This window comes from Equus quagga, chromosome 6 (assembly GCF_021613505.1).
Source record: "Equus quagga isolate Etosha38 chromosome 6, UCLA_HA_Equagga_1.0, whole genome shotgun sequence".
Lineage (NCBI taxonomy): Eukaryota > Metazoa > Chordata > Mammalia > Perissodactyla > Equidae > Equus > Equus quagga.
The window spans coordinates 61,223,142-61,295,230 of record NC_060272.1 but is presented as its reverse complement, the minus strand read 5'-3'; the positions used below and the strand labels follow the sequence as shown (position 1 = coordinate 61,295,230).

The following is a 72,089-nucleotide window of genomic DNA, read 5'->3' as shown; positions in this document are numbered from 1 at the left end:
TTTTTGAGACTCTAAAATCAATTACCAAAAAGATTCGTTTTCATCTATTCCTTAAGCTAATTCTATGTCTCTAAATGAAAAAACCTCAAGGGCAGCTGTTTCTGTTCTTGATGTTGAGGGATGGCCCTGTTTAAATGAAAACTTAGTGTTTCAGATGCTTCTCTTACATTATCTCATACAATTACATTAATGACCCAGTAAATAATAATGTGTTGAGGAGTGACCATATGATCATAGAACATGAGCCACTGAACTCAATAAGTAGTTTTAAGGGCAGTAATTAAATATTGAAAACTTTTAATAATGAGTCAGTTTGAAGAGTAGTAGCCAAATGCCACAGGTCACTTCTTTTTCTGACGTTTCCCTTTATATTTTTGTCTCTGGAAAACTAGAATGGAAACATTTGCAAATCCCCAAAGAATCCTATATAATCCAGGCTTGGGTTTCTTAATTGGTCCCTTGAAAGCTAGCTCAGCTTTTTTTCAACTTAACTCTTAGGAAAAGGAATCTTTTTCAACTGGTATTACTCTCCTACTGTAGACTGGAGGACAGTCCACTTTTCAAAAAGAAATAGGTATCGTTTAACTTCTAACAGATTTATAAGTACAGATAATGTCACATTTTCTTTTTTTTTGAAGATTGGCACCTGAGCTAACATCTGTTGCCAGTATTTTTTTTTTTTTTCCTTCCTTTTCTTCTCCCCAAAGCCCCCCAGTACATAGTTGTATATTCTAGTTGTAGGTTCTTCTGGTTGTGCTATGTGGGATACCGCCTCAGCATGGCCTGATGAGCAGAGCGCACAAACTTAAACACTCAGCCACAGGGCCAGCCCCATAACATCACGTTCTTAACCTTATTTCATCTCCTTTATAAATTTCTAAGCAAACAGCCTTTCTTGGCTACTCTCCAGCCTCTTTTAAACATAGGTCATTTGCTATATTTCATTGTTGGAATGCTTTCTGTTGTCCGTTCTAGGTAGTGTGCCTAGAGTTCCCTTTAATCTTAGATACTAAAATGATGTTTCCAATTAAATAATATCCAGGAAACTAGGTACATAACTAACAGTAGTCAGTGATTCTGTAGGATTTCATGTATATCCTCTCTTCTCATTTTTTTATCTTTAGTGCGATTGTTTCTTTAAGATAGGGATTTTTTTTAAAGCTATTTACTTGCGGAATGTGGATGTTCCAGAAGTTGTGGAATATTGGTACCATATATCTGATACTGTCAAAATTAGATAATGGCAGTGTTTGGGGTTCATTTTTACAAATTGAGTAAAGAGAAGAAATATTTGTCAAGTTTGTTTTTCAATTTAAAGCCCTTAAACTTTAGCTGCTTAACATAAAACTTTCAGAAATTATCATATTTCTTTTCTCTCTTCCTACTTTTTCTTTTTTGAGCTATGTTTTGATTTTTCACATTGCATTTTTGGATGCTTACACTTAAAGTACGTATTTCTGTTGTGAATTTAAAATAACTAAATGTATCGTTTGGTACTAAATAACATCTTCAGGTGCATCATCAGCAGTTAAGATCGTAGCTTCTGTCTTTTTAATTTGCAGCAACAAAAATCTTAAGACATTGACTTTATAAATAGAAAACAGAAGATAAAGCAGAAAATTCAGCATTCGGTGCTGTCGGTGTTGGTAGTCCTGTAAATGAAAGTGATGAAGACACATTACTTAGTAATTCAGGAGACTTATTAAATTTGGTTGCTATCATGAGCTAGGCTTGTAAAAAGAAATGACAAAAACTATTTCTCATGTTGAACTGATTAGCAAGATAAATTTTAGAAATGTTATCAGGTTAGGAGTAGAATAGCAATGGCATGTAATCATACCATTCTAGAAAATATTGTCAGTTCTTGAATTATAAATAGTGTAAATGTAGGACTGACTGAAACTACTGAAAATAAAATCAGAATGTTGTAATCAGTAGGGTAGTAAGTAACTGATCTGGCAAATGATATAAAATCTGCTGTGGTTTCAATAAAAATGTAATGCTTTGGTACAAGTCACTAGATATAGCTGAAAATTCTCCTGTTTTTAATTTATTTATGATGGAAATTTACTGTTGTGTAAATTGCTGTCTACCTCTGCCACTCATGAAGAAATTTTAATTATCTTGAATAATTTCATAATGTGAATGTTTCTGGGAGAAAGATCTGTGCCAAAATAGAAAAAAACAAATTGCTCTTTTGGTGGATTGGTAATAAAAGGTGTTATAATCCAAAGCAGAAAAATTTACAGGGGTACAGCATTTGGTAGTAAAGAAGGCTTTGCAAACTTACTGATATGATCAATTCATACTAATTTAGTAAATATATCAAATCTAGGCGCTTAAAGCCATCTATTCTGTAATTTATGAACATAGAGCAAGGTCACAATATGCTACAGCCATTTTTCACGCATTGTTAAAATAACTGCTATTTTTGAAAATTAGACGATGTTTTAATCAAATGCCAGGTGTTCCTGTCCTCTAAGTCTTCTATATTTGATATATATGTGTTTAACAGAATGATTGAGTTAAATCCGAGCTTTAATGTTTAAGGCTGTGTTTCTGCTCCCAACAAAATTGTAGCCATAAAATTTGAATTTTAGTGCCAAAATTATAGAAAGGGGGTGGATTCATTGTTTTCCAACCCTGAACAACTTCTCAGTTCAAGATGAATCATTCAAAGAATAATAATAGAGAAATTCTTATTTACAAAGTTACTTTGGATGTTTTCTTAGGAAAATGAAAACGAGGCCGAATTTAACAGTGCAGGCAGGCCTTGATTTAAATAAGAAATAAACATATAAATATAATGAACTCTGGTATAATAAGTATTTCAAGTTCTAGGCATAAATACATTAGGTAACTTCCCTAGACTATTCTATGCAGTTTTGCCCTTTGCCACTACCTATTTGTCTGAAATTTGAATTCTCAACATTATCTCCATGTCAAAACATGAATATATTGAATGCGGAATTGAAATATACACCCCTTTGTGAGCAATCACTCCTGACTTCTTGCCTAGGCTGTCACTTTCACTCTTTCTGTTATAGCCTATAAATAAATTTATTCAAATTTTTTTCAATATTGTTTAATCCGGCTCTTCAAGTTGTTTCTTTTTTTTTTTTTTTTTAAAGATTTTTTTATTTTTTCCTTTTTCTCCCCAAAGCCCCCCGGTACATAGTTGTGTATTCTTCGTTGTGGGTTCCTCTAGTTGTGGCATGTGGGACGCTGCCTCAGCGTGGTCTGATGAGCAGTGCCATGTCCGCGCCCAGGATTCGAACCGACGAAACACTGGGCCGCCTGCAGCGGAGCGCACGAACTTAACCACTCGGCCACAGGGCCAGCCCTCAAGTTGTTTCTTTATGCCCCTAGTATTTGGTGCCCTATAGTCAGAACTTAAAATTGGCAATTTGTCTTCCAAATCCTTAACAAGACAGCTTAGTAAAATACATTGAGTTTTTCTAAAAATTGATTTTTCAATTGATCTGTATTCATTTTATTTTAGCCCTCAGAATATTAGAACCGTAATAAACTTCTTCCTTAATGTTTTAAATTACATTTATGTCAATAATAATTGATAGAAAGTAAAATTCTCAAAAGAGAGCAGATTTCAGTTTGGTATATAACTTCATCCTTTGGCTCTAGATGTATCTTCTAAAAATACTTTTTATATCTTTTCTCTAGGCTAAACATACCCAAGTCCTTCCACTGGTTCTCATAGTATGAATTCTAGACCATCAGTATCCTTGATATTCCACTTTGGATCTGCTACATTTTGTCAGTATTCTTTTTAAAATATTGTGTATAGAACCGAACCCAATATACTCAGTGTGGTCTGAGGTACAAAATACAGTGCATCTCTTATGAATAAGATACTTCTGTTAATGCAACCTGATTCCACTAACTTTGTCATCAGCACTGTTGTTTCACCTTTAATTGCAGTCCACTGAAACCCTAAGTTTATCAGAAGTGTGTTTCAAATCCTAGTATAAATTTAGATTTGGCAGGCATTTTTTGAATACCTATTCACTACTAGATATGCTTATAAAAGTTTAAGATTGTACATACAATCTTAACAACAGGGCTATGATAAAGACATTAATAGGCCCATTTCACAAAGAGGAAACTGAGGCTCCGTGTACTAAAATAACTTACTCAGGGGCCAGCCCAGTGGTATAGTGGTTAAGTTCACACACTCTGCTTCAGCAACCCAGGGTTGGCGGGTTCGGATCCCAAGTGCAGATGTACACACCACCCATCAAGCCATGTTGTGGCAGTGTCTCACATACAAAATTGAGGAAGATTGGCACAGATGTTAGCTCAGGGACAATCTTCCTCTCCAAAAATAAATAAATAGATAAATAAATAAAATAACTTACCCAAGATAAGGATTCATAAGGGACAGAGCCAGGATTCCATCTTGGGTCTTCTGACTTTAAATTCACTGTTCTTTATCCTTCCTGCCTCAGTAAATTATTTCTGTTCTGTATTATATTGATAAAGTTAGAAATGCAGAAATTGACCAGTGAATTCTATTGCACTTAGGATGATTTTAGAGCTTAGGAGACACGCCTAGGATTTTTCAATGTTTTTGTTAAATGTGATGATGCCTTATGTAAACTAAATGAACTGAAATTAGAGCAGTGTAAGAGTAAATATGCCTAAACACAAATGTTAAATCATTTACAAGGAGGTGAGGGGGGAAATTATTAATTTATATAAAATGTGTATAATTTTTACTGTATATTAAAAATTTTATTAAATCTGTTACCTAATATGGAAAGAAAACTAATTTAAGGTATTTAAAGATTCCCATTCACTCAGATTCATGTTAAGGTTGACTCCTTAAGCAAGACATTTACTTATTTTGTCTTACCTTTCAAAATGAGTATTTTTTTCTTAGAAGATCATAAGAATGAAAAATTTGATATATATCAAAAGCCAATAGAGATCATTAAGAGCCCACAGGCCAGAATATAAACCACCAGATTTGGAACTAAGACTGTTGTGTAAAGATAAAGGACAAGAACTGAATGGTTCTGTTTCCTGATTTTTTTTTTTTTTAATAACCCTTTTTTTTGGGTTCTGCATCTAGCCGTTAGGACTCTTTCCATACCTAGTTAGGGAATTAGAAACAGAGATTTAAGGGATAGAGGCACTATGATGTTTTCAGTGGACTAAGAAGTAAGAGTGGAGAAATGGAAGGGGCCATACCAGGGAGCATTGCCACATTTGGATGGAGGATAGGTATGAAATAATGAAACCAGTTATCTGCTCAGCACAGTATTCAATACTGAGAATAACTGTCTGTATTCAAAAGTTCTTATGGGGGCAAGCGCAGTGGTGTAGCGGTTAAGTTTGTAGGTTCTGCTTCTCAGTGGCCTGGGGTTCGCCAGTTCGGATCCCAGGTGCAGACATGGCACTGCTTGGCAAAACCCATGCTGTGATTGGTGTCCCAAGTATAAAGTAGAGGAAGATGAGCACAGATGTTAGCTCAGGGACAGTCTTCCTCAGCAAAAAGAGGAGGATTGGCAGTAGTTAGCTCAGGGCTAATCTTCCCCCAAAAAATTAATTAATTAATTTTAAAAAGTAAGGATAAAAGGAAAAGGGATTAGCCTCTAGCAGTAGATTCAGTGAAGATTCAGAGGTCAGAGATTCAGAGATCAATATACACCTTCGGGGAAGAAAGAACTGGAAAGCAATTTATTATAAATGTCTCAGTTCTTCCAGGAACCTTGAAGAATCGCTCAGTAGGAGAGGATAATCACTATACTCAAATGATGAGCAATTTTATTTGTTCCACTTGCTGCTTACCTGGTAGCCACAGTAGCATCATTGCTTGATCAATCTTCTGTCCACTCATGAATACTTCATATGCTTCTCTAGCTTATAGGGACCCTTTTTTTATAAATATATAACTACCATACTTCTAACACTAATAAAATTAATAATAATAATATCTGGTTCCTGTTAAAATTCCTGATCATTTCCAAAAGGTCCTCATACTGCATTTGGTTGTCATGTCTCTTGAAAGAGACCTTTTAACTAGAATGGTAGGGTGTTTTCATTGGAGGGAAGTAGGAAATACTGGATAGATCCTGGTTATACAGACCTTGATACTAGAACAGAGAAGACTTTACTTGGGAAACCACAGTTATATTCTTGAATGTATGAATTTTAGGAAATTTTATTAATTGACTAAAGATGGGAAGTCCAGCTGAAATGCCATAGTAGGTATAAGGTACTTAGACCCAGTTTTAAGGTATGAAATAAAGAATGGCAAAGAATTTGATGAACTGAGATCTCAGAGAATCAGTTGGTTTTTATTGACTAACTGAATGCAAGGAATGATTGACACAGGATCAAAATTGAGTATAAAGTGAGAATAGCAAGGGAAAGTATCCATAATTTGAGTGCAAAAGAAGAATGTATCTAAGAAGAAAAAACTGTTGAGATAAACAGCATATTTATTTATGTTCTTATCAAACCTTTTCTGTTCCATTTCTTGCTGACATTATGGTATATTTGTAATTTATATCTAGAGAGTAAAGTCGTCAAAAATTAACTCAAAAAATATAAATGTTTGGCTTATAAGTAGTTTAACTTTGTATGTAAGGAAGCTATTGTTAGGGAATCTAATAATAAAATGATGACATGTTTGGGGAGCTTATATATATAGCCTTACTTTCCTGGAATAAATTGTCTTGATTGAAATCCACTTCACATACAGTTTCTAAGTAATCATTCATTCTTTCATTTCTTCATCAGAAAAAAGCAACGAAGTGTAGAACAGTACTTTTTATTCACTTAAACTCAAAAAACTAGGTTTTTTGGATGATTAAACAAGTTTTTGGATTATATCTAAATATTATTTTATTGCATGCCTGTTAGCAACACTGGATTTTAAATGTGTCTTCTCTAGTTAACATAATGTTGTTGTTTTTAAGCATTTATATCCAAAAAACAGAAATAAAAGAAAAGCAAATTTTAATCTGTCTGTGAATTTTATATATTTGGACATTTCATAAAACTTTCAATTTCCTATTAAAGTAATGAAAAATTGCCATCGTTAGTGAAATTGTCATGCAGTTTAGTTAGACCCCATAATTTAGGCCCTTGCCTAAAGATGGTAAAGAATGACTAATTTTTAATTTTCTCCAAGTATATTATCAACATATCTTACGACTTGTGTAAAATTCTGCTGTCCTGAGCAAGGATGGTCATTCTGTGGCCCAGAGACTATATATAGTCAGCTCCGTAGAGGCTTAGTGCAGAGTTTGAAGCATATTTGAGGAAAATAATTGCTATTACAAATTGTGCTGAATCCAGATTAAAAGTAAAATTAAGTATTTGAAACATCTAAAGTAGTGACACATAAAGCACATGTCTAAATAACAAAGCAGCAGAAATATTTTCATGCCATATATTAGCCTATGAATATCCCTATCATGTGACAGTGGAAATAGTTTGTAGATTCAAAGAAATTTTGAGTTTAAATAACCCCTTCTTAAAGGCGTAATATAAAACCTACTTTGGCAGCTCCAAAGTAGAAGATCACTGTAAGTGGAAAGGAAGAAATCAAAGCTTACCAGATTGGGTGATTATTGTTGCTGTTAAACACAGGAAAAAAAAGATGTTGCTTCTCTTTGGCTGGAATTGCACCACTCTAATCTTTCCACTCAATACATTTAAATCAAGAATTTTCATATTTTTCTGGAGTATGGAAATAAACTTTTTCTAATAGTTTAATTAGGTTTTCAAATAGAAAGCAGTTATTTTTAATTATCTCAATTAAAAATAGAAATAAAGGTAGGGGAAAAATCTTCCTCTAAGGATGTTTATTAAAACATTAATGATAAAATTGCAATATTGTCACAGAAAGTAATGATCTTTAAGAGATGGAATTAAGACGAGAGAAATTATAGCATGTTTGCTGAGAGGAATGATCCAATAGAGAGAAAATTAAAGATATAGAGGAGAGTGCTAGAGGAATATCCATAAGTAAGCAAGAGAGGATAAAATCTAGGGATTGGTCTTATGAACAGTGATTGTTCATCCATAATACAGAGAAGGAATAGTTACATGGGCACAGATACATGAGGGTAGATAGATGTGGTGGGAATTGGCAGAAAATCTCTTCTGATAGCTGTGTTTTCTGAGTGAGAGTGAGGATGAAAGGGGAGATATTGGAAGTTTGAAAGGAGATACCTGTCTGATTTTTTTCTAGAAGAATGAGAGAATGAACAGACCAAGGTTGCCAGACACCTCTTGAACCAATTTTAGGTATAAAAGATTTATAAAGTAAACTTATTTCTGTTCACAGATGACACCATCCTATATGTGGAAAACCCTTGATTCCACACACAGACACACACAAAAACCTGTTATAACTACTAAGTAAATTCAGCAAAGTGGCAGGATTCAAAATCAACACTCAAAAATAGTTGTGTCTATGCACTAACAATGAACAATCTGAAAAGGAAATTAAGAAAATTTCATTTACCGTAGCATCAAAAAGAAAAAAATGCTGAGGAATAGAATTAACCAAGATGACAAAAAACTTGTACACTGCAAACTAAAAACACTGCTAAAAGAAATTAAAGACAAATGGGAAAGACATCCCATGTTCATGTATTGAGAGTCTTAATATTGTTAAGATGACAGTACTACCCAAAGTGATCTACAGATTCAGTGCAATCCCTATCAGAATTCCAGTGACATTTTTTCCACAAATAGAAAAACCCATCCTAAAATTCACAGGACACTCAGGGGAGACCAAATAGAAAACAATCTTGAAAAAGAAGAACAAAGTTGGAGATCCCACACTTCCTGATTTCAAAGTTTAATACAAAGCCATGGTAATTAAACCATATGGTACTGGCATAAAGGCAGACATACAGACCAAGGGAATAGTCTAGAGGGCCCAGAAATAAACCCTTGCATATGTGTTCAAATGATTTTCAACATGTCTGCCAAGATCATTCAATGGGAAAAAGACAGCCTTTTGAACAGATGGTGTCAGAAAACGGGGTATCCACACATAAAAGAATGAAGTTGGACATTTTACCTCACACCATATAGAATAGTTAGCTTAAAATAGGTCAAAGACCTAAACATAAGAACTAAAACTGTAAAACTTGTAGAAGAAAATATAGGGGGAAAGCTTCATTACATTGGACCTGGCAGTGATTTAAGTATGATACTAGAAGCACAGGCAACAACGGCAAAAAGATAAATTCATCAAAATTTAAAACTTCTGTGCATATAGGGACACTATCAACAGAGTGAAAAGGCAACCTTTAGAATGAGAGAAAATATAATTTGCAAATCATAGATCTGATAAGGGATTAATATTCAGAATATATAAAGGACTATAACTCAGCAATGAGAAACAACCCAGTTAAAAAATGAGATAAGGTTCATTAGACATTTCCCTGAAGAAGATATAAAAATGAGTAATAAACACAAGAAAAGATCCTCAACATCACTAATCATTAGGGAAACGAAAATCAAAACCACAGTGAGATAGCACTTCGACCCCATTAAGATGGCTATTATCAAAAAAAAACAGAAAATAAGTGTTGACAAGGCTATGGAGAAATTAGAACCCTTGTGCATTGCTGATGGAAGTGTAAAATGGTATGCCACTGTGGAAGACGGTATAGCAGTTCCTCAAAATTTAAAAGTAGAATTACCATATGATTCAGTGATACCACTTTTAGGGGTATACCCAAAAGAAGTGAAAGCCAGGCTCAAACAGATATTTGTATGCCATGTTCATAGCAGCATTAATCATCATAATGAAAAGATCAAAACAGCCTAAATGTCCATAGACAGATAAATGGATAAACAAAATGTAGTATGTACATAAAATTGAATACTACTTAGTCATAAAAAGGAAAGAAAGAGTCTGATATATGCAACAATATGGATGAACATTGAGAAAGTTATGCTAAGTGAAATAAGATGCAAAAGGACCAATATTGTATGATTCCATTTATATGAAATACCTAGAATAGGCAAATTCATAGAGATAGAAAGTAGAATGATGCTTTCCAGGGGCTGAGAGGATGGGGAGATAATGGGCAGTTAGTGTTTAATGGATACAGTTTCAGTTGATATAGATGAAAAGATTCTAGGGAGGGTGGTGATGGTTGCACAACAATGTGAATGTACTTAATGCTACAGAACTGTATACTTTAAAATGGTAAAATTTATGTATATTAAACCACAATTTTTAAAAATGAAGACATTCTTACTGTGACTTTTTTTTTTAAAGATTTTTTTTACTTTTCCTTTTTCTCTGGTACATAGTTGTGTATTTTTAGTTGTGGATCCTTCTGCTTGTGGCATGTGGGACGCCACCTCAGCATGGCTAGATGAGTGGTGCCATGTCCGCTCCCAGAATTCGAACCAGTGAAACCCTGGGCTGCCAAAGCAGAGTGTGCGAACTTAACCACTCAGTCACAAGGCCAGCCCCACTGAATTTTTTTTTAAAGATTTATAAAACTATTTTTCAGTAATCACATTTATTTCTTTCAAGTTTGGCACACTTGGCTTAGTTTAAAATAGACTTAGCAAAAAAAAACAAAAAAATGGAGGGTTGGAATTGAAATGACCCTATTTATTTCTTCTTGATTTCGAAATAATCATTCATTTGATTTTAGAATAATCATTTAATGTATATGTCTACTGTACAGGGGCAAAGAACAATATGTAGTCTTGAACAGTTATTTAGTTGTTTCGTGATTTTTTCTTATAGTTTAAGTGATTTCAGATTCTTTCTCAGAAATAATTGTATCTGTTTAGTACACTAGTATACCGACTAGTGTAGCTGGGATAGTGCCTGGCACATAGTAGGTGTTCAGTAAAATATATTTTTAAATGAAAAATATATATATATAAATTTTGTATATTTGAAAATGTCATGTTTACGTTTTGGTCTGAAAAGTGGGTTTGAGTGGGGGAGGGTAGCCTAAAGGACAGTTCCTTAATGTAATTGATAAATACAAATATGTATTATGTATTTCTTAAATCATCACAGATTTATTTTGGTTTTATATTAAAAATTGTACAGAAACTTGAAACAATAACAGAATAATATGTGAAACGTGTTGCTCAGATAGGAGATTAGCTACATATGTTTTTTAATGGGAAAATATTCACGAAGAATGTGGACTATATGACAGTTGTGCTTTGTATAAACCATTAGATTATTAGAAGGGAGGGGCAAATTTCAGAGCACATCACCTTATTCTGTATTATAGCATTGAAGTAGTAGTATTGAAGTATTGTAGGTTTAGTGTAGCCATTTTAATGATGAGAAAACTGGGCCAAAAGAGGTTATCAAGGCTTGAGCGAGAGTGGTGGCAGTTTTCTGGTATCTTTCATTCCTGTAATTTCATTCCTACATCTTAGTAAGTGGAAACTGTTTAGGCGTATACTTCCTTGCCTGGCGAAAAGTGGAGACAGGTAGGGGATAGGAAAGTCAAGAGCCACAGGATTCCTGTTTTATTTCTCATCTCTGGGTACAAACACCTTTCCAAGGCTTCATATTCTAGAATTACTTCTTATAACAAATGATATCCAATTCTAACAGAGTATTCTAATAGGGAAATGTCGAGGGTAAAATAATATTTGGATTGTTTTTAACATAAATTATCTAAGAGAAAATTGGTTTGTTTTGAGTCTTTTGTATGTTTTTGCTTTATTTAGTATTAAAATATTTTACATGACCTCTAGTCATTTCCTTTAAAAGCATATTTGCATTTTACCAGCTTGAATTTATTGAAACTCAGCTCTTGTGTGTCATTTCTTATTTTTCCCTTGATATGAAGTCTTACCTGCTTGATGAAGATGTCTTTTGAAAGATGTACTACAAGGAATGAAACGCTGTTTGTAAATAATGCTTTTACCAAGGTAAAGACTAAATTTTATGAATTCAGTTTTTGTTTGTAAAAGAAAAAAATAATTTCATATATTTAATGCATTCAAAAGTTTGATTAAATATTTAATTGTATTGAATTATTAAGTTGACCCAGGAAAAAAATGCTTTTCTTTTATTATACATCTTTGTGTTCCCAACTTATAACAATGTGCTTAGCACGTAGTAGGCTTTCCTTAAATTTTCATGTAGAAATGTTTTATTATGCTACTTAAAAGCTTCTAAGAAATAATTTATACATACTATGTCAATGTTAGAATCTTTAAGCATGGATTTTTTAATGTATTTATCCTCTTTTTTCCTAAAAGAAAATTTTTTTTGTATCTTTAGGTGCTAATGTGTGTTTAAAAAAACAAAACCTTGGAGTAAAGTAGCAGCACATAATGGTTTGTGGATTTTGAAAAGGTGCAGGCCATATTGTGCTGCCTCAAAAATACAAGGATCTGATCTTCTGAAGAAATTGTATTTCTTTTTATTCATAGCTCTTATGATAGCAATGTCAGCAGTGCCTTAGCAGCACGTAAATATTGGCGTTAAGATTCTAAAATTATCTCCAGTATTAACTGTGCTGCTGAAGTAAGGTTGGCCATACTCAACAGTCATATTTTAATATGTATTAATATTACTGATGTATTTTCAGTTTTATTGATAATTTTATGTTTATGATTCTATAAAAATAAGTTAGTATGTACTAACTTTTCAGATCTATTGAGTTTATTAAAGTAGTATAACTGCAATTTAATAATTGTGTTGAATGCTGTTAAGAGTTTATTGAATGAGATTATATAGCATCAAATTAAAATATACATTTTGAACAGAACTTAAAAGATAATTTCTAGTAATGCTTCTAAATATTTTTTGTAAGGGAAGAGGGAAAGTATCAAAACATGTGAATTAAATTTCTGAAATCCTGGGTCTTAAAATGCACTTAATCATAACTTTAAAGGGAGGGAAGACCATACAGATGACCAGCCTATTCGTTGGGTAGCTCAGGAAACAGAAACTCAAATTAATTTCTTACACATGATAGATTAGGATCTTAATCCTATGGCTTCTAACTTTGTACTATCATATTGTTTTTTCTTGTTTCTATTAAAACTTTTTTTAAATCCTTAGCTGAAGATTTTTATCAGACAAGTTGAAAATATGAAAGCATTGTTTGCTTTTTTTGTATCCAATATTTAACTTCAGTGTTACACCAAAAGTTACTATTGTACTTATTAATTTTATAAATGCGAATACAGTCAAAATTTTTAATTGAATTAAAATTTGAAGGAAAATATTTTCTTTATCTGCTGTTCCTTATTTGTTGATGTTTTATTGTCATTAAACTAAAAATTGATGTTCAGGAGAAGACAAGTGTGTTTGTATAGTGTACCGTACTTCTATTCTTATTTCCTACAAGGAATATCTTACCCTTTTCAATTGTAACTGAGCAGAAAATCTGCAAAATAAAAGCAGTTCTTAATGAATCATTTCCAATTATAATTATCTATTTCGGAAACCCTAAAAGTATTTCAGATGTAATTTAAGGAATTGTATTTGAGGATCTAAAAAGAAAATATTTTATAAGACAAAGCTCTCATTTTTAAGGATAATCTCACATTTGCCCAAAGGAAGCACTATACCATATATATGGTGTCTAGAACTAAATGTCAGCTTTTACATGGAAATAATATTGCCTTGGTGGTTTTAACCATCGTTCATCATGCTCTTAACCTGTTTCGTTTGTTTCATTTGAACCATTTTATGAAAGATTGTAACAAATATATGGTAATTTTTTGTTCCACTAAAAGTGTTCTGGGATCTAACACATGGATGCTTAGAAATATTTATTGAATGAATTGCAAAGTTTGTCCAGTATGTTCCAGAACAACTCAGGAGTTAGATTTCTTTTTTTCGTTTTTGTTTTCCTAAATGTATGTGAAGTCAGATTTTAGAAAATTATATTTAGTCTAATCTGCCTACTAAATGACAAAGGGAACACTGGATTTTACATTTACTAGGTAAATCTTTGTGTCTAGGTGCTCCAGATGTGAAGAAGGACCACTGGGGGCTATTACAGCTAAATGAAAACTTTTTTTGTTTTAATCCTGAGAATAGATTAAAGAAAAATTGAAATATTAGGGGAGTAAGAAAATGTAGAAAAACTGTTGGCATTGAAATTCATTGTAACTGTATGCAGCTTCTTTCCAGTGTCTTATTAGAGAAGAGGAAATAGCCTGTCAATGCCTAATGAAACACACATTTAGGTAACTCAACAGGACTGGAAGTTTTATTTGTAAGAGTTAATATACTTCCATCTTTGTGAAATTTTGAAACACATAAAAAGCAAATAGTAAAATAAAAGTTAGACCCTTTAATGTTAATCTTAATTTGGCTATTTTTCAAAGAAGAAATAGTTATATATGAGTGTATATTTTCATTTTTTCCATCTTCTTTGGAAAAAAAATCCTAATCTTTTTCATTCAGTTTTCTTTTTAAGTTGATGCCAAATCATTCCAATATCGAGCATCTTAAATCTGTTACTTCGAGTATGGATTGAGTTTAGAGCTAACTCAGAGGACTTCAGGCAAGTATCCAGGAGGTAGTGAGAGGAATGTTTTAATAGTTCAAAAATTCGGTTTGCATCCTATATTCAAATGCAAATCTCTTAAGATCACACATACTGACATGTGATAGTATATTTGAAAATTTGGCCATAGACTAAATTCCATATTTAACAGCAAAGATTTTCTCCAATCAATTATATGTTATTTTGGTTGTTATAGAATTATGGGTGTTAAGCCAGTGAGTAATCATTATTGATACATGCCCAGGTTAGCCATAATTGGGTTAGCAAGATTATACATTCATAAACTGTGATCTCTAAGTTAACTTATTTATTTAGAAGTTGACGTTCTAAATCAAACTTTATTTTTTCCTTTTGCAGGTGGATATTACTATCCCTTATTCATGGAAAAAGTTGTATTCTAAGTGTTGTTTCTCGTTGAGTATTAACAAAAAGGAGAAAAATTAATGTCCTAAAGTTTTGAGATAGATTTGGCTCTAGTAAGTATTTAGACATACTGCTTGCATATCTGGGAGAAGAAATGAGACCATTATCAGTACATTTCCAGCTGAAAAATTCTATTTTCTTACCTCTTATCAAGGAATTTCTTACAATTTCTGTTGTATTACCAATAGCTTAAGCTCATTTAATGCAGAATTAACTCCTCTACCAGAAATTTAAGAATTTATGTTATTCCCTTGTTTATGAAATATATCCCACGGATTTCTGATGTCTTTTTTTTTTTTTTTTTTTTTTTTTAGACTATATGCAGTGAAGAAAATGTTGGCCAAATAAATAAGTTTAAACCTTTTATGTTAAAATTACTGTGCAAAGTGACAAGTTAGTTGCTGGGGGGTTTCTTGTCTTTAATATACTAAAATTAAATGCAACATTTATAATTTCTATTTGGGTCTATTTCTTGATTATTAATACATTGAATTCATGCAAAAATTTCATGAGTAATACACTTAGATTAGCATATTGATGAGCACAAGTCTTCCTTAATTCTGTGGGACTTTGAATAATCTGATATTTATTATTACTTGTGATTGGACTTCTGTGTTTTGAAGAACTATAAACTGCCTGGAGAATCTCATTATTATTTATATTTATCTTATGCTATAGGGTTAGATTTTGTTTGAGAAATTGTGCTGCGCAAAAAGAAAACTTTTAAGGCACTTTTACACTAAATGTTCCTCAATTTGATTAACTTGTTATGAAAGGCAGTTTATATATTTCTGTTTCATAATTTAACCATTTAGCATGGATTATTCTATTAAACAATATCTTTAGGAAGTGGTAGAAACTTTAAATCACCCCAGAGTTTCTTATTTCCCACATCTTATTTTATAATTTGGGAATATTTATATTTATGAAAGTAACATTTTCAAGGATATAAGTTCTTATAGTACCATTAAAATATTTTTTCTCTTTGGACTTAATGCATATGCTAATAAACTATAGGTAATTTTTTTTAAGTTTCCATGTTATCAATTAAAAATACCCTTTAGCATGAAGCAATGAAGCATAGAGTATTTGTTGTCCCATAGTATAAGTTGAGACAGTACATCATTTCATAAGAGAATTTGTAAATTTTAACATAGTCTACACAGACTTTTTATATTAATTTATATTTTCATGAATGTTTTTTCTGGCAGTGTGAAAATACTAATGTTTGACAAAGAGCATTAAAAATAGATTTGAAATATTTATATATAAAGAGAGTGGTACAGATTTATTTATTCTGCTATTTAGGTACTGAGAATCAGCACTGAACAAAACAGGTAAATTTCAGCCTTCATGGAACTTACAATCTTGGGAATGAGGCATGAGTAATAGAATAGACAAAACACTGATAGGTACTGTATGTGGTATGTCAGATGGTGATAAGTTCTGTGGAGAAAAATAAAGCAAGGGAGGTGGAAGGGATGGGATTAAGATGTTTGGAAAGCAGGAGAGGTATGTTTTTAAATAGTATGGTGAGAAAATGCCTCACAGAGATGACATTAGAACAAAGACCTAAAAAATGATATGGGAGAAAACCATTAAGAGCCTTTCAGGCAGATGAAATAACAACTACAAACACCTTGAGGCTGAAGCATTTTTTGGTGTGTACAAGGAACAACAAGGAGGTCTGGGTGGCTATGATCAAATATACAAGAGGAGAATCATATCTCATAGGATCAAAGAGTTATGGGGTCATATCTTAATAGCTGTATAAGCTTTTTTCTTAATTTACAGATTTAATTTTCCATACTTCTTTAAGAGAACCTTGAGAATTGTATGTGCCTCAGCCTATTTGACTTTTGTACATGGAACAGAATATTTTTACAAATTTGACTCAAGGTTGGAACCTTCATCTGAGATCATTTAGAATGTAAACAAAATGTTTAAATGGCCGGTTAATAGGTATATGTGTGATGATCAGGTTTTTATGCTTTGATGGCTCTGAAATTGTTTTTTACTTGATCATTTTAGCTAATCAAAGCTAATGGCTCCAAGAGACACTCTGAACTTGTTCATGTTTGTCTTTTACCCAAATGAACTACAATCATCTTTGACTCCTCCACTCTTGGAATTCCTGCCATAGTTAAGTACTTCATTATTTCTCACTTATCGCTATTCTGCAGCATCTTAGCTGAGGAGTTCTTTGCCTGTAATTGTTTCATCCACTGTACTATATCACACTAATTTTCCTAAAACACTGCTTTTCCTTATAGGTTATAATTCAAACTCCTTGGCTTGTACCTCATGATCTTGCCCCAGCCTTGTTATGTTTTTCCATTTTTCTGTCTCCATGCATTTATTTATGCCATTTCACTACCCCAATTCTCTCCCAACTAACAACTGTACATTTTTAAAAATCAGGCCAAACTTCTCATGTGTGCTAAGTGTTTTCTTATTTTAACGGTCAGGGCATTAGCCCTCTTTTGCATGATATGAACAATCTATATCTGTAGTTCTTAACCCTTTTCCCTAACTTAACATACCTGAGGGACATAACACTCCTATCATTAATTGCGCCTCATTTATTCATACATGTTAACCTTTTAAATGTATTAGCAATATGAATAAAAATTGAAAATTTAAGAAGCGAAGAAAAGCAAGTGGAGTAGGATATCCAGAACTTCAAAACACCAGCCTAAATATCAGGTTCCGAAGTTTAAATATTAATTTTATGCTGACAAGCAATATAGTTGGTTTTTTCCCTCAGTTATAAGAAAAACTATATATATAGCACATATAGTAGAATGCAGACCAGCCATGCTATATTTCAAGGATCTTAGCACATTAAAAGAGTGATAAATTATCTATTTCAGTTTTCTAATATTGTAAAAGCAATAATAAATATGCTCTTTTAAGAATAATCCATGTGTTTATTATAGTGTGTTTATAATATTAAAATATTGGAAGAGTTTTTAAAGTGTCCAATAATAAAAGGCTGATTAAATAACATGCTGAGTGGAAAGCTTTTAAAATAATCCAAGGAATATTTAATGAGCTAGAAAGTTGTTCATGATTAAGTGAAAAAAGGTTACCAAATAACATGAACAGATTCATTAGAAGAATACCTTTGTTAAACTGTTAGTACTGATTTACTATGTGTGTGAGATAAATCTTAGGGTGAGGAAGTAGATCTTTTTTCCTTGATTATGAATAAGTATATAGGATTTCTGTGAAGGGAAAGTTTGTTTTTTGAAAAAGAAAGAAATCCTTGAAAAATAAAAACAATTATTTGAAGCAGTCTTACCACCACAATCTCACCCTCTTTGAAAATTTGTAAATGTAAATCCTGCTAAGTTCAGGAACTTTAGAAGAGACAACAAAGAATTAACTATCATGGGAAGACTTGTACAGATAATTTCAAAAATCAGATCATTTTAAAGTCAGTTTTAGGGAAGCTGTCTACTCTGTGTTATCAAAGGCGTGTTGAAAAGGAATTCAAGAATCACTTCTTGAATTCTGTTGAGAGGTTTTGCTGTCATTTGACCACTCTTCCAGCCCCCAGAACCTCAAAAGGTAAGTATAAGAAAAGGAGTGGTTAGGGGCTGGCCCATGTGGCCTAGTGGTTAAGTTTGGCATGCTCCGCTTCGGTGGCCTAGGCCTGGTTCCCAGGCACAGACCTACACCACTTGTCAGTGGCCTTGCTGTGGCGGTGACCCACATACAAGATAGAGGAAGATTAGTACAGATGTTAGCTCAGGGCAAATCTTCCTCAAGCAAAAAGAGGAAGATTGGCAACAGATGTTAGCTCAGGACAAGTCTTCCTAAGCAAAAAGAAACGGAGTAGATAATCTATTTTAATTTTAAAATTATATTAATAAGCTATGTAAAGAAAAGCAAATCTGGTTTATAGTTATAAATATTTAATAGCACAACGAAACTGGCTTTCAGATCTAAAAATTAAGGGGTTTTCTGTTTAAAAAGTTTAACTTTTCATAGCATACAAGTAATATATAGGCATAGAAACCTCAGAAAAGACAAAAAAATTCTATTTAAAAATCACATTTTTAACATCCAATGACAACCACTATTATTAGCTTTATATTATTCCTTTCTAGTTGCATAATTGGATTAGCAAATTTATTTCTTAATCCAATTTATAACTATGCCAAGGACTGGAAAGAGCATCTCCCTCTAGAGAAGAGAGGGGATATGCTTCTGGCTAAGAAACTTTTTCTTTACATTTATCTAAAATATACCAAGAGTACCACTAATTTTATAATTTGCTCCTTAATATTTTACTGTAAAACACCTAAAATTTTTAATTTTTTTGTCTCAAGACATTTTAGTAAATTTGAGCATACGAGAAGATGAATCTTTACCTTGTGGCTTTCTCTACCGCATCTGCATGTCATCCCCAAGGGTACCTTTCTATAGTGTGAGAAGCCTGAGGTGAGGGAGTTCACTGAAGGATTTTAAGCAGGAGAGTAAGAAAAACAACTACTGAAATATGTATATACTGCTCAAGATTTGTTCAAAGAGAGATGTCTAAGACCAACCGGTATGTTATTTAATTATGAGTTTGTTTCTTCTTTTGTACTGCAGTAATCACGTCAAACTTATCAAAAAGCTGAGGTGTTCTAAAACTGTGGAACTCACATTTCATATTCAAGAAACGTTTACTAGTAGTTATGGACATTTCAGTTCAAACATGGCTATGGTTATCAAAATGTAAACATGACACAAATATATAAATTGATAATGTATGACCTGTCTGTTACAGTGACTCAATTAGAATATAAGCAAAAATGGTGGATCTTAACCTATTTTTCTCACATGCTAATATTTTATAATTTAACTAAAACTCTAAGAACAGTAGTAGTTTAATTTAGAAAGGTTTAGAATCTGAAAACAACTAGGTTGATAGAATAAAGAAACTATTATTTAGGACACTGAAAATCTGAATCTATCTGAGGGGAGGGGTGTTTATCACCAAAACAGGCCCATGGTACAGATTTCAGACAGACCATCTCTTACGCGACTTTTGTCAGCATTTTAGTTAGTATTGCATCCTTTGAAGAAACAGGAAAAATACCCAAAAGTAAAAGCCTCAGGTCCATAATAGTTAAGCTATCATACCGTTTTTTTAGTTAGTGATTATTAGATATGTTTACCTCTAAAACTCAAGGAATTTGGAGCTTTAAAAATTGATGCCTTATTCTTTCTAGAAAGTTTTTCATAGTAAAACTCTTGAGGAAAAATTTGTGATGATTTTACAATACTTCCTATGTTCATTAAGAAGTAAATTCCAGGGGCTGGCCTCGTGGCCAAGTGGTTAAGCTCGCGCGCTACGCTGCAGGCGGCCAAGTGTTTTGTTGGTTCGAATCCTGGGCGCAGACATGGCACTGCTCATCAAACCACGCTGAGGCAGCGTCCCACATGCCACAACTAGAAGGACCCACAACGAAGAATATACAACTATGTACCCGGGGGCTTTGGGGAGAAAAAGGAAAAAATAAAATCTTTAAAAAAAAAAAAAAGAAGCAAATTCCAAAAAAAAAAAAAATTCCTTCAACGTACTCTTCCTTATTTTCAACAATACCAGATGGTCTTGGTTTCTGGATAGCCAAATTGGATAGTGTAATTTGGAGCTTTAGGTAAAGGTTCAACAAATTCCAAAACTAGCAAGAAAATTCATTTACTCAGGTTAACCTATTGCTGTATGCTAATAAACAGTTGTTCTCCCCAAACCATTGTTTTTTGTTTTTAAAGATTGGCACCTGAGCTAACAACTATTGCCAATCTTTTTTTTTTTTCTTTTTTCTGCTTTATCTCCCCAAACCCCCCAGTATATAGTTGTATATCTTAGTTGCAGGCCCTTCTAGTTGTGGGATGTGGGACACCACCTCAACGTGGCCTGTCGAGCAGTGCCATGTCCGTGCCCAGGATCCGAACCCTGGGCCGCCGCAGCAGAGCATGCGAGCTTAACCACTCGGCCATGGAGCCGGCCCCCCCCAGCCCCAGCCATTGTTGATTGCAAGTCTTGGTGTGTAGGGCTCATGTCAGGCCACATGTAGAGTATGGATGTGAACCAACTAGAGGACATTCAGAGAACTGAAAAAAATATGAGGTGTTCAAATGTCATAAGAAGTGGCTGAAGTTATTAAGAAGCTTGCTTGAAAGAGAAAAGACAACAGTCTTGAGGTTTACTTATTTTCTTGCACTGGAGGCAAAACTGGGGAGATTGAGTTTCAGGGATGCAAATATAAACTCTTAACACAAGCAAGGGCTTTCTACTAAATCTGGATGTGTGCATTATGGAAATGGACTGCTTTACCAAGGACCTCAAAGGTGATGAAATATGGGGGAAAAATAAGATTTAAAGACATCATTTGAAATGAAGAAAATCAATACATCAGCTTGAACAAATCCTTGCCTTTAAAATGTAAGGGTATTTATGCTAACAGGACAATTTTTGACTAAAGGAAATTTTGGAAAACTTCTGGATTTTTTCTTTTGTTTTAGGACAGTTTTTACCAGACATGCTCATTGTTTTAACAGAATTGACAGTATCTAGGGAAGGTACTGTAAGAAGTTCAAGATCAGGGTTTCCAGAAGCACATGTCACTTGCCTGAGAACCATGAAATAATGAAAATGTTAACTCATTCTCACTGTTAACATTTTCATTAAATACTGGGGTTGGAACATAATTTTTAAATGCTGAAAGCCTTTATAATTTGGCATTTGTTCTGAAGGATTCCTTTTTTTTTTTTTTTTTTTTGAGAAAGTTTTGCCCTAAGCTAACATCTGATGCCAATCCTCTTTTTTTTCGCTAGAGGAAGATTAGCCCTGAGCTAACATCTGTGCCAGTCTTCCTCTACATTGTATATGGAATGCCTCCACAGCATGGGTGATGAGTGGAGTAGGTCTGTACCTGAGATATGAACCTGCAAACCCAGGGCCACTGAAGTGTATCAAACGGAACTTGAACCACTCAGCCACGGGGCCAGCCCCCAAAGATGGATTGCTTTTGGAATGATGTTGGACAAATTCAGTGTAGAACTGGATTACTAAATTTTCGTTTTCCTCGCAAGACTTCAAAAGAGAATAAAGTTGAAGAATTTGGATAAACGGGAAGGAATTGATTCTGCAGAAATTCTATGTCATACAGTTTTGATTTGAGGAGGGTTGAGTTATAGTGTCAGTGGTGCATTCTTTGATTTTTACATTCTAGACTGCTTGGATATTAATAGCTTGGGCTTAGAATTAACACTCTTAGAATTCTCGTTCTGTCATTAAATGTAAGGAAATTCAGCTTCAGCTGGAGCTTATCTCATTTTACCAGGTACATAGTAGGTACTCATTTATTAAATGGAGTGTTCCCAGGAAGCTCTATCTCTGAGACTGGCAGGGGGTCTAGTTGATAGTGGCATCAAGTATGCAGGAAGTAATCATTCTGTAGTATCTTTGCCAGTCTTTTGAGCCCAAATCATTGAGACTTCATTAAACAATGTTATGGCTTGGCTGAGAAGATAATTTTTATGACATCTTTTAATGCAGGCTTCTTAGTTTTCACAGATAAAGTACTTTTCAGATTACTCTGATTCTTTTCCAAATTATATATGAGATTCTTGATATGAGAGAATTGTAAATACAATAATGAATATCAGCCCTGGCACATTTGTTAATGTTTATTTGCCCCCTTGGGAATTGGGCCAGTAAATTTTCATTGTTTATTTTGAGTGGTTATTTTAGTGAAAATGACCCAAATCAATCAAATCAAAACATTTTAACATCTACCCCATAGGGTTCTTGATTTTTTTAAGTGCATATAGAAAGCACTCGAGCTTTAGGCACTGCTATTATTGATAGAAATAATAACTGCTAACACATTAATGTTTATCCTTTACCAGAAGCTTTTGCATTTAATAACCTGTTTAATTCTCATAACCACCCTATAAGGGAGATACCTCATTATCCCCATGTTATAGGTAAGGAAACTGAGTCACAGGAAAATATCATGCCCTATGTCACATACTAGAAGTGGAGGAGTCCGGATTCAAGCTCAGGTGGTTTGATTGCAGAGCTCATGCTCTGAGGAATTATATCTATAGCCAGGGAGACGTAGAGGAGACAAAATTAACAAACGTTAAGCCCTAAAATGCTCAAAGTGATAGTGATGCCTTCCAAATAATGTCTTATAGGTATGTATGTGAAAGTACTATACCAAGCATAAATTATCTCAAATATTCCATGATGGTACTACTGTCCCACTGCAAGGAGGCATGCTCTTAGAAGTGTGTTTCATAACACTGAACATGAGGTGTTTATGTGTCCGTGTCCTGTATGTATGTGTGGTCCATGGATATACATGCAGATATGTGAACACAGTCATCCCTTAATATGATAGCATAGTCCTCCCATAAGAAAACTGCCCCATCTAACTGTCCGGGGTACATCTACACAATCTATAGGTCATGATTGGTTGTATTGTTTTTAAGGCATTAAAGCATCAAACAACATTGTCATCTCACTTAAGCATACTGTCTCTCTTTGGAAGCTCATCAAAATCTGAAAAAATATACCGTTTCTAACCAGAAGACTGCAGACAAACTATCATCTAAATTGTAAACTTACTTTGGAAATTATCCCTAAGCTATCAGACATATGATTCTCTTAGTATTTAATGTCAGTTTAAAGAATTAGACTTCTGGCAAGCCTTAATCATTAACTTCCTTGTGTCTCAGAGCAATTTCAGGCAGTATAGCAAATTCTTACTCAGCCTTCAGAGAGATTCTCAGGTATTACCTCAGAAGGGCAACCTCCTCCAACCCCTCTGTACACAAACAGAAAATTAATAACTCCCTTTTCTTTACAATCTCCCTTATAATAGTTACATTATTGCTTATGTTAACATCACGTTGTGATTATTTTCTTCCTTATTTCTTTACTACTGGTCTGTAAGCCTAGTAGGCTTGAGACTGTATCTTAACTCAGCTCATTTGGTGACTAATGTAGTAACTAGAGCTAAGGACCTCACATAGCACTCAGTAATATGTTAGTTCCCTTCCTTATTGTAGAATACATTGATACCAATATTATTATGACTGCTCAAAACAACTCACTGGTCACCCAGAAATTAGACCTTACTTTTTAGTGGAATTCTCCCAGGCTCAATTAGGTCAAATCTATTTGTAGATCAACAATATCACAATTCCATTGAAGGGTCAGAAGGAAAGAGAAATGAGGAACATGAAATAGTACTTGCCAGGTTAAATAAAGTTTCATATGTAAAATAAGTCTTTGTAAGGGCTCTTTACTTCTCATGAAGATGAACTGGTAAAGGAATAAAGAATTTCACAGAGCATAGTTTATCTCCTCACTAACAGAGACGAGAAATTTTGACAATATATCTAATGTAAGTCTTAAGAAAAATTGTCTCTAGCAGACTGAAAGGATTCCCAGATGTTTTTTTCTGAGATGTTACAGGAAAGCACCATGGAGGTCAGCAATTCCAGTTAGCTTTGCTACCATCTCAAGATTCAGGATTTTTACAAGTATTAAGTACTTTTAAAAAGTATTAATATTATTTAATTGCTGTTTTTTCCACTTCATCATCCAGCTGATTGACCCTACAGTTGATTGCTTAAGACAGCTTTAAAAGCCAAGTCAACCTTGCTTGGGCTGATGAATTTATACTAGCTTGTATGTAAGAATCCAACCAGAATAGCTATTTGTAACTACCTCTGTCTTTCTAACTCATCAAGAATAGTTTTCCCTTGCATCTTTCCTACTGAGTTCATAGGGTGTGACCCCTTTTCCTAGCACTGTATTTGTGTTCTTTTCTTTCTACTCTCCCAGACTCTGAACTCTGTCTGCCTGCCTGAACCCACATTACCCAACCTCTGAATCCTGCCTGCCTAAAACCATGGTGTTCAGATGCTTTGCCCTGCATTGGGAAATTATCTGGCTTCTGGGCTCTACTTTTGTTTGGGAGACCCAAGTATATTCCCAAATTACCTGAAGCATTAGCCTTGATATCCTGCTTGCTGTATATAGCCTCTTGGATCAATTTCACATGGTGGTCTCTGTTGCTCGTCGTAGTTAATTCTTCCCAAACTAGGCATGACCTACCTGTCAGTAAAATATTTGGGTGTTTTATAGTTAACAAATGTATTCCTTGATAATTTACCTGATATGTCTGCTACTCTGAAATTATTTTTATTTTTAAGAGGTTTTCTAAAATTAACTGCTTACTGCCAGATAATACTTTTTACCCTCCTCGTTTTTAGACAAGGAAAAAGCCTAAGATATTGTTGCACTAGAATACAACTTTGAAGTCATAATTCCAAATACAACACATGGCACAGTACCAACACTTAGTTAGCTTTAGGGAGATAATTGCTTAATAGAATTTGTCCAGAGACCTGTGAAAGGAGGCATGAGAATGATGAAATAATCTTATAACGTCATCTTCAATTCAGGCCTGCCTAATTATTAGCCATGGAGTGGGCTAAAGTGGTTAGAAATTCCTTTTTGTTAGCTAAGGTTACTTTTCATCTTGTTTCATTTCCTGTCTTAATATGGTAATCTTTCTATATGAAGTTGTGCTGTTTAAATTTTCATGATTATAACTTATGTGTAGAATGTATAATTTTACAATTTGTGGTATCCAATATGTTACTTCAAGTGATATAATTTCCTTACACATATAAGGACAATCTTAAAATTAAACTGAAAACATATCTGACACATAGTAGATATCCAATAAACATTTAAATTAATATTGAATTAATAAATCTGATTCAGTTAACATTGGAGTTTTGAAAGGTAAGTTAGAATTTTTAGAATTCTCTTAAATTTATAATTTTAGAACCTGTTTTCAAAGTGTTTACTTTTAATGTTCAATATTTTCATATTTAATTTCTCAAAGTTGAAAAGATGAAAGTTCTCATAGAAATAATAAAGTGAATTTTTTAGATTAAGTAATTCTTTTTAGACTATGGTTCTGTTTCTTGGAGAAGGAAAAAAAAAGGGGAACATCGGCGATAGATGTTAGCTCAGGGCCAATCTTTAAAAAAAAAAACAAGGAATTAAGATTCATTCAAGAATTCATATAAGAATTAAGGATAATATGGAAAATCAAGTAAGTAATATAAATTAGAATTGAAAATGTCCACTAGATTAATTTGATGATTCTAGACATGAGAATCTGTAAGTTATTTTTTATTGTTGTCTTTTTTTTTTAAAGATTGGCACCTGAGCTAACATCTGTTCCCAATCTTTTTTTCATCTTCTCCCCAAAGCCCCCCAGTACATAGTTGTATATTCCAGTTGTAGGTCCTTATGGCTGTGCTATGTGGGATGCCGCCTCAGCATGACTTGATGAGTGGTGCCATGTCCACGCCCGGGATCCGAGCTGGTGAAACCCTGGGCCACTGAAGCAGAGCATGCGAACTCAACCACTCAGCCACGGGGCTGGCCCCTGTCCTCAATTTTAAAATTGAGGACAATTTAAAACTCTCAGACAATGAAACCTCCATCACTTCATTCTCATTCAGTAATGTGTGTACAGCTATTCATTCAGCCAACAAGTCACTTTGTTCGGAGACACTTGCCTCTGATACTAGTCTCTTTGATGTCATCAAGATGCATCTTAAGATAACAATTGAACATGTAAGAGAAGCTGAAGTTTCTCTCTGGTTTAGAAGACCGTGAAATGAAGCAGAACAAAAGGTTATAATGCAATATAATAAAATTCATATTTGTGAATATTATGCTAGAGAAGTGTTTAGGTAGCTTGGTTACTTTGCCAGAGGAATGACAATGTAAACAGAAGATTAAACTGCTCCTATCCCAGAGAGGTTAAGTGTGGTCATATTCAAATACTTAAAAATTAGCTCTGCTACTACTTAGTTGTGTGAACTTAAGCAAGTTGCTGTCTCTCTCCAAGCTTCAGTTTTATAGGTAAGAGGTTGAACTTGGCTCTGTCTTGTCCCCAATTTTTATAATCCTAAAACAGAGTCAGCCTCGAATACATCCCTTTTGTGAATAATGCTGTACACTGAAATATTTACTCATAGGAGCAAAGGAAAAAAGTTAAATAATCTTGTAGATTTATGTGGAAACCTAATATCACCTTAGAATTCTGGAAATTATATGTTTACCTTTGCCATTATAGAAAAAAATTTAGATTTGTTTCTCCTACCCTTTGTCAGACCTGCACCTTGACTGTATGAGACACAGTCAACAAAAAGAAAAACAACCCCCACTGGAACTTGGAGAAGGAAAGGCACTCACTATAAATGAAAAATACTGAGAAATAAATTTTTAAAGTTTTATCAGATAAAGCACTTAATTGAATTAATGGGACAATATAGTGTACTAGATGATTTAGTGAACTAAAGTTTACAATAATCTCAAACCTTCTTTGAATATTTTCTAAAACATTAAAAATTATATTTCACTATTTTTCTTGTCTTAGAGTACGCTGAATATTAAGTTTTATGAGTAAGGATCTCATCAAGTCATGAAGGATTATGCAATAAAGTACTATGTAATAATATGTATAGAAGTTTTAAGAATTGTGTTCAGTGTGTTTTAAGCCATGTAATCCAGAGGGTGTCTTGAGTACTATTTTTCCTAAGATTGACTTCTTTTTTCTGGAAGTAGAGTGCACGAGACTAATTCAGGTTAGCAATTTGAAGAATTCCAGTTTCCTTTAAGCAAAATTTCACTTTATTTCAAACTGAACAAAATTATATTGTATTCATGATTTGACAACACACTTGAAAAATACACACTCTAAAGGATTCGAATTGCAAAACTTTCCGTTATAATCTGTTGTTTGTAAGCAAGGCCATGTACTTGAAAATCTCTCCTAGTGCCAGAAATTGGATCAGAAGGGACTGGATTATCAAGAATGGCTCCTGGTTTTGATAATGGTTATGTTATGTACATATGGTAGAGTAGGACAGTTTTATTCATATGCAAATCTATTTGTGAATAGTGTGAAAATCTGAGGTGGTGATAATTTGAGCTTTTAAATTCTGTAAATGAGAGTGAATATAATTTCATTTCATCAAAAATAGTTATCAAAATATACTTTAAAATGCCTTAAAAGTTTTATGTTTGCGTTTTTCAAGTGAGATAATCTTTTTTTTTTTCTTTTTAAAGATTGGCACCTGAACTAACATCTGTTGCCAGTCTTCTTTTTTTTTCTTCTGCTGCTTCTCCCCAAAGCCCCCCAGTACATAGTTGTATATTCTAGTTGTGAGTGCCTCTGGTTGTGCTCTGTGGGACGCCTCTTCAGCATGGCCTGATGAGCGGTGCTAAGTCTGCACCCAGGATCCGAACCAGCAAAACCCTGGGCAGCTGAAGTGGAGCATACAACCACTCAGCCATAGGGCCAGCCCCAATCTTTTATTATTAAGGGCCTATTCTATGCCCAGTACTGCACTATAGTCTAACAATGATGGTCCCTGTCAGCTAAGAATTTTTAGCCTAGATGGAAATACTATACTAATATACAAGAAACAACTACAGAATAGTGGAGTATAAAGTCTACCTTGCTGACTTGAAGTGCAATAGAAGCTCAAAGGAAATGTGGACTTAGACTCATCAGAGAAGACTTCTTAAAGGAGGTGGAGGATGAGCTGGGCTTAAAGAATGGATAAGATTAATTAAGTGAAATGAAGGAATTGGATACTCTCAAGTGAACATGAACCAAGGCATGATCAAGTAGAAAGGAGTAAAGTATATACACTAAAGCAGAGGTTAGTACTGGGGCATAGGTAGGGAAATGAGCGTAACCATGTTTGAGATTGTTTTCCTTCCTTTGCATAAGGTGCCCTAATTTCTAATTGAAGAATACAAGAGTATTCGAATTGTCGGCATCCTTTCAAGAGCCAAAGTGTAATGATTTGAAGAAAAAAAACAATTTGTAAGAAATATGGAAAGAAATCTAGGCTTAAATTAGACAAGTTTACTCTAAACATTAGGGTGTTTGACTTTTAATTCAGCAAATCAAGTGAGAAATCTTGAGAGGAAAGGGTTGCAAAGTCAAAATCCCACTATCAAAGATACTTTTTGCCCTAGGTAAGATTAACTTTACCACTATGGGAATGATTGTGAATTAATACCACAGTACTGTTGTTAAGCCAAATAGAAATACTCCTTTTCCAAACCTTTTACTAATTTGCATCGAAGCCTTAGCTCAAGTTATTTGCTCCTAGAATGTCCTTTCCCTCATCTTCAACTGTCCAAATCTGCTTAGGCTCTCTACCCTCTGCATGAAATTTCCCCAGTTCACTTTACTTCCTTAGCCAGTAATACCATTTCTCTCTTTTGTTCTCCTATACCTGACTTAGAAAAATTAATATATCCTGCCTTATGGGCAGGGTCTATCTTATTATTCTTTATTGTATACTGTGCAAGCCTGACATAGTGGGTGCTTGATAAATGGCAGTTGATTCCTGAAATCAGCAGTAATAACTTGATGATAAATTAAAATATTTTGGGAAAACTGAATACCAGCTAGGTAAATACAGAATGCCCAGGCTCTTTCCTGGGAATTTAGGAGTTCTCTACCTTTTACTACTTCACTTATCAGGGCTCCTCCCATTCTATGCTACCTATTAACATTCACGCCTCAAATCCCAGCTCCCTTAAAGTGTCCTTTTTTAGAATTTTTAATCAAAGCCAGAAACCCATGTGTGGGGGTAAATAGTTGGAAGGCCTGTGAAATTTTGATAGCCCTTTTCCAGGGCCATTAGCGATCTAATTGATAATCTAAAGCTTTCTGACAAAGTATAGTTTAACTGTTTTCTGTTGGCCTTTGTGTGTCTCTGAGGAGATGGCAGATGATAGTAGAATGAAAAGTCCTTACATTAAAAAATACTTTTCAAGAAACACCATTACCATAATCACAAAAACAAATGTATTCAGTGTCTGCTGCAGTTCTTTAAAGTGACTCTCTTAAAGTCTGGATCCCTCTACCTTCTGGATCCACCTTATTGATTAAAATAGGTTTTCTTGTAAACTTTGTTTGGACAGTTTTATAAGAGACTATCCAAGTCACACCAAAAAAACTTTCAGAAATCTAAGAAGACAAAGAAAATTGGGGATCAAATAAACATAGCATTTGTTTTCTGCCAGGACACTTAAGTCATATTTATAATGTGATTTAGGATTTTTGTATACCCTTAGAGCTTTTATATAAAATCTATAGGACATTTATGTCTGATTTCCAGAACCTACATATAAATTTATTTTTTGAAAAAGCTGTTGTTGCTGTTGGGTTGGATTTGGCTTTGAGAGTGGTTGACATATTTTTTATACTTAACATTTAGCCAAAAGTCAGGAATTCACCCAGCAATTAAATAATGGTTCTTATGGCAAAGCAGTTGCCCCTCTATATTAACATGCTTTATGACCTGTTTTCTAGGCATATATTTTGACACCACCACCGCCCCCCACCCCCAAAAAGGTGAGAACTGATTATACCATGGGTACCTAGAACACATGGAGGAAAGACTGAGACTGGAAGCAGAAAACAGACATTATACAGAGCAGAGTGCCTGACAACAGCTCACTCTATAGTAAAGGGCAATAAATGCCACATGAGATGATCCCCTCAGCACAAAACTGTAAGTAATTTTGGGTAATTACAGGGGCACTAGACAGTTGTCTCTGCTGACTCAATAAAAAAAGTCTTCATTTTGTAATTTGTGGCCTGTGTGCTTGTAAATTAAGATGCCCTGAGTTGTGAACTAGTGGACTTTCCTGTTTGTGGGAGAATTTAGGCCAAAATAGAATGCAGTATTCCCCAAAAAATAACTTGGGACTTTGCCTTAAGACCTGAGGCAAAGGTTAGATGAATTTGAATAACTAGGTTAGAACTAAGTTATTGGACCTTTTCCTGGAAAACTAATTAGAAGACTTTAGTCTTGATATAGCAAGGAGTAGGGAGGCATCATAGCCTCTTGAAACAAAATAATGGAAGTTGACAAAGTATTGGAATTTTTGGAAATTAAATGTAGCAATACTATATATAGAAAAATTCTAAGACGTAAAGTCTGGTGGCAAGGAAACTGGGCACGTACCATTGTAGTAATCTGTGAGTGAAGAAAACCTGAACAGAAGAGTGGCAATGAGAATGGAGATAAAAGAATAATTTTAAGATATTTCAAAGAAAAATTGTAGAACTTCATGATAAGTTGGATAAAGGCAGATGTCAAAAATACATTTTCTCTACTGGAAGACAATGGTGTATCACTGAAAGAAAGGAGACGGTTAAGAGAAGCTAGTTTGAGAAGGAAAGATGTTGAATCCCATTTTTGTAATATTGAATTTAAGATGATATCCAGGCATTCCATTCAAAATACTTTGATTAAAGGTCACTGAATATACGGAACTGGGATTCAATGTCAAAGTCAGGCTGGAAAGGTAAATTTGTCAGTTATCTACATAAAGCTGATAAAGGTAGACAAGTTAAAAGCTAACTGAAGCTGTTTATTAAGGACAATAGATCCCCTTCTTTTAAAAAGAAATATATAAACACATACATTTATGTAAATAAATTATTTGATTAGGTTTGTAATCTTAAATAAACATTTCCAAAGTTGAATTAAAACTCTCCCTTTTTCCCTTATAGTGTCATATCAAAGCTTGTGCCTGTAAGAAAATCCCTACATTTATATGTTATGAACATCAGTTACTAAAATGTATTAATATTCTTGAACCTTACCTTCGTTTCTATTAATAAAACAAAGATATTCCCCAGTATTAGATTGAGGGAATGAAATTGAGAACTTAAAGTCCAAATAATTCGGTCAGTTAAAACTTTATAAAATTGACATGGCTTTAATTTCTCAAATGGAAAGGCAAGTAATTGAATTGTGGAAATTTGCTGGTCTCCAGTTTCAAGAAACAGTACAGCACAAAGACCTGGCATTCTGGCTGAAGAGCTGTAATAATAAACATAAATTTGAAAACCAGGAAGACAAGTTTTCCATGAGTGCAACTGTAGCATTTCAAAGCAGATATAACAAGAAATTCCAGAAGATGGCCAAAAATAGGTTTAGATAATTGAGATTCCTTATTTGAATATTGTTTTTGATGGAGAAACACAGCTAAGAGGAAATGAAGGTTCTAAGAGATCTGAACTTTTTCTCAATCTCACCCTAAATCGGGCTTGCTCCCAAAAAAATGTGTTAGCCAAAAAAATCAGATAGGAATTCGATACTGCTTAAATTGTATAGCCAGAAGTTTAAAAAGTGACCAAAGCAAAAAAAATTTTTAATTAATTGAAAGCAAGTATTTTGGTTTTCTAGGAGCTAAACTTTGTTTTATAGGATTTCTATTTAGAAAGTCAAAGTATCTTGCTGTGTTTACCTAGGTTATTACTTACCATGAAAAATAGCTACCCATCATTAGAAATAAATACTATATTACTCTACATCTTTACTTGATTTTAATATGTTCTATTTTAATGATATGTAAGGAAACTTAAAATGTTAATCTGCATTTCCAATATAGCCTTTAAAAAACTTGCTAATATGTCTTCTGGACCATACCAGGATCTTTTAGATCATGTACCTCAATCCTTGAACCATTTGATCAATCCAAGTTCAGTAAACCTATGACTTCAAGTCAGATTATCCAGAAGTAGGAACATTTTTTTCTGTATTTGCATCCTAGTTACATCTGACTTACATGCCTGATCTGCTGACTTCTACTGTCTTTTCATGACTCCTACATTATGGAGGTAAGTTAAGACTTAATATCAATTATAGTAGTGTAACATTCATTCTAAACTTGTATTCCCTTAATGTTTCTTTAATTACTAAGCACTCTTGTATCATTGCATTTTTATTAGCAAATTGTGTATATTTCAATTTTGGCTGAGCTATTTTACTCTGACTAAATGTATAATTTTGTGTAAATTTCAACTAGTTAGTATTTCTATATACACCTATATTTTCATGTTTTTGTGCATGATTTCTCAAGTAAACTAATAGAAAAATACTATGTTTTTCTCTGTAGTCTTTAATTTGAATCAACTTTTTCAGACTCTTTTTATATAAAGTATCTTCATCCATCTTTGAATCTATTATAATTCTTATTTTTCCAAGTTCCTGTTCACTAAGACTATAGTGTTCCAAATTTTTCAGTTCACTTGAGGATGTCAGATGTCCAGCATTGTGGGGGACCATAAAGACCAGTATATAGCACAATCCCAGTCCCCATCTTAAAAGAAACTCATGGAACCTCGCACATTACAGCTAGACTTTCTTGGGGTCTCTAATTACAAGAAGAGTAAGCCAAACCTCTCCTATGTGGCTTCCAACTTGGGAAACCAAAGAAATTCAAATTCTTACCAGAGTGTGAAATGAGGGAAAGTAACATGAAATAGAAATCCTTGATATTTGGTGTATTTTACTCAACTGATAGAGTAAAAAGCCACTTTAAAACAATGATTTCGGGCTGGCCCAGTGGCACAGCAGTTAAGTTCGCACATTCCGCTTTGGCGGCCCGGGGTTTGCCAGTTTGGATCCCGGGTGCGGACATGGCACTGCTTGGTAAGCCATGCTGTGGCAGCCGTCCCAGATATAAAGTAGAGGAAAATGGGCACAGATGTTAGCTCAGAGCCAGTCTTCCTTAGCAAAAAGAGGAGGATTGGCAGCAGATGTTAGCTCAGGTCTAATCTTCCTCAAAAAAAATAAATAAAAATAAATAAAACGATGATTTCTGGATTTGACTTGTGAAATCTGAAGGTGCAGAATGCTGTCTACCTAAAAGTTCTGTATGGTTAGACAAGTCTTAGGCACATTTTAGTTTGGGGAGCAAGTCCTATTTACTTTGCTGCATGTTGTTGCTTTTTTATTCTGTGCCATGCTTAATACTCATTTCCCATTCACCATGTAAGGTGTTAGCTTTTTATCCATTAAAAGATTTCTATGGTTGGATCTATCTCATAGTTTAGGTAAATATTAAAGTATTTTCTAAGCTTAATAATTATGAGATGATGAGTTTTTTGGTGAAATTTTTACCTAACTTTTCCTCTCTAAGAGGTCCAATAGAAGGCCTAATAATTCTTGAGGTGTAGTTCTGTGGCAGAGCTGGTAATTACGGTTTTTACTAGGTCATTGATATTCCAGAAATCTGAGTATTTTCAGTAATATATTTTCATCTCATCTCTTTATTTCTTGAACTTTTATTTAAAACACTAAGTTTGATGTCATGTTGTTCTCTTCTATGGGTTCTTTGGCTCCAGGAAGGTAATAAAATTTCCTAAATTTCTTTTAAGAAATTTCCTCTTAGTAGCTTCTACATTGTTAAACTTGCTGTTACAGAGTCAACTTCCCCAGCATAGAGGAAAAATAACTCGAATATAGGAGATTTAGAGTGCTCTTAGCAGGTCTCTTATTGTCCCAGCAAGGTCTCTAGTGATGTGACCATTTCTATTATTTATGTAGAGAAGGAATACAAAAACTTATAAAGCTGAAGTTTGTCAGATATAAACAGTATACAAGACAAATTAGAAACTGCTTATGATTCCCTAAACCATATATTTATCAAGCTGCTTTCCCTTGACCTTTTTATATTACTTTGGCTCCTGATTTCAGATATATTTTGAAAGCAGCCCAACTGATTTCCAACTTTACCATAATCTAAGAACTCTTTGTAATTATGACTTGTATATTAAATTCAAGAGTAAAATTCAACACTAGAGCTCCTTTTCAGAAAGTCTTTGTAGGGAGAACTTCCAATCACTTATAAATTATTGAAGTTCAAAAATAAGCTGAAATCTTTAGTACCTTATCAGAAATGAAATTGTGGGTGATGGAAAGAAGCTGAATCAAACAAAACAGAAGTGGGAGAATAGGAGAGGCCCAACTATTGATGGTACCGTTAAAATGGACAAACCTTAAATGTCATTGTGATGATTCATGTATATGAGATGGATTGATAGGTGTATATGATTTGATAGAACAAAGTTTCTGGCATAATTGGCTAAGACAAGGTTCTGCCATTATTTTCTTATAATTTAAAATAAAATTGACAAATCAGTTCAGTCAAGAAGTTAAGAGTTTTAAGTGGTGCCCATATGAAAATGTTAGAATCTTTTTTTTTTCTGCTTTTTCTCCCCAAATCCCCTCAGTACATAGTTGTATATTTTAGTTGTGGATCCTTCCAGTTGCAGCATGTGGGACACCGCCTCAGCATGGCCTGATGAGCGGTGCCATGCTCGCGCCTGGGATCCAAACTGGCGAAACCCTGGGCTGCCGAAGCAGAGTGCATGAACTTAACCACTCGGCCATGGGGGGCCGGCCCCAATGTTAGAGTCTTTTCATTCTAAGCAGGCAAGAGTTTTTAATTTGCCTGTGGTGCATCTAAGCTATCCCTGTTTTCTTCAAACTACGTTGCCTGCCTCCCTTTCTAAAACAGGATTCAATTTTTTGCATGTCTTGATATCCCAGTTTCAGTATCCTACTCTATTTTGGAGTGAACACAAGAGGCTGAGATGATCTTGACAGGTGTGTCTCCAGATGAGATAATCCCTAAAATATTTACTAAAATAAGAAACTCAATCCATTCTGAATGTATACTGTCCCTAATGAATAATATATTTTTTAATTGTGGTAATTATCTCCTTCTAAAAACCTCTGCATTGTGAACTCATGACTTATGAGAAACTGTTTAATAAAAGGCTTAAGTTATTTTAAGTTAAACCCATTGTCAATATTATAAATTGTATTTGTAGTAAGCTCTAGAAGGGAAGATATTGTTTTGTTCCTTGCAGTATCTCCAATGTCTAGAATAATATTTGGCACACAGTAGGTGTCAATAAATATTTATTGAATGAATGAATGAATGTTATGTGTATTATATGTTTCCACAGGTAATATGTTTCTAATAGCACATTAAAAATAACATTTTAGGGGCCAGCCCAGTGGCACAGTGGTTAAGTGCGCACGTTCCGCTTCGGTGGCCTGGGGTTTGCCAGTTTGGATCCCAGGTGCAGACATGGCACTGCTTGGCAAGGCATGCTGTGGTAGGCATCCCACATTTAAAGTAGAGGAAGATGGGCATGGATGTTAGCTCAGGCCAGTCTTCCTTAGCAAAAAGAGGAGGATTGGCAGATGTTAGCTCAGGGCTAATCTTCCTCAAAAAAAAAAAAAATTAAAAAATAACATTTTATGGGGCTGGCCCAGTGGCATGGTGGTTGGATTCATGCACTCTGCTTCAGCGGCCTGGGGTTTGCGGGTTCAGATCCTGGGTGTGGACCTATACACTGCTCATCAGCCATGCTGTGGCAGTGTCCCACATACAAAATAGAGGAAGACTGGCACAGATGTTAGCTCAGGGACAATCTTCCTCACCAATAAATAAATAAATAAACAAATAAATAAATAAATAAAAATAACATTTTATTTCTCATCAAACTAGTTTCCTGCAAATCTGAATGACTAAGAACACATTTATTAGCAGTTTAAACATTTCCAGTCTTATTCCTTGCCAAGCTGTAGTTCCAATATTTTTTATTTCAGTATTTTTTTAACCAGTTATCAATTTTTAATAATCTTATCAGCACAGCATTATACAGAATTAAACAGCATTGTAGCCAGCCCCATGGCTGAGTAGTTAAATTTGCACACTCTGCTTCGGCAGCCCAGGATTTCAATGGTTCCAGTCCTGGGCACGGACATGGCACCGCTCATCAGGCCATGCTGAGGTGGTGGCCCACATAGCACAACTAGAAGGACCTACAACTAGCATATACAACTGTGTACTAGGGGGCTTTGGGGAGAAGAAGAAGAAAAAAGAAGATTGGCAACAGATGTAAGCTCAGGTGCCAATCTTAAAAAAAAACCTTTTTTTAAAAAAAGAATTAAGCAGTGTTACATATATAACCATGCCAACTATACCCAACTAATTAAATCACATACAAGCCAAAAACTTAGCTCAAGAGAAATAGCGTGGGCCTGCCCCATGGCAGAGTGGTTAAGTTCGCATGCTCCACTTTGGCAGCCCAGGGTTTCACCGGTTCGGATCCTGGGCGCAGACATGGCACTGCACATCAGGCCACACTGAGGCGGCGTCCCGCATGCCACAACTAGAAGGACCTGCAACTAAAATATGCAACTATGTGCTGGGGGGGATTTGGGGAGAAAAAGCAGAAGAAAAAAAAAAGAAGATTGGTAACAGTTGTTAGCTCAGGTGCCAACTTAAGAAAAGAAGAGATTGTGCCCTAGAATATAATGGTAGCAAAGGAACCAGACCAAAAAGTGTTTTGATCCCCAAAACTAAGATGACACACTAAAACAACTAAGTTGGCTTTTCTGCAAGAAAAGAGAAGATGGTGCCTATTCATAGGGCTTTTTTTCTTATTTGGGTCCTTATTTTCAGTTGCTAACGTTAACATTACTAATCTTGAAGCATTTTGCACTTTTACATTCTACATAACCTTTGAGGTACTGTTGGAAAAATTTTTAAAAATCTTTCTTCCCTACAACCTAGTACACGAATCTGTAAATAATTAGTGGAAATTTCTGGAATGGTGTTTCTTTACAGCTTTCTTTCACAAAAAGGGTGGTAGAGTAAAATTTATGTCAGTGTGTGATAATAGGCCATACTATACCTTAACAATCCCTCTAACGGTGACACACACATCTTTCAGGTATAGCTGCTGCTTCCCTTTCTTTTTTTTTTTTGTCTTTTTTAATAGATAATACTTCTACATGATCCAGTGAAAAGTAAGTCTTCTCCCACACCTAAACCCCATTCACTCAGTTCCCTCTCCAAAGGTGACGTGTATCTTTGCTGAAAATTCTATGCATATGTAAGAAAATGAGTATATATATTTTTTCTACAAATGGAAACTATATATATGAAGTGGAAATATATTTTTTCTACTTTATACATTGTTCTACACCTTGCTTTTTTTCACTTATAAATATTTCACAATCCTTATCAGTTTATAAACTGCTTTCTCATTCTTTTTAAGGACTGCATAGTATTTCATTGTATGAACCATAATTTACCCATTCCCTATTGATGAACTTTATTTCTAATCTTTTGCTCTTATGATGAGGTACTTTCTCACTTGAATGTGAGCTCCTTGAGAGTAAAGATTTTTATCTTATTCATTTTTTAATCCTGAGAACTTAGTATAGTGTCCAACAAATGTTTAACAGATGTTTTTGAATTAATTGTACTTTTTAAAATGATGTTCAACTGCTTCCACTCAATAGTTTTTAACCCTCCTATGTGCAAAATATTTGGTGCTCTTTGACTTAATGATTACTCTTCTAGATGTTTATCCTAATGTTTAAAATGACACAAATATAAGAGGAATTCCTACAAAAAAAAATCACTAAGTCAAAGTATATGTGTATTTCAAGTATTAGGAGAGGTTATTCAAAAGCTTTTCATCAAATGTGGCTGCTAATTAGTAACAAAGGTATTATTCCTCTCACCAAGTGTTTAGCCCAGTGCTTTACACATACTAGTGTTCAAACTGATGAGTGGGTCAAGCTCACATTGAAATGAGAAAAATTTGTTTTTATGAAGGCATAGAGGTCTATACAGAGGAAAGGTCTGACTAATATGACTGGGAAAGGAAGAAAACAAGGCTTCACAGAGGAAGTGCAATTGAAAGTGGGCCACCACCATCTCCTCCTCCTCCCCCTTCCCCTCCCAACCCCTCCCTCCCTCTCCTCCTCCTCCATATCATCATCATCACTAATAGTTACTGAATGCCTTCCATGTGCCAGGCAATGTATTGAGTACTTGACATTATCTCCTTTAATCCTCACATATCCTATAAGGGAGATATATTTATTAGCCCCATTTGACAGATGAAGAAGTTGAAGCACAGAGAGGTTAAATGACTTGCCCTAGTCATATAGCTAGTGAGTGACTGAGTTGGGATTAGAAATCAAGCAGTCTGATTCCAAAGCCCATTCTTGAAAGCTGTGTAAGGTTCATGAAAAAGAGAAAAGGAGAGAGGCACTGAACGTAGAAGGAACATGTGCCAAAGCACCAAGTGTACAGTGTTGTTTAGAGAGCAGCAAGCAATTAGTGTGGCTTAAGCATTGTGTGGTTGCCCAGAGATGGTATCTTAGGAGACAAAGGCAAAAAGTTAGGCTGAGTACTTATTTGACTAACATATATGCCCTAAATATGGAATTTCCAAACAAGAAAATGGCAATTTCCCTTTCTAAAAGAGAACTCCCTCTCTAAAAGAGAACAGAGAACCTCATTTCTTTTTCTGAGATTGCTCTGGCGTGATGGTAGTCTCTGGTTTCAGTGTTTTGTTCATGGAGAGAGCTTCAGGCCTTTTTATCCTTTCAAAGCTATAGCATTCAATTTTGTCTTCAGATACTGTTCTAGTGCTGACCAGATGAAAGCCTTCCATTAACAAAGTGTCAATCAGTAAGCCGAGGACATTAGTTCCGTTGGCCAATTTTCGGTTATCAGGTTTTATAGAAACATACCTAGAACAGACAAAAAGTGTTTAATTATAAAGCACCCCTTTAATAACTAGCAAAACTAAACACATAAATTTGACTTACAACCTCAATAAAGACATCATACCATTTTTGATCAAAATTTTTTTGAGACTTCATTTATAAACCAAAATCAGTAATTTCAGGGTACTGAAAATAGAGACCTTGCTGTGATCTCCAAAGTCATTTTAATTCTCCACTTAGAAATAATAACCAACAATGATGAATTTTCACTGAGAAATTATTTTCTGGAGCAAACAATTTGATTAAACAATTAAATTAGCTTAATTTTTATATAACTATTTCCAACTTACTAAATAGATTTTAATCAATTTAATTGATTAATCATTTTAATAAACATTTTATACATTTACGATTTTCCCCATCATCATCCATTATTCATCCATTATCAGCACTAACATTACAGATTTTCTTTTGTGATTTATTCCTGTTGAATGCATTTTTTTTCAGATGAAATTTTGCGGATATAAAATGTCAAGAAGATTTTATTGTCAATTTTTACTCGATAACCGTCCATTGTTGAAGACTGTGGGGTTAAAAGACCTCTGGAGTTGAAACAACAAGACTGTATTTCCTGGGAAACTCAATAGAACTTAATATACATAATTCAAGAAAAATATACTTGAACTTTTCAGATTGGCTATATGTTGGCTATAATAATGTCAACATAACATGTCCACATAGATATAGCTATATCACTCCTTCTTTATCTAGCATCAAGTATTTTATGTCTCTGTGTCCTCCCACCATTTGTTTATAAGATGTGAAGAAAAGGCTAACTTAAATTAGTTCCAGGCAACAACCTAAACTATCTGTAGTTTTATGGGATATAAAGAGCCTTGGGGACATCCTTAGCCTCCCTTTAATATGACTGAAATAGAGTAGTTATTGTAGCTCTCATTTAGAAACTCATTCTAGGCAAAGAAAACAATAATAGGATGTAAGATTATAAAACTACAGAGTACATATCAAAAAATGGTTTTTCTGATACAGCAAATTTTTAACATTAGTAAATTATTCCATCTACCCCCAAATCCCTAACCAAGCCCCCTAGATCTTGATTGTATAGCCTAGAAACATTTGTCAAAGAGGGAAGAAGTTACACAACATCTCACAAAATTAAGATAGGAATAGTATATAGTAGGTGATAACAAAGTGGAATGCACTTGCAAAGAAATCACTGAACCAAAATACTTGATTCCCTATGGGGCCAAATTGAGAAATGAAAGATTTCAAGGCACAAGACAAGGAGAGAAAAAAACCAATGAGAAATATAAGATCAAAACTTAAAAGGCAACAGTACTTTTCCCTTTGAGCCAGTTTAAAAAGGAAAGGTCAGATAGAATAAAGTCTACCAAAGAGACGCTAGAATCCTGTGACCATAACTTGAGCTTGATAATGTGGTATCATATGAATGGCCATCTGCAAGATGCAAGTCAAGTATTTCTAGTACTGAACTTAAGAGATGGTAACTGAGCAACCTGCTAGGTTAACAAGGCCTTAGAGGGGTAAATCATATTAGAGAAACATACTGAACAGCTGAATGATACACCAGATTTTAGGGAACCATTCAGGTTTACTCCTCTACTTTCCACCTTCAAAAACATCTGAATGGACAGATTTCAGACCAGAGAGTGAGCAAGAAATAAAAATGATTGCTAGGTAAGCAGTTATATACGTAAGGTGAACCTTTTAATGGGAGTTTTCATCCGCTCACCTGAAATCCCAATAATGTCACTTTATTCAAGTTATCTATCTTTACATTGAAATTGGCACTAAAGGAAAAAATCACAAACATTTATGGGATGGAAAAATTCTGAACTTCAAACAACTGAAAAGATACTGTTTCATGCTGCAAAAAAAAAAGTTAATTTTAAAAATAGCTTCTGGTTTGGAATTTTGTTTTGGAAGTTTAAATATAATGCCATTCTCACATTAAGATGAAAAGAAATTTTGTACTATTTCTAAAACACAAACACTTAACAACAAAGGGGAACCACTTGGTATTGTGTACACATAAGAATATCTCAACTTGGAGTTTCTAATCTTGTTTTTCAAGATTACAATTATTTTCTCCAAATGCATAGTTTTTAAAGAACATTTAGTAGTTCCAGGATATCTTTTTACTTTGCATGTTTATTGTAAAAAACAATGACATCATTTTTCCTTGTGTTTCTAACTTTCTAGAAAGGGATCCCCAAAGATCTCAATCAAATTAAAAACGAAAACTGGTCATTTCCCTTCTATTTATGTTAGTGCCCCACCAATGAAAAGAAAGTTGTGCACAGACATATCTTAAAAACAGTTTGAGATAGAGTCTTAGGTTTTCTTCACAGTTAGCCTATTAATTAAACTGCTTCTCTTTTCCCAAGATGACATTTCAACCTCTTTGGAAGGGCAGGAAATTATAAATTGTAAAAAGTTAAGAATTGACATACTACCCAGTGTTCTCCTATTAGTAAGCAAGATCAAGGGGTGTTTTATGGGAGAGGCAAACATTGATTGTTCCCGATGGCTACTGCTGAAGTTAATATCTCAAAATATGTCCATCGACCTTTACCCTAAAAAAGCATATTTTATTTTAAATACTATCAGTAAAGAACATATGCAGACTTTTTTTTTCTTCCTTAAAATTAAAGCCAGCTTTCACAGTTAGTTAAAAAAAAAAAAAATGGTGGACAGCATTAAGACATTTTTAAGGGGGAAAAATGTGTCCATGACAGCAGAGTGGAAATCAGCCTGAGGGTCCAGCCAACAACAACAGGGGGAGAAAGTGAATAACTGACTCAGGAGCAACTATCCTTAACATACTGACAGCCTATCCCAATATTTTGAGTTGTCTAAGTGTGCCAAAGAGGTAACAGGATACCAAATTTGCCATGAGATATATATGCCTTAATGGTGTTTAAAAATAAAGTGGGATAAAGAAAAATCAGTATTCAAATCATAAGGAATGAAAGAATAAATATACAGAGTGTAAGGAAATCGGGAGAAACTTATTGAGCCTTTATTATATGCCAGCCACTGAAAAAATCTCTTGGGGACAAAAGGCATCTCATTCCTGAGCCAAACTTATTAGCAATGGAACACAATCTATAGGATTTTTCCTCCTACAACTTGAATGACCATAGTCCCACTTTGCCCTGGATAGTCTGATTTATTCCTATTGTCTCACACAATAACAATACCTTCTTTCTCTCTGAAAAGTATCCTAATTAGGACAATAATTATCTGGTCATTCTACCCAACTCTACTGGTTACCCCAAAACGTTATTTTGATTAATCATTTTTTCCAAGCAAAGTTTCAGGCATGAGAAACTTTCAGTTTTGAGGGGAAATATCAGGAACCGGTATAGAAAAGAAATTCTTCAAAGTACAAAATACCTGACTCCAGTTTGGTTATCAGTAGTGCTGTCAGAGCCACACTGGAAAACCAGGTCATGGTAAGAAGGTCTTTGTGGAGGCAGTGGAAGTAAGTTCACCTGATGAGGGAAAGAGTTACTACTCCAGGTCGGTGCTGAATGTTGCTCTATAAACACTGTAATCCTCCCAGTTAGCATCTCAATTGTTTTGCTGCAAGAGCCAAACACCCTGAAAAAAGCTTGAGTGTTCCGGCTTAGGAAATGCACTTCCACAAGAGCAGGTCTTGGCTGTAGCAGGTGTTCTTGATTTAAGAGATCAACCAGAGGATCAAGTTCATAGAAAAGGGCCTCTCGCTGAAGCCTAAGATAGTCTGAAAAGTCAGTGGGTAATAAAAGCTGGTGAGTTCTCAAAAAATCTAAGATGAAACTAAATAAAACACCATCTCTGTCCACAAAAATTTGGCCACCAACCATCTTGAATTCTTGGTCTCTGCCATCTAACATTCGTGTCAACCGAGAGGCAGGAAACTGCTTTATGGTAGAAAACCTTGTTGTGAATATCTTCCCTCCCACGTTCAAAGTGACCAGTTCCTGACTACTCATTCTTCTCTTGCTTCAAACTAGAGGCTACAAACCATCAGTTACAGACTTAGGAACTTGTAAATCAACCTATAACCATTAATATTACTAGTTATATATGATTAAGAAATGGAGGGGAGGGGAAAATAAGAAAAAACAGAGACGTAGATTCCCAAGTAACCACTGTAAAGCAAACAGTGTATCCATAGCTGTGTTTGCAAATATGATGTTGCTTGGGAGCTTGTAGTATACAAAGTGAAAAAGCAACTGCCAATTTGCTTTGGATAGTTTGAAAACTGCCAATATATCTGAGGATAAAATGTCAAATAGATCCCTTTCCTATATTCCATAAAAAATTCTCCACAAAGACTTGTCGTAAATCTATATTTAAAAAAAGGGGAGCAGAAAAGCATTCCCCCTCCCCAGACCTATTATCTACTCTTATCTTCCTCATGGCAGAGGATGTATACAGAAATATTGTCATAATTTCTTATGATCCCTTTAGCAATTTAGTGACTAAATCGTGAATTGTCAGTTAGGGATGAGGCAGCTGTTACCTCAACTAGCAGCTTAATTTGACCCTTCTTCTCATAGCCAGAATGATTCCTCTCTTTAAATTTAGTTGCCACCTTTTTTTCCTGTCCCCACTTACATTACCTCTTCTCAACCAAATTAAAAGACTAGGGTAAAGACACTCTGGACTTTCAAAGGAATGTCTTTTTCCATGCCAGAAATAAGGTAAACTAGGGACTAAGTCTAAGATAAAGTCACTTCTCTTGTTTTCATCTGAATTCTAAGCAAGGTGATATAATTTATAAGTATTTATTCTGTGGGAGATAGCACATCTTTCTCTCATGTGAGCAGATAGAACAGCATTAGTGTGTAACTGTTACTTACATTGTACTTTATGATATTGTATAGACTGTTTCATCTCTTGTCAAGTTAGTCTCATTACTCTTAAATTCTTTAAGCAAGTAGATTGCTTTGGTTGTAGAATTGCCATTATACTTTGGAACAACAACACACCTGCCCGTAAAAAGGCGGCTTTCCCATTTTCTGCTCTTGCCATGTGTTAGACTACTTTTTTTTTAACCTATGCCTTCGCTTGCTCAGCCACTACCATTTCTGTAGTTTATCACCAAATTCATTTGGTGATAAATTTACAAAACCTAAGGAGAAAAAGGCAAGCTGAAATCTCCACACCCCTAAAAATGTAAACTTACCATAAGATTCATACCAGTTTTTGTTTACATGAGATTTACATTTTAACAAAAAAGGAAATGAACCTTCTGTAGAAAAATTTGGAAATCTAATCCATTCGTATCTTCTTTCCTTTTTTAAAGAATCTTCACTCTCAAAAAAAAGTTGCTTTACAAGAGGAGTCTTTATTGCATGCTTAAATGAACAATCACTATTACACTATCTCAATCAATACAATATCAGATCATATTACCTCCCCTTTTTCCATAGCATAAATACAACCAATACTGGGGGTAGGATGCTTATTTCAAAAGCACTCATTAAAAAGGAAGGAGGAGGGCCAGCCCCTGTGGCCTAGTGGTTAAGTTTGGCACACTCTGCTTCAGTGGCCTGGATTCTGTTCCCAGGTGCAGACCTACACCACTTGTCTGTCAGTGGCCATGCTGTGGTGGTGGCTCACATCTAAAAAAAGAGGAAGACTGGCCACAGATGTTAGCTCAGAGCAAATCTTCCTCGGCATAAAAAAAAAAAAAGACGGCTTCAGGACTGTACTATTAAATTTCAATTTTATCTTTATGCTACCTAATTTGAACATGTGTAGGACATTATTTTTGAAAGGAATACTTTTGGAGAAAAGTATCTCACTGGACTCTTGACCAAATCTAAACTACCACTGTTCTCTAACACATTTCTAACGAGAGACAGAGAACTATGTACTTGAAACAGATTTTATAATAGTTTATATTTGCACACAAATTCTGCCACATTGTTCAGCACCACCAAAGTAAAATTCTTGAATCTTTCACTGAAAATGAAAAACCAATCTGTCACCTGTTCCCAGGAAAAAACTGACAGTTCTACAAAATCAGCTGATTTAGTCAGATAGGAACTGAAGTTTGAAAGATGGTCTTTCCAAGTTGCAAATTCATCAAATAAAGACCATTCTAGGAATATGGTAGGACCAAAGAAAATGAGAAGGCCAAGCAGAATGACTACCACAAATAACTGATAAAAGCTCCAGGGAATCTTGCTAATGAAAGTGCCAGTGTCTTGAGGCAAAGAAAGTTTATCCACATCTACTAGTTTTATGTCTTCCCATTGACTGGTATCAAAGTTCTTCATTAAAGGGCTTGTGGGCAAATTAGAGGGAGGTAAAGGAGTTTCCTTGATTACTTTTATTTTCTCCCTGAACTCCTGCATCTGTTGCAGAAATATGATAGGTTCTGACACGTCTTTGAAAGCCTCAGCAATGTTAAAGGCCATTCGTTGTTCCTGCAAGATGGTGTTGAGTTTGTTGATCTCTGGGTCATAGGCTTGCATAACTGCAAGTTTCATGGTCTCCAAGTCAGACAGGATTTCATTCTTCTTTTGATCTAATGTGTGTTGTAACTTCTCAAAAAACTCCTTCACTTTATCTGAATCTTTAGTCAGTAACTGTAGAGATTTCCTTTTGCTAGTTTCCAAGGTATCCAAGCGAGAAAGAGCATCACCCCGACGCCAGGTCTCAAAGCTCTGGAAGAGGGACTCAAAGGCATCCCTTTCCTGAGCATAGGCATCTTCAATAGAACAGAAGACATGCTTGGTGTGGTCACCACGAGTAGCACAGATCCCACAAATCAGCTGCATATCAGTCAGGCAGAAAATGTTGAGAGGCTGCCCCAAGTGTCCTTTGCACACTGGCATTTTGGGAGAGATCTTGATCTTGTTATACTTCTCCACAATACCCTTCAGGGAGTAATTAACCTGCAGGCTATTGACTCCAGTAGCTGAAGTTTCCTTACGGCATGTGGGGCACTTGAATGGAGATAATCTCCACAAGGAATTCCTCACATTCCCCTCTAAGATCCCTTCTAAGCATTTTTTGCAAAAGTTGTGCGAGCAAGGCAAAACTCGAGGATCATCAAACAGACTGCAACAAATTGGGCAGGTGAGATCTTCTTCAAGCAGCTCCATCACATCCTACCATAAAGAAAGAAACACTTTCTTTTACTCCAGTAATCCCCTCCACACGGACTATGTAATACAGTCATGTGTCACTCAACAAGGATACATTCTGAGAAATGCATCACTAGGCAATTTCGTTGTTTTTCGAACATCATAGAATGTATTTACACAAACCTAGATGGTACAGCCCACTACACACCTAGGCTATATGGTACTAATCTTATGGGACCACCGTTGCATATGTGGTCTCACACTGATAAACATGTCGTTATGCGGCACATGACTATAATCAGAAGAAACTATCTTCACAGGCACTAAAATTGATCTTTCACTAAAATAACCAGGCAAACAAAGGAAATAAGTGAGAAATTTGGGAAGAGAATGCACACCAAAGCAAATTTCATCTGCTGGGACTAGAACACACTCCTTATTAGTATGGCTCCCTGTACACAAAGCCTTTGTGTGGGCTTTCCAACAACAGTCTTTGGCTGAAACAGGGTTAGGACTAGGACAACTGCAAGTTGAGCCAGCAGGACCCAATTGATTGTTTTAAAACAGAGAGCTGACTACTAGCTGTCAGAGACAAAGCTACTCAGTGTCTGAATAGAATGAGCTCTTTAGTCTGGGCCCACAATTATAAAATGGTGTGCTCTTTAAAAGAAAGCGCACAGAAATATAAATCCAAGCATGTACTCTCATGCAGACTTCTATTAAAAAAGTGGCATATTTTTCTATCAAAGGCAAGATCACAATTATTAAAATCATGGGTAAAAACATAAGATGAGAGAGTTGCAATTCATTCTTCCCTAGAGAATTAAATGATTTTAAAAACCACTTGAACAGTAATCAAAGCCATCTTGTACTATCTAGAGCATCAGTTCTCAAAATGTGGTGGGCAGAAACCTAGATGTTCCCTAAGGCTCTTTCAGGGCATCTGTGAGATCAATATATTTTCATAATAATACTGAGATGTTATTTGCTTTTGGCACTGTGTTGACAATTGCACTGTAAAAGCAATGGTGAGCAGACACTGCTGGAGCCTTAGGAGCAATCAAACAAGGTGACAGGTAGCACCAAATTGTACTACTAGTCATTGTATTCTTCACCACCACATACCCACAGTAGGGGTCAGGGTGAGGGTAGCCAGTTTCATTTAAGAATGTTCTTGATGAAACAGTAAAAATTATTCATTTTATTAAATCTTGATCCTTGTGTATGTGTCTTTTTTTTTAATTTGTGTGTATGTTTGTGAGGAAGATTGGCCCTGAGCTAACATGTGTGTCAATCTTCCTCTGTTTTGTTTGTGGAATGCCTCAACAGCGTGGCTTGATGAACAGTACGTAGGTCCACGCCTGGGATGCAAACCCGTGAACCCCAGGCCACTGAAGCGGAGAGCACAACCTTAATCACTATGCCACTAGCCTGGCCCCTGTGTACATGTTTTTTTTAATATTTTGTATGACAAAGTAGGAAGAAAACACAAAGCATTTCTGCTACATAATGGTAAGCAGATATTGTCTGGGGGAAAAGCACTTATGTGATTGAGCTGCAAGCTGAACCAGCTGCTTTTTTCGTGGAACACCATTTTTCTTGACAGAACAAATGACAAACTGGCTATTCAGACTTAGGTATCTGGCAGACATTTTCTTGAAAATGAAGAAAATGAGCCCATCACTTCAAGGAAAACAAATGACAATACGTCTTGCCAAAGATAAAAGTTGAGTTTTTGAGTGAAAATTAGAATTCTGGAAAACATTTTGCCACTTAAGAGCTTGATGGATTCCCATTAATTAAGGACTTTTCTAACAAGTGGGGATATTAACAAACGGGGTTTTTTAAGGGGGGAGATTATTGTATAATGAAATATGTTAATATTTGGAGATCTGCATAACACAGTGAACTAATTGGTTCAAATCACCAATGTATGTTGTAAATCATGCATGGGTAAAAGACAGAAAGACCAATACATTCAAAAATACGATTTCAGGGCCCAGCCCGGTGGCACAGCGGTTAAATGTACACGTTTAGCTTCGTTCTGCTCCGGTGGCCTGGGGTTCGCCGGTTTGGATCCCAGGTTTGGACAGGGCACTGCTTGACAAGCCATACTGTGGTAGGCGTCCCAGATATAAAGTAGAGGAAGATGGGTACGGATGTCAACTCAGAGCCAGCCTTCCTCAGCAAAAAGAGGAGGATTGGTGGCAGATGTTAGCTCAGGGCTAATCTTCCTCAAAAAAATATATATATGTGTGTAAGATTTCAGGGTCCGGCCCAGTAGTATAGTGGTTAAGTTTGCATGCTTCCACTTCAGCGGCCCAGGGTTCAGATCCCAGGTACAGACCTACACACTGCTCATCAAGCCAAGCTGTGGTGGCATCCCACATACAAAATAGAGAAAGCTTGGCACAGATGTTAGCTCAGGGACCATCTTCCTCAAGCAAAAAGAGGAAAGAAGACTCCAGTTGTCTTCTATAAAATAGAAATTCATTAGAGAGATCCATAACTATGTAAAGCAGTGCCATTCTTCTCACAATTATGTTTTGAAAAATAGTTATTTTTCACAATATTAATGTTAACATGTAATAGGTTTATCATTATTTTAAATGAATTAATATCAACATTTTTCTCAGTTTTAATTTCTAATACAGTAAATATATACAGTACACACGTAAACAAAAGCTCTTGGGATCCTCAATTCTTAAGAGTATAAAGGGGTCTTGAGGCCAAAATATTTGAGATCCCTGATCTAGAGAATACCCTTTCTCATTGCAAGTTTATTATTTTAAAATGTACATTTTAGGGCCGGCCCCGTGGCCTAGTGGTTCAGCACACACTGTTTCGGCAGCCTGGGTTTGATTCCCCGGCACAGACCTACACCACTCCTCAGTGGCCATGCTGTGGTGGTGACCCACATACAAAATAGAGGAAGGAAGACTGGCACAGCTGTTAACTCGGGGTGAATCTTCCTCAAGCAAAAAGAGGAAGATTGGCAACAGATGTTGGCTCAGCAAAAAAAAAAAAAAAAAAAGAACATTTTAAAACTTCCTAAAGTTTTTTTTATTGAGATAACATTGGTTTATAACATTATATAAATTCCAGGTTACATCATTATATTTCCATTTCTGTGCAGACTACATGATGTTCACCACCCAAAGACTAATGACCGTCTATCACTGTACACACGTCCCCTTTTACTCCTTTTGCCCTCCTCCTTCCCCCTTCCCCTCTGGTAACCACCAATCTAATCTGTGTCTATGTGTTTGTTTGTTGTTGTTTTTATCCTCCATATATGAGTGAAATCATAGGTATTTGGCTTTCTCTGTCTGACTTAATTGGCTTAGCATAGTACCCTCAAGGTTTTAAAACCAAAGATAGTGCTAAATATGTCCTCATTCAGTTTATTGTCCACATTACCACCAAAATAATAAATAAAATAGGATCTAATAATCTGTAGACCATTTATAATCAAAAATAAGTAATTTTTTAACAGGAATTTTAAGGGTCACAATTGATAGAAGATAAACTATTTAATAAAAGTTAAGCTGAGCTTGCAGGGCTAATTTGTTTATGGTTTTATATTAAGTTGTGAGAGAGAGATATATATAATAAATATATAATACATAAATATTTAGAACTAAAGCAAAGATTATTCTGTCAAATTTAGTTTCACATAGCAAAAATGTGTGATTAACTGATTTTTCTGAAAAACCTTTTGTGACATGAGAAATCATATAGCCTTTGAAAGGCACCGGGGAAAAAATGGCTATAAAGACTGTAGTGTGCTAAGAGAAGTTATCAAGCAGCTGTAAAACATTACGACTTTTTAGAACAGAGGAGGAAAACTTTCATGATCCTCCAACCCAGTCCTGTTGCACACTTTATTACCTCCACTGCTCTCTGTTATCTTTCACCTAAGAATTCTATGCTAAGGCTAGATTTTGGAGTACGCAGTAGAAACAGGAAAGTAGTAGGGGGCATCATTCAATAAAGTAAACCTAACCTTGGCAAGTTAATATTTCCAGTGAATCCTATCCAAGCATATGAGATAAATAAGAGGAAAAACAAAAGATATCAAGGGGTTGGGATGAGGAGGAGAAAAAGGGCACCCAAGGCAAAGAGAAACTTTGAAGAAAACTGAGGATACTGCAATAGGGGCCAAGAATAATTTTAAGGCAATCAAGTATGATCAAAAGGAAAGGGAAAATGGCAGACACAGGAAAATTTAGAAATAATAAAAAGTCATCCCAAAGCCATAATCAACTTATAGCTCTTAAAATGAACCAGAGAAAAAAATTACTACTTGGAAAGTCCCTTGTTAAAAAATGGCATCAAAATTACAGTAGATCCTGTTGTTCCATTTTTAGTGATACAGCTTACAAATTTTGATTTATAATTTAAAGATTCTTATTTGCATTCACTTTAAAAGCTAAATACTGTTTTGTTTTCTTCTCTTAACTTTATATTCAAAACTTTCTCTATGACAAAACTATGTGACTACTACTTCCATAGCTGACTTTCAGAGAAAACTGAGACACAGTAGCCTAATCCAAGAAACCATGGCAAGATTGTTGCCACAAAAGTTTTAAAGGAAAATACATAATAAAGAGGTTTTTAGTCTAAGTGAAGAGTAGGCTTCACAATAAGGGAACTTACAGATCATTTTCTTAAAGTGTGGCTAACATAAAAATCTGAAGACATCAATAAAGCTTACTCCTTTGAAGGAACTAAAGTACACAGCCCCTCTTATGGGGAGTTAATTTTATCACAATATAGAAGTCAAGAAAGTTGATGTGAACAAAATTACTGTTCACCACTCATAAAATTTAAGCTTAGCTAATGTCAAAATAAGTGCAGAAAGGCAAACAAGTTTTCCAAGATTCATTTCTTCCTTCGAAAGTGTTTCTGAAAACCAAAAAAGTCTAAATATCGAAGCATAAAAATCTATTTTCCCAGCAATTAAAAACTTCCCAAGTTTTATACCAACAAAGAAAGTAGCCATATACCTAGTTGTCTACCACCTCTCTGATGTTCAATCTCGTTTTCCTGCCATATTTATGTTTTTTAATATACTTTTAAACTTCTATACAATAAAATTCACTTTCTTTTGGTATACAGTTCTATGAGTCTTGACAAATGCAGAGTTGTATAATACCACTACAGATTTATTTTTAAGCAAATTTTCAAGATATCCACACTAAAGGAAGACTACAAAAACTGCTTTATCAATCCTACCTTGAGTGGGTACACAGCAACAAGAGTCTCTACAAATGAGAACTGTTAACATGACAACCAGAATATTAAAAATGGAAAAATCAATGCTTACAAAGGAGTCATAACTAGAAGTAAAAGCTAATATGTGTGTATAGCCTTCTCATTCCTAGAAGTCCTTGGTTTTTGAATGATCAACCCAAAATGATTATAACGCAAAAGATGCTCACTTATTGACTCTTAAACAAAAGTTAATTTTAATAAAAACCTATTTATTAAAAGAAACTTTCCTATTAAACCTTTGAATTTCATTAGTTGATATCAATATAAAGTTCAAAATATTACCCATTATTTCTTTCCAAATCTCATTAGAGAACAAAAAGAGAAGCCAATATATTACAGTTAATATCTTAATGATTTAAACCAAATTTCCATTCTGCTTTGAGGCATCTTTGACCTCAGGAATTTCAAAGTAGTATCTAAATACCTAACAAGTAACTAGACAGCAATATTGAAACTCACTTTACAGACAAAACTAAATTATAGGAAGCTCTACGAAACTGAGCACCGTCAATCTTATCTTAGAGCAATGCTTAGAACAAAAGGACTCACCTTTTTTTTAATCACTTCCTCTCAGCATAGTAATCTTATTTTCAAGTAGTATACTATATTTCTATTTTAGATTGAGATCCACTAATAATGCTTTCTTGAAACTCATTAAGGGTCTAGCTAACAACTATTGAATTCAGGTAGAGGATGTAAGGATATTTATTGTAGAATCATTTGAATTTTCTAGATACTTGAAATTTTTTACAATAAAAAGTTGGGGGGAAAAAACTAGAAGAGGGTCAATTATAAGAAAACCATATTGAGCTCAAAAAGTAAAACTTCAGAAACATTAACTAAGTATGATAATCTGCTACAGTATTTTTGTGTGTGTGAGAGGAATATTCACCCTGAGCTAACATCTGTGCCAGTCTTCCTCTATTTTTTGTATGTGGGATACCTCCACAGCATGGCCAATGAGCAGAGTACCTTGGCACCCCGGATCCAAACCCATGAACCTGAGCCGCTGAAGTGGAGTGCACAGAACTTTAACCACTCCGCCATGGGGCCAGCCCCTGTTTTATTTCTTATAAAATAAAAAAATGTATTATTGGAAATCTCTAGATTCAGGCCTGTGAGACTGACATACTTATATGGTTCTCAGTCTAGGACCTTTGATAAACCACTTACACATAATCCAGTTTCTCTTCTCTTTGTACAACTGTTTTGAAAAGTATCTAATAATAGATGAAAATTATTTATAAAGTTTTTGTTTTAAGTACTCTATATCAATGTGTTATTACACTTCATTCTGGCTTTTAGAGACTGTTCCATAACTTAGGTGATCAAAACAGGACAAAGAAAAGATTTCCGATATCTCAAAACAGGAATATTAAAATTAATATATCACATATAGTGTCTAAAATAGCTTATCTAATTGTTATGTGGCTCTTGCAAACACAATATAAAAGTCACCTATGTGTCCACATAACACAATAAGTAACTTACCTTTTCTGGCATTATCCTAGAGTGAGTAGTAGTAAAAATTTCCCCCAAGATATTTCTAGTAGGATTCCTGAAAAGTAGGGCAAAATAAAGCTAGTACAGAAGGTCTAAGAGCTTGGAAGGCCCATCAACTCAGAAAGTTCACAAAAAGTTTTTGGACTAAGGTGACATTATAATCCAGACCACTCAGAAAAACTCATGTTTTTCCTTTCTTCAGTGTACTACTATTTCACCTTGACTCTTTCTTTTGTTTATTATTCTTTTAACTCATCTTCCCCATACTGTTTGAAGGAGTACCATATTTTGATTTCCTCTTATGCTTTCTTTTTCCCCCACCCTGCTCTTCACCTTACTTATCTTTCTCTTTTTCCTTTTCCCAGTTCACTTGATAATCACCCAAGATGTTATTCTGTAATCCTGTAAACCTGCAGCATTAAATCAATAGGGTTTTTAGGATACCAGTTAGATCAAATATCCCTATCCCTCTTACGTACAACTATTGAGAAATCTATGTGGTCTCCAAATGGTGTTGAATCCCATTCTCTCCCACACAAATGAAATCAATTACATAAAGACTAAATTATTCTCCTAGTCTGGTACCAACCAGACCCAGATATTTATCTTTACCTATTAAGAGTTCAAATTAAGTTAATTTAAGTTGCAACTCCTGACTTCTGCAAAGGATTCATGAACCAGAAATGTCTGGTTTCTTTTCTCCCAAATAAATGTAAACGGGTTTAAGCGAAGGTGGCAAATTTTTAACCATAAAACAAATTGTCTTCTTTTACAACCATAAACTTGGCAGTCATTAACCTAAACTATTATCCCCAACAGGTTAATATCTATTAAAAGTTTCCGTGATCTAACTCTGTATTTGAGGTTAATTCTAGCTTTCAAAAAGTACTGTCAAAGTCTAGCATTCAGTAGGTAGCTAGCTAGATTTATCTATATAGGTGAGATTATTTACATAGTATGGTATGAGCAAAGTTCCTTATACTCAGTGTAGAATTATATATGCACATATTATTCTAAGTAAACTTCATCTACAGAATATATCGAGTAACTAATTATGCTAAACTTTAAGCAGGTTTTAGGTTGGCTATGCTATATATACTATGTTGGCACTCCTTGCTTATATTCAATACTGCAAATATGCAGGGGGAAAAGGAAGAGCTCCTCTGGGAGTTTTAAATGGGAAACCAGGCTGTTGCCAAGCAGGATATAATTGTAGCACATATGCCACAGGGAAGACAATGATTTAAACTATCAGCAAATATTTTCATTCAACTTTTCCTTAGAAGTGTATCTAAATCTATAATGGAAATGAATTAAAAAGAGTTCACATTAAGGGAATTCGCTTTATAGAAAGCTTAAGTAGAATGTAACTATTCTGTATTCAAAGGACACTTGTATTTGGTTAACTGTTATGAGAGGTGGGCATAGCACTCTATTATTCCAGGACCATTCTAGTATCTAGAGTCTCAGGCCAAGGTAATGACAATGGCAGTGTCTTTCATGAATAACAAAAGTGGATAATTCAGTGATCTAATGATATTTTTAAAAATGAAATGTAAGCCGAAACTCAATTCCTGCCCTAAATTCAGAAACAGCACATTTACAAAGATATCATTACCCTAAAAGATATGATGAATGCCTTATAAAAAGGACAGAGAAAGCTGACACCAAACTGAAGTTGGAGAGCTTATCCATGCAATTGGCTTTTATATTTTTCTTAAATTATAAAATTTGTGATTATAGAGAATTCAGAAAATACAGGAAAAAAATCACCCATAATCACATCACCAAGGTATAACCACTGTTGTTATTTTGGTATATTTCTTCCAATATTATTTTGGCTTATTTCTTCCAACCGTGTGTGTGTGTATGTGTTTGAGCACACACTTATTTTTACCACTTATTACAAAAGTGGTAGCATAACACAATTTTGTATCCACTTTTTTTCACTTATTTTATCACATGCATTTTCCCCATCTTATCCATATCTTATGGATATGTTCTTCCTTATTGGTTGGTTTTTTGGTATTATAACATTTAAATGAACACTTTGTAGAAAAGTTCTGGTCCACAGCTCTGATTATTTCCTTTGACAACTCCATTAAGTATACTGGTAGGTGGCTAAAATGTAGGAACATTTTGAAGGCTCTTGAAAAGACTGCCAAGTTTCCCTCTGGAAAGAGTATACCACTTTATGAACTCTAACCAGTGATGAATGAGAGTGCCCCACCTCTCCATGCAGTTCCTGACCTTACAAGAGAAACTTTTTGTGTGTGTGTGTGAGGAAGACTGGCCCTGAGCTAACATCCATGCCAATCTTCCTCTATTTTATGTGGGATGCTGCCATAGCGTGGCTTGATGAACAGTGCTAGGTCCGTGCCCAGGATCTGAACCTGAGAACCCCAGCCACCCAAGCAGAGCATGCAAACTTAACTACTATGCCATGGGATCAGCCCCCAGAACCATACTTTTATAGAGCTTAGTAGAAAAACAAGAACAAGGCACACTTTTTCTTATCATACCTAACCAAGTTTAAAATACAAAACAGCTTAAGGCAGTTAATATTAGTATGCATCTGTGTATTACCAATATATAGAGATAATATATAATAATAAAAGTTATGGGGTAAGAATAAAATAGAAATACTGAGTTTAAAAACATCTTTGAGAACATCTAGCTAAACACCTAAATTTATAACTAAAAAAACTGAGGCCCTCCCAAAATGGAGATTTCTCAATTGTACACAACAAACTAGACATAGCACCTGAGTTTCCCAATTCTTAGACTTGAGCACTATCCAGAAAGTGGATCAAGAATTCCATATCCTCATTCATAAAAAGGAAAAGTTTAATCATGGGCTCTCTAAATCCCTTAGAAAATTCTATGATTTTTACAAATTAGATTGTAACAGGCTCTCCAGTGAAGAGGAAAGAGCACTGAACCTGCTTCTGAATACCTAAGTTCAAGCACTAGTTTTACCCTTTATAGAATGAAAATTTTTACACTCATAATGTTCTTGGAAAGATTAATGTGTGATAATTCTGTAAACTGCTCAATGATATAAATATAAGGTGGTTTCATTACATATGTGTACAAATACTGTAAAAACTGTAAATACACATTTAAAGTGTTATGTTAGAGCATGAGTGTATTAAGCAAGAAAGGTCCCAAAAGCCAGTTGGATTCTCTTGAACTGTAATTTCAAGGAGAGGCAAAGCAAGTATTACATGGGATAGCAGATACAAAGCACCTGCATGGAAATGGGCATATCTGATCAAAAGCTGTGGCAGAAGTAGGGCCAGGTAGCCAACCAATCATAAATGTATATTATAAAAAGAATAACCTGGTGTTACGGAAGGACTTATCAGGGAGGTTTAGTATGTCAGCTGGTGCAAAAAAGATGGTATTTTTAGGGAAAGATAAGACAGCCTGAAGAAATGTATCTAACCAGTTAACAGCTCCATCAAGTTCTACCAGAGGGAGTGGCTATGTAAATAAAATTATGCTTTTAAAATACCTATTATATAAACGTTTCTAGCGTCAGAAAACTCAAGCCCTGTTGTACAAGCCCTAGCAGGGTGGCACAGGAGAAGGGGGAAAAAAATCTATATAAAAAAAAAAATGCTGCCGAAGCCTCTTTTCCTTTGCAGTATAAATCTTTGAAGTATAATACATCTCAAATAATTGCCACATAAAGAATTTCCAAGTATGGAATCTATTTTTCTGAGTTTTGACAAAATATGAAAACAACAAAGACCATCCATGAGGCTGGGAACACATACATTCTATTCTACACATTTCAGTTTTGAAAGGCCTCAAGAAATTGAGTGAGTTTTTGTTTTTTGTTTTTTTTAATGTAGGAAAAAATATTGTAGTTTACCTCTGTCCCCTGCAAGCAGGTGTATGCGTCAGGGTTACTATTTCCCAGGGCAAAGCAATCGGTTTTAGTTTTTTTTCCCACGTTGTGACTGACTATAAAACGAAGCTACTGCAAAAAAAAAAAAAAAACAAAGAAGAGGGTATTACGTATTTATTTGCACAGGATTCTTAGTCTTGACCCTCTGTCTTTTCAATCGTCCCCCATAAATAAAGGCAGCCTGCTAGGACCTGTGAAAAAAGCAGGAACGTGGGCGAGGCCGGAGATCTTTGTACTAAGGAGCTTCCCGGTTAGGGCGCCCTCCCTGGGCACAGGCAGCCTCCCCAGGTTCAGTGCCGGGGTGGTCGCGTGCTCGGCCTTCTGGTTCATGGTCGCCTTTTCTCTTGCAGGCAATACCGAGGCGCTGGCACTGAAGCCGGGCAGGCTCGGTAGTCGAGGTTTTCTGGAGCAAAGACACGCTGCCCCGGCCCGCCGGACGCCCATCTGCACGCCGCTCCTCCCCACGCCCTGTCTCGGTGCCCCGCTGATTTCCGCTGTGCTGCTGGGACTGGAGCTCAAATTGAGCTCTCCGCCAGCCCCCCACCCACGCAAGTCCCTGCCCTGCCAGGGCAAGTCCCCACCCTCGCGGTAGGCTCAAGGACCACCCTGCGGCGAGTACTTATCTCCGACCTCCGGGGCCGCGGGAGGGGCCCCGCCTGAAGCCGCGCAGCCGTCCCTCGTCCAGCCGCGGGAACTGCGCCTTACGCGCCGGGCAAGGCAGGAAAATGGACTCGCGGCACCGGCCGGGCCCCGCCCCACCGCCTTCCTCCCCACCGCCCTCCTCCCCACCGGCACCTCGGTCCGCCTCCCCGGCCGGGTTTTGCCTTTGTTGCGCCTCCTGGGTCTCGCCTTTCTCGCGGGGGAGGGAGTGGATGAGGTGCGGCGGGCGTCCTTCCGGTGTCTGTAACCGCCACCGCCCGCGGCGCGCGTGGAAGAGGGGCGGGCCCAGGGCTGCTCGCTTCTCCCTTCCAGAGCGCTGCGCGCGCCCGCGAAGCGTCGTGCCGGGAGCGGGCGTGGGTCGCGAAGACGAGCGGGCTTGGCCTAGACCGAGCGCGGGCGACGGGAGGCGGCGCCGTCCCCGGTGGAGCCGCCCGGGAAGAAAGCCGGCGCGCAACACGATGGTTGGGTTTGGATTGTTGTACTTTTTTTTTTGTTCGTTGCATTTTTAGGAACAAAAAAAAAAGCCCAACCCTTCACACCACTTCATCCGCATCTCTGAGGACCAGAAGCCCGGCCACAGCGGCTTGGTGGTACGGAGACGACTGTCTGCACCGCACCCCCGACCCCGGGGTGGGTGGGACGGGCACTCGCATTGGGACCAACACCAGGGCTGTAGCCAACGGCTCCGGCCAGAGCACAATCAAAATAAGATTCAGTACCGTCCCCCCACAATCTTTCACCTGTTCCTTTGCAGGCTTTAGGCCAAACACCAGCGACCCAATTCTATTTAATATTTTTGTTTAGGGAAAACACTACTGCTCTTTATTCTGGAGAAAAGGAAGAATTTAAAATTAGCGTTAAATTATCCACCGCTAATGGTTAAGTCGCTAACCTGACTCACTATTCTGACGTCCAGCCCCCTATGTAGGAACCTTGTCTAATATCAGACACGGTAAGCACTTACCAATGCGCAGTTCCAAGAAGGATACAAAGATGAAAGAATGGCTTTTCATTGATTTCAATGATCTTTTCATCAAATTTTGCCTTTGTAGAACAGTTTCTATATTTATGTCATTTAGTCTTCAGAAGAACACTATGAGATGGAAATTATGATGCTCATCCAATAAATGAGGAAACAGATGAAGTGATTTCTCCAAGGTAAAACACAGGGGCCAAGCTGAAACTCTACAGTCAGATTCCAGATATAGTTCTTTCTACAGCACGGTCACTGTCGGTGCCAAAGAAAACCACCCCATTCTCCTACTACGTTAGTGTTACCTTGAAAAAAAAGGAAAAAACCTGATTTATGGAAACATCTTAAATACTCTAATATGAAAATGATACAAGAGTGAAAAGTTAACTTATAAATCACAAATTATCTTTAATGTAATTATATAATTTATATAGTTGATCTGGCTGGTGGTAGATAATGAATAAACTTCTGGCCAGCTAAATGTACTAGTTAAATTTGCATAGAAATCCCTAAACTGTTAAAAAAATGAACTATTAAGAGAACATTATATGTTAAACTCTCTTAAGTATAGAAAAACAGGGAAGGAAGAATAGCCTCTCTCTCCTCCCATGGTCCTAATAAAACAGTGGTCAGGGAATCACCACATACAGTGTGACTAGAAAAAAAGAGTAACTGCATAATAAAACCTACATGCACAGCTACATCCTTCCTGGAGGAGCACAGTGTAACTAGATCCTGTTACTGATGACGCTGAGGGATTGTCAAAATTGTTGTCACACTGGAATTCCCTTCTATTGAGTGTTCTTCAAATAAGTAAACTAACAGCTGAAGATTAGAATTCATATGTCAGCACAGCAATAAGACTATAAATATAGTCATTTAAGTTTCTGTCTTTTGTAATGTATTTTTACAGGTAGAATTTCTAATATTTTATATATATGAAATACATATATTCCTTGTTGTGTTGATTTATTTCATGCTTTTTGTTGTGGTTTTTGTTTTTTTGAGGAAGACTAGCCCTGAGCTAACATCTGCTGCCAATCCTCTTTTGTTTCTGCTGAAGAAGACTGGCCCTGAGTTAACATCCATACCCATCTTCCTGTACTTTATACGTGGAACACCTACCACAGCCTGGCTTGACAAACGGTGCGTAGGTCCACACCCGGAATCCAAACCAGCGAACCCCGGGCCGCAGAAGCAGAACGTGCGAACTTAACCACTGTGCCACTGAGCCAGCCCCTTCATGCTTTTGTTTTTGTCCTGAGCCTTGACAAAGGTAAAAACTGCCACCTACCAAGACATGTGACCAGGTGTTGCATAACAAAAGGGACAGTGCTAAATTTGGTATAGAGTGAAATGTAAATTATCAGAATGGGGAACATCTAGTAAATAAGCCTGGAGCAACTGTGTGCAGGAGAGGGGTGCTGGTGAGCCTTCTCAGACACATTGGAACATTTTATTATTATTCTGTTCTTCCCTTCCGGATAGCTGCCAAAGTCATGAGTGCAAGCCCCAACGTTCCCCAGCAAGCGTTCCTGGCAATACAAAGCAGTAACATTGCAAGGTGTGGGGGAAAGAGCAGAGGCTTTGAAATCAGTTCTACGTCCAAACTCTAGCTTTGCTGCTTACCAGTTGTTCAAGTTACTTAGCATCTCTAATCTTCAGTTTGCTCTTCTGTAAAATGGGGAACATGATTCAATGGATTATGATAATTAGGTTAATATATAAAGCAACCAACATTGTGTCTGACTTGTGGGAGGTACTTAATAAATGGTTGCTACTGTTAGATGGAACAAGAAAACCATGCTGGTTTTGGATTACATTGCCTTGGATTTGTAAGTTTGAGGCTCAAGCACAATAGTCTTAAGCAGAGCTAAATTGCCTATGCAGTAGAGGAAGCTAGCACCATAATTTCTGCCTTTCTACACCCAGCCCAGGGTGTCCTTTTAAAAAGTATATATCCTGCCATTTCTATACCTCCTTCCTTGTGCTTAAGGAAAGGAGAAAAAAAGGAAAAGACATCACACTCAACGAAAGGAAGACTTTACAGTTCTTTTTAAACATCTACAATTTCAGAGAGATTGAACATCCAAAATATTCTGTTAAAAGAAAAAAAATCTACCTGTACAAATATATTTATCACAAAAGAGAGAAACATACTTAAGACTTGATGAAATTAAAGGAATTAGTCCCTGGTTTGAAGAAAATTCCAGATTCCATATATTTCAGTTGCACAGTGAAGATCATACACAGTGGAGCAAATAGCAAGATCACTGAGGTTTGTAAGAGAATGAGAGATGTTTAAGCAACAGTAAACTTGGCCTTTAGTTGGGCTGTTTCTGTAGATGGAAAGAAAAACTGTAAGAATACAGTAAAATGTCAGACGTAATTAAGATGAAACTAGCATATGCTTATAGTTATATACTCAGGATTGTGCTAGGCACTAATCAAGGAATTTCCCATTTGGCTAAAGAGACAAGTTTTAAAAACATGAACTAGTTCAGTAATAGTACATAATAGTGGCTTTTTAAGAGCCAACGTGAGTGGTGAAGACAAGATCAGAGAAGACATAAAAATCATCAGGGAAGATTTCACAGGAGAGGTGGGAGTCAGAGGGAACCTTTAAAGATCATAGGATTTGAAGATGAGAAAGAGGAAGAGCACTGGAGGTGGGGAACACAAGCCCAGGGTGGGGATGAGCTTCGCTGATACTGAGTCAGCAAAGAGCAGGGGCTGGTTTGAAAATAAAATTTGAGGCCAAATTGTGAAATGTTTTGAATGTCAGAATAAAGATTTGAACTTCATTCTGTAGGAAGTGGGAAGCGACTGAATAATTACATATATGGCACTAACAAGATGAGAGCAGAATTTTAGGAAGATTAGTCTAATAACAGGATCCAAGATTTAAGGGAGAAGAAATTTCCTTTATTTCAATACTTTTGAGGTTTGTTATTGAAACTTACAGATTTTTAAAAATGCAGTAATGTATACAAAAGTACAGCACATATGATTAAGTCCTATTGAACCATTTAATATCAAATGCGTTGTTTATTAAAGTTCTCAATTTATCAATAAAATGTAGAAAGGATTAACCATGACAAATATTCTCCTAGAATCCTCCAAGAGGAAATTATATGTATGTATATATATTTATATATCAATCATATATATAATTTATCTTACTATAATGAGCTTAACTATATCATATGACTAAAGTTAAGATGTTGCTTAGCTTCATTTTAGAGTATGCCTCACTAGAGCTTTAAAAATCATTATATGTGTATACTCTGAAATGTAGTTCTGTTCTGATATTTTAACAATGATTAATTACATTCAATTATGTTAATTAAATGTTTTTCTAAATTTAATTTCCATATATGTAGAATTTTATTCTTGAAGAGTAACTTTATGAGGGCCTTAAGAAATGATTCATTCAGGTAAAGACTAATAAATACTGTATATTTGCAGTTGTTTAAAAGAACTTGATTTGTGGAAACTATTTTGGAGTCTTTCTGTTGAGTTCATCAATCGTTATGTGCTCTATTTTTATCTTGAAAAATGTCAGTTATGATAATAAAGTCATAGTTATGATTTAGAAAACTACATTCATCCTTTCTATGGGACATTTTTTAGCATATTTCTTCTACAAATTAAGGGTACAACAGGGGTAGGGGTTCTGCAGTTTTCAGCAGCTGGTAGATTCCTGTTCCTTCAACACACTCTCTTTATCTTAAATAAAGGCAATAAGACATCTCGTAAAACTTTGATTCTGAAGATCTAAACTTATCAGATATCTACCTGCACAGCATTGCACAAGAAATACATGCTTCATGTTCTTTAACATAAGCCTGGTTGAGTCTCTCTGATATGAAAATGCCTCGTCAAAAATGTTTTATAATGGTCGTGTTGTTTATAACACTATGCTGCTTGTTGCTAGAATGTGGCCCGATCTTCAGGAGTTCCTCCTGTATCTAAAGCAGCTTACACCCCTCCCAGTCAGGCAAAAGACACAGCCAATTCAGAAGATGCATGAGACTCCTTATACAATATCAGCACGGTTTAGGCATTTCGTGAAGGGCGTTGATCTCCGTGTTGTGAAATTCACTGGACGTTTTTTTCAGTTCTCATTTTCCTTAAGCTCTGAGCAGCACTCACTACCTCCTCCTTAAAAGGCCATCTTTCCTTGGCCTTAAGTAACATCACGCTCACTCCTGGGCTTTTTGTTTTTCAACTCAGAAACACTCGCTGTGTCATCCTCTGCTACCCAGCTTTTAAATTCTGGAATTCTTTGAACACTCAGTTTCAGGACACTCAGGACTTCAGTTATCATTTAATGACTCTCACATTCCCTGTAAAGCAGGGATCACAAACTGATAGCCTGTGGTTACACCATTTTTAAATGATGAAACTGTTTGAATTTAAATACTTTAGCAAAGGCATGCTCCTTCTCCTTCCTCTTCCACAATCCTTCATCTCTGCAGGCGTTTGAGTAAACGCTTGTGTAACCCAAGTGCCCACTGCAGCTTGAGGGTTCCTACCACCATCACTCCCCCCACGTTCCTTCTCTCCCTAAGGCACCTCCTCACTGGCAACCAAACCCCACCTCCCCAGCCCTGCCCCCAACCATGGCACAACTGACACATCCCAGGTTCGTTTTCCAAGATGTGCCAGGCCAAGAACACATCCCTCTTAATCATTTCACATCATCCTGTACTCTTCATCCTGCCACACACTGCAGTTGGTTATTATATATTTATTTGTGTAATTATTTGAATAGTATGTGTTTCTCCACTTGACTGTAAGCTCTGTTACAGCAAGGATTGTGTATGTGTGTGTGCATGTGTGTCTGTGTTTTTTCATCATTGCATTCCCAGCACCTAACCCAGGGATTATACATTTTTTTCCATGAAAGTTTTAGGGAAGTAAGACTTCTCTCTTTCGAAGACTAGTGATGTATTTTGAACTTCTAAAAATTAGTTGTTGAGATCAGCTGAAATGGTATGTACGCTGAATTTTATTCACTTAGAATAGGCACTTCAGTATATTTTATTTTATAAGAACAATATCTTTCCCCCCTTCGTTTACAAAGCAAAGTTTTTCAGACTCCTCCTATAGTTTACACAGATGTGTCAGCGACCTTCACTCTTTCACAGCATAGCTTGTCTCTAAAACGAGGATAATTTCTTGACTAGACCATCAGAGAATTCTTATAAAAAATTGAGAACCTTCTTTCTAAGCATAAAAAAAGACTTAATGATATAACTAAATAAAAATGTAAAACTTTTTATGTTAAAAACACAATATAGTCATAATACTATACAACTATTAAAGAGAAGATAAAGCTGTATGTATTGAAAAGGATATATCTGTAAATATAGTAGGTGAAAAATCAAGTTAAAAATAGTATGTCGGGGCTGGCCCCGTGGCTGAGTGGTTAAGTTCATGCGCTCAGCTTCAGCGGCCCAGGGTTTCACAGGTTTGGATCCTGGGTGCAGACATGGCACTGCTCATCATGCCATGCTGAGGCAGTGTCCCACATGCCACAACTAGAAAGACGCACAACTAGAATACACAACTATGTACTGGAGGACTTTGGGGAGAAGAAGGAAAAATAATAATAGTGCGTATACTATGATTCCAATTTTGAAAAGAAATGTAATTGGTAGTATATGGAAAAAAACATGTGGAGGAACATATACAAAACTGTCAATACGAGAGGATGGAATTTGGGAAATTTTCAGTATCTGCATTTTATATCATTGTAAGTTTTTATATTTTTACATTGAGCATCTATTACTTTTGTAATGGATGAAAAAAGAAAAATTTGTAAAAGAAAAAGACAAACTCAGAACAAATATATGAAATGTGAATAACTGTGTTACAAACTCTTCCAAATAAATAACAAAGCAAACACTAATATATAAAAACAGGCCAAGTACATGAAAAACAGGACATAAAAGAAAAGAAATATAAATAATCAATAAGCATGAGAAAAAATTTCACTCTCATTGATAAACAAAGACATACCAAGCACAACATTGATACAGCCTTTTTTAGTAGATTTAAACTAAATCTATAGAGATTTAAAACATAATGATCAGTAGGCCATCGTTGAGAGGGAGAGGCCACCTCTTTTACTGCTGGAAACCAACATAGATGGACACAAACTTTTTAGAGGAGTTTGAAAATCTGTATCAAAAACACTCAAAATACATATACTTAATTCAGTTTCTGGGAAGTCATCCTAGGAAAATAACCATAAATGCCACAATTTATATACCATGTATCTTTGTTACAGAACTATCAGGAGAAAATTAGAAATATTCTAATTATCCATCAAAAGGATATGAATTAAATGAATCCTGGTACATTTATATAAAATAATACTATGTAGCCATTTAAAAATCATGTTTTAGAAAACTATTTAACAACCTGAAAAATTTATGATTTTTTATCAAGTGAAGAAAAGCAAATTTCAAAACAGTATATGTAGCATGATGCTAATTATGTGTGTGCATATGCACATATTAAAAAGATATCACAATGTTAACAATTGTTATCCATAAGTAGTAAAGAGTGAGAATGACTTTTATTTTGTTCTGATTCCTTACCGGATTTTTCAAAGTTTCTATAATGGTTATACAATGTATTACTTTTATAATTAAAAAAACATTCTTTTAAAAGTTGCTGGCCTATGCTTTGGAAAAAAGTTTGGCTATTCCCCTAAAAATTAAACAGAGAATTACTATATGATCCAGGAGATCTACTCCTAGATATATACCCAAGAGAAGAGAAAGCACATGTTCACGTAATAACTGGTACATGAATGCTCATAGTAGTAGTAGTATTCAGAATAGCCAAAAAAAATGGAAACAATCCAAATGTCCATCAGCTGATAGATGGATAAGCAAAATGTGGTATACAATGGAATATTATTCACCCATAAAAAGGAGTGAAATACTGGTTCATGCTACAAACATGGATGAACCTTGAATACATTATGCTAACGAAAGGAGCCTGACAAAAAGGCTACAAATTGTATGATTCTACTCAGATGAATTGTCCAGAATAAGCAAAATCATATAAACAGAAAGTCCATTAGTGGTTTCCAGGGCCCAGGGAAAGGGAAGAATGATGAATGTCTGCTGATGGGTACAGGGTTTATTTGGGGGGGTGATGAAAAAATTCTGGAATTAGATAATGGTGACAGTTGAACAACCTTGTGAATATACTAAAACCCAGTGAACTGTATAATTTAAAAGGGTAAATTTTATGGTATGTAAATTATATCTCAATTTTTAAATGTGGAAAAAAGTTCATGGCTTATTAAAGTTTCCTAGAAAAGAAGAATCGCCTTTTTAAAGTACATAGCACTTTATAAACATACCCTACAATGTGGTTAGTGCTGTGACAGAGGGATGGGAACAGTAAGGGGAAATTTATGTAAAATTTTCAAACCTGGAAAATTTTATATAAAAATTGTATCACAGTACACAAGGATGCATGTTTTTAAATATAAATGTTTCTGTCATAGTAACACAGGCTGTCAACTGCTAGTTGAGGAGGAAACTTTGCCACCCTCTCTGCCCACCGTCCCCAGGAAGGGTGGAAATCAGAGCTGAGACCCTAGAGAGGCCTTGCCTGGATTGGAATCTAGAATCTTCACCAGCAGTGTAACATTAGACAGATTACTTAGTCACTCTGATCCTCAGTTTCCTCATAGGTGAAACAGAGGTAATGACGGTCCCTATTTAAAGTCATTGTGGTATGAATTAAGGTTTTAGATGGGAAGCCCTTGGTACAATGAAGCACAGTACCTAGAAGTGCTCAATAGGTGTTTATCATCATCGTCGTCATCTTTATTATTGCATCTGTGAACCCGGACATTGCTCTCTCCTCCTACAGTGAAACAGAGTGTCACCTCAGAGTAGGGGAGGCCAGCATGTTTTCTGCCCTCTACCAGTGTTATGCTGGTAAACAGTTAACATTCAGCTTTGGGCTGAGGTGGGGGATGGGGAGGCATACTTTGTGGTGTTTACCAATTTCCACGGTGTAAAGGCTCCCACTATGGCTGATTTCAAGCTACCAACCTGAGTTGACTGAACAGGGAGTTGGAAAGAGATGATCAGAATCAGCTCTCAAACCAATAGGAGCCTGCTCCAGCACATCCAAGAAAGAATCTCTCTTCTCTCTCGCTGCCTCTGTTCACTGCTGAACCCAGGATATGTTCCCTTTCAGGCAGAGGAACAGGCGTACCTATCTGATGGGGTCCTGCAGAGGTAGAAATCTATTTATGCCCAGAAGATAGAGGAAGTCTTCAGACCTGAAGCCCAAAGCAGTGCTCAGGCCCAGCTTACCAGAGTGCTCACAGCAAACGGTACTTTAATTCTCATTTGCTAATGTTCCCTATGTATCTGTTTCCCTTGGGGGATCTAGGGGTTGAGTGTGGATCGGGGAAGAAAAGGGGTTAAGATCAAGTGTTTACTACAAGCAAGGACTATGTCAGATGCTTTTCTTGCATTCCCTCATCTAGAAGTCACCGTGGAGAAACTGAGGCTCGGAGTAGTTCATTAACCTGCCCAGAGTCCCACAGGGCAGGTTATCCAGGTCAGTCTTCATTCCTCTGTAGTAGGGAGTGAATGGGAATTCAGGAATTGGAGGGAGGAAGTATGAACAATTCTTTCTGTAAGAATGATGGGGAAAGAAGAGAAAGAGCAATAGTTAAAGAAAATATAGGGACATGGAGTCACTGATTCTATAATAAAAATAAGGCTCAGTTCCTCCAAGGTTGACACTGAAAAAGAGCCCCCAGGTGACTGCAGGGCAGAACGCCGTGTGCACCAAACCCCGCCCCTGCCCTGGAGATTTCTCTTTCTGTACGGAGTCTCACCCTGACTGTCTCTGCTCCATCCAAGCCTCCTCGAATCCTTTCTTCTTTCACAGCTGAGTCCCAAGCATGAGATGACAAAAGGCATTTCTTAATACCCCATGGCACAACCAAGGCACAGCTAGAAAGTTTTAAAAACTTCTCCCAAGGCCAGGGCAATGTTTTCTAACCTTGCCAGGTCATAGAAACTGCCCCAGACACTGTTTAAATATACAGAATGGCAAGAGATTTGGATTTAGAAGGTCTATAGTGGGCGCCTGGGAATGGATATTTTAAGTAAAGTTATGCCAGTTATCCTTAAATTCCTGCAAGTTCGGGTATTGCTGTGCTGGCAAGTAACAAAGAGAAATAAACACAGTAGCATAAACCCATGTAGTCTGGCTCACAAGAAAAGGCCTACTTACAACCATACTGGGGTCCTCACCCTCCCCTGTGGGTTTGATGCTTTCTTGGAACATGCTGGCCATTTAATCTTCAGTCCAGTCTGGGCCCAACAGAGGGAAGTCCTTTGCCAAATCCTAAGGTAGCAGGCGGGGAAGGGAAGGGGGTTTCTCCCATTCTTAATATGTTTCAAAGACTGGATTACTAGTTCCTAACTAGCACACCAGTACAGACAAGGTCTGTCTTTGCTCACCCCTTCCCTTTCTTCCTTGTCCCTCCAGCACGAGGTGGCAGCATGATGGCAGCCACCTCCCTCCCACAGGCCTCTCGGTCTCACCAGCACTTAGCCTGAAGGAGAGTGACCATCCGTCCAGGTTTGTTTCAGGAGACTCCTGACCTACTGCTAAGAGCCCAGAGCTCTCTCTGGTTTGGTGTCCCCTTTCTTTCTCAAAAGGTTCCCAGTTTGGATGATAAATTATGTAGTCACGCTGTCTATAACAGAGCTAGAACAAAAACACAAGTACACAAAAGCAAGAAGTAGTCTGCCAGCAATTTACATAATGACTTCCATTTATCAAGCAAATCACTCAGTGACACCACACACATCTTTGCAATTAATCCTCACAGCAACCCTACCAAGGAGTTTCAGGGACATGGATTTTGCCGATGAGGAAAGTAACAGGGTTAAATGACTTGACCAGGGTCATCCAACTATGAGGAGCAGAACTGGATTCAAACATCCATCTGCGTGACCCCAACTTCTACTCTTAAAGGGGCCTTCCTTCCTCCTCAGGGCATGGACACCCCACCTCCCAATTTCTGACTCTGTGAAGAAACAGAACTTTACCAAGACAGTTGGTCAGTTTCAACACTAAGGAAATACTCTCGATATTCATATTTTTTGTCTTGCATTTAAGAGCAGAAGTCTGTTTCTGCAGCTGTGTGTGTAATTCAGCTGTTGTTTCTGTAACCTACTTTGAAAGAACACTTCCAAAAGAAGCAACCGGGTCTACAAAAGCACAGTTTGACTCAAACAGATCCAGCCGATTCGCGAATGGAAAATAACGCTGAGGAATAAGTCTTGCATCACAGCATGATGGCTACTCCAGGTCGTCCCTAATGAAACTAACGATTTAAGTGGAATAACCCAAAAAACAGGTGGTTCAAAATCTTTGCTTTACGTTTGCATAGGTTGGTCTTCTAAACCAGTTGCTCTCTCAGAAAAGGTGACAAATTTGTAACCTTTTCCTTTCATCACCAAATTCTCTGCAGCTTTTGTTTTTTCCTTTTTTTAAAAAAAAAAAGTAATTTTTTCATTTTGATTTTTAATTCCTAAAGCACTCCCTTAAAGCATTCTCTTTGGGAAAAAAAAATCACACATAAGGCTTAAGTGGTCTTTGAGCAATACCCCAATCTCAGACCTGTACGCTGTTACTGGTTTGTTTTTTGTCCTATTTTTTCTATCTGGGAAATTCTTTTTCTATGTTCGGCCTTTTCCCATAAAATTTCCAATGTAGAAGTATTTCCCTTCTTCCCCTCAAACTTCATCATAGGGAAGTCACTAAAATCTCAGAGACTGAGGCTCCAAGGGGCTACAGCAGCCTCTCTCCTTCTGGTTCTTTTTTCACCTGGTCGAGTGGTTAACAGCAAAGCTCTAGAGTCAGACTGCTAGTGTAGATCTTGGCTCCATCCCTTATGAGCTGAGTGACTTTGGGTAAGTTCATTCAGCAAATATTTATTGAGTGCCCATTACATGTCAGGGACATAATGTGGTACAAGACAATACTCCTACCCTTATGGAGCTTATATTCTAGTGGAAGACACAGAATATAAACATATGAATGAATATAGCATAATTTCAGGTGGTGATAAATTCCCTAAAGAAAAATGAAACAGGGTCAGAGGCAGAGACTGCCTTTTATCTAGGTGATCAGAGAAAACCCCTCCAGGATGTGACATTAGAGCAGAGAGCTGAGTATAGTCAGAGAGCAAGCCATGCAAAGATGTGATGGGAACAGCAAGTACAAAGGCCCTGAGGCAGAAACAAACTTGAAGTATTGGAAGAACAGCAAGAAGGCTAGTGAACCGAAACAGAGTGTGGGGGAGAGAATGGCGGCGTTTGAAGCATCCCACTTTCCACCGTCACCTCCTATCTTCCTATTGCTGTAGTCCCCCAACTCAAAATTAATCCAACTCCACTGGATCCTATAGTCCACTGTTTCACTATCTTATTGCTCCTCTCCTTCTGCGTATCCTCACTTCCTGCCTTAAGCAGCTTAGATCCAAGGTCCATTATTGTAATCACTCCCCTGCATAAACACTCATCTCATTTTAGCTTCATATCATTTTTCTTTCCTCAAACTTCCAGCACTTCCTCCCCAATCCTCACTCTTCACTGATGAACTTCCTGTTTCACTGAGAAAATAGAAGCAAGCAACAGAGGACATCCACAAGCCCCCAGCACCACATCTACCCACCTGCACTTGTCCCATATGCCTGCCTTCCCACCAGTCACCAAGGCTGAAGGCTTTCGTCCAGGTGCACAAACCCCCTTCCTCCCACCTTCTCTAGCAGGTTTCCTTCCTTCTCCTCCATGGGTCCCATCACCAAAAGGAATTGCTGTAATTTCTTCAGTGTTGACAAAGTCACATCTTGAGCCCCCTTCTCCTCTAGCCCCCACCCCATTTTTCTGATAGTCTTTATAGTACAACCACTTTTATTCACCGCCTGCACTTCCCCTCCCCCGCACCTCCTCTGAACCCGCTCCAGGCAGGCTTTGTGCCCCTGTTCCACTCAAACTGTCTCTTCCGCTAAATCTTTCTCCTCAGTAAATCCAGTGGTTGGTCCCCTATCCTCACCCCCAGACCTATCAGCAACCTGTGAGCGCTTCTCTTCCTCCCCTGCCAGTCTTCTGGCTCTCCCCACCATCGGTGCTCCCGTCCTTGATTCTGAACAGGTCTCCCTGCAGGCACGCCCACCCTTCTTCACAGTCACTCGCTGCCCTGCTCACAGTCCTCCCCTGGCTTCCCACCCACTCAGTCACAGTCCAAGCCCCTGCAGTGGGGGTGGAGGGGGCCTACAAGTTGCCTCTCCCAAACGTACCTCCTCTGCTCTCTGACCTCTGTTTACTCCCCTACTTTACTCTCTCTGCTCTTGCCACATCTGCTTCCTTGCAGTTCCTCAGACATGTCAAGCACACCCCTTCTTTAGGGCCTTTGCACCTGCTGTTCCCTCTGCCTGGAATATTCTTCTGGAAAGGTCGTGCTGGGGGTAAGAGTGGCTTCAGGGAAGCGGTTGGAGGCCAATGCAACAGCCAAGCAAGAAAGATAATGAGGACTTGAGCGAGGAAAAAAAAAAAAAAGTCAGATTTTTTGATACATTTTGGAGTTAGAGCTGATAAGAACTTGTTAATAAATTGGATGAGGGATCTGAGGGAAAAAGAGGAATTGAGGGTAACATCTAGGTCTTTGGCCTCAATACTTAATCTTCCTGAGCCTGTTTCCCCTTCTGTAAAATGGGGACAATTAGCGCACGTCCCTTCTAGGATCATTGTGAGAAAGAGGGTAGAGGACGCCGAGTGCTCACACGGTGTCGGGCACATAGTGACCCCCAATAAATATTAGGGCTTGTTATTGCCACAAAGATAACTGCGTTCCTAGGATTACAAAAATATCCACCCCCCAGAGGCTGAGGAAAGAAAAAACCTTTTTGTAGCACGTACTTTCCCCTCCTGAGGGACAGACTTGTCCTTTATTTAACAGAATATTTAACATGAGTGTTGGAGCGGTTTACTTGCACACAGATAAATAAAAGGACTCCTCACATTTCAAAAGAATTATAAGGCTCCTTCGAGAAGTGTTTGTTCACTCCATATTTAGCAGGAGTAACTAACAGCTGAAGTTACAAACCTCTGCTGATTAAAAAGCAATCAAAATGTCAGAAA

General features: G+C 36.3%; 3 protein-coding genes and 2 long non-coding RNA genes across 11 annotated transcripts in view; 3 read left to right on the top strand and 2 right to left on the bottom strand.

Moving 5' to 3' along the window:
• Window positions 1-14,419: 14,419 nt before the first annotated feature.
• LOC124240630 (uncharacterized) lies at window positions 14,420-57,877 on the top strand. The gene is made up of 4 exons (XR_006888963.1): window positions 14,420-14,992; window positions 30,383-30,584; window positions 32,638-32,704; window positions 57,596-57,877. It is a non-coding gene; the product is annotated as an uncharacterized LOC124240630 (long non-coding RNA).
• KCNRG (potassium channel regulator) lies at window positions 37,704-45,059 on the bottom strand. Its single transcript, XM_046663732.1, has 2 exons — window positions 42,858-45,059; window positions 37,704-39,440 (listed from the first exon to the last, which is right to left on the bottom strand). Exons 1-2 carry the CDS (start codon window positions 43,436-43,438, stop codon window positions 39,203-39,205), a joined length of 819 nt encoding a protein of 272 aa, XP_046519688.1. The 5' UTR covers window positions 43,439-45,059; the 3' UTR covers window positions 37,704-39,202.
• Window positions 45,064-58,274, bottom strand: TRIM13 (tripartite motif containing 13). 7 transcript variants are annotated; one of them, XM_046663726.1, is made up of 4 exons: window positions 57,876-57,966; window positions 57,210-57,317; window positions 53,318-53,384; window positions 45,064-46,573 (listed from the first exon to the last, which is right to left on the bottom strand). In XM_046663726.1, the coding sequence occupies exons 3-4, from the start codon at window positions 53,327-53,329 to the stop codon at window positions 45,344-45,346; spliced, it is 1,242 nt and encodes a 413-aa protein (XP_046519682.1). In that variant the 5' UTR covers window positions 53,330-53,384; window positions 57,210-57,317; window positions 57,876-57,966; the 3' UTR covers window positions 45,064-45,343. The 7 variants fall into 7 exon arrangements, with proteins under 7 accessions (XP_046519682.1, XP_046519686.1, XP_046519685.1 ...); XM_046663725.1 differs by lacking the exon at window positions 57,876-57,966 and adding an exon at window positions 57,437-57,597 and having other exon boundaries at window positions 45,109-46,573; XM_046663730.1 differs by lacking the exons at window positions 53,318-53,384; window positions 57,876-57,966 and adding an exon at window positions 58,041-58,274 and having other exon boundaries at window positions 57,210-57,314.
• LOC124240731 (vasodilator-stimulated phosphoprotein-like) lies at window positions 57,971-59,877 on the top strand. Its single transcript, XM_046663861.1, has 3 exons — window positions 57,971-58,073; window positions 58,123-58,535; window positions 58,985-59,877. The coding sequence occupies exons 1-3, from the start codon at window positions 57,971-57,973 to the stop codon at window positions 59,030-59,032; spliced, it is 564 nt and encodes a 187-aa protein (XP_046519817.1). The 3' UTR covers window positions 59,033-59,877.
• Window positions 59,878-67,120: 7,243 nt separating this feature from the next.
• LOC124240576 (uncharacterized) overlaps window positions 67,121-72,089 on the top strand; it is a 6,801-nt gene continuing 1,832 nt past the window's right edge. The window contains exons 1-3 of the long non-coding RNA XR_006888943.1: window positions 67,121-67,255; window positions 67,412-67,485; window positions 68,428-72,089. The exon at window positions 68,428-72,089 is cut by the window's right edge and continues 1,832 nt beyond it. This is a non-coding gene — a long non-coding RNA (uncharacterized LOC124240576). The remainder of the gene's footprint in view (window positions 67,256-67,411; window positions 67,486-68,427) is intronic.

Coding starts and splice junctions, on each gene's coding strand:
- LOC124240731 (XM_046663861.1), top strand. CDS start 57,971: ATGGACTCGCGGCACCGGCCGGGCCCCGCCCCACCGCCTTCCTCCCCA. Junction 58,074..58,122: donor CCCGGCCGGGTTTTGCCTTT/GTTGCGCCTCCT, acceptor GGAGTGGATGAG/GTGCGGCGGGCGTCCTTCCG. Junction 58,536..58,984: donor ACCGCACCCCCGACCCCGGG/GTGGGTGGGACG, acceptor TATGTCATTTAG/TCTTCAGAAGAACACTATGA.
- KCNRG (XM_046663732.1), bottom strand. CDS start 43,438: ATGAGTAGTCAGGAACTGGTCACTTTGAACGTGGGAGGGAAGATATTC. Junction 39,441..42,857: donor GATAACCAAACTGGAGTCAG/GTATTTTGTACT, acceptor TGTCTGTTCTAG/GTATGTTTCTATAAAACCTG.